Consider the following 72,089-nt stretch of genomic DNA (forward strand, 5'->3'; position numbering starts at 1 on the left):
ACCTCGTGTGCTCTCCGGACTCCGTTTTCGTACACGACACATATTTTGGTCGGTAAAAATTCATTATATAACCTCCCGGGGGTTTTGACTCCCGTATCACGCAAAAATCTCCTGTCTTTCTTTCGAGCTGTTTTCTGTCAGGGTTGTCAAGGCAGGCACTATGTCATCTCCCTCCTCCTCCAACCATGAGGTCAACGATGCTTGGCTAATGAAGATAGAGCTAAAGAGAGAAGAACCCATGGAGATCAACAAGGATGAAGGGATCAAGAAGGCCATGGAGGACCAAGTTCCGGCAACAAAAGACACCCTTCAACTGAATCACAATCTTCTTACCCCAACAGAAATCGAAGCTTTCAAGATGATTGAGTTAGCTCGTATACAAAATAAGTATCTCACACGTGAAAATATTTTGTTGAAGGAGCACATCATCGCACTCAAGGGCATTATCCGCAAGTTAGAAGACCTCCTACGCTCAATGTGCGACTATCCATCATCAACATCCCCACCTTCTTCACCAACAAAGGAGACATAATCACATGGTATGGGCACTCCAATTGGCAACTGCCAAGATTAGGGGAGTGCCCCGGTATCGTATCACCATCACTTTTATCTTTACCATTTTTCTTAGTTCGATCCTTTTGGTAATATCTTAATCTAGTAGAATAAAAGTTCTTAGTATGATCTAGTTGTGAGTTTTGCTTTATAATTCTTCTATGTAATCGAGTCCGTGAGCTATATAATAAAGATTAGTGTTGAGTCAAGGGCTTGATTCTTTTGCCATGATCCTAAGTGAATAAAATAAAAGAGAAAGAAATAAAAAGAAACAAAGAGATCATATGGATCTCATGGAGAGTAATGAGCTCACATAGAAAAATTATGATGAATGAAAGTTGTTGAGGGTTGACAAACATAGTTTTGGTCATCGTTGCAATTAATAGGAAGTAATAAAGAAAGAGAGGTCTTCACATATAGATATACTTTTATGATTGTGAACACTCATTAAAATATGACATGTTAAAGAGTTGACGTTGGACAAGGAAGACAACATAATGGGTTATGTTTTCTTACATCTGAGATAAATTATATTGTCATGGATCATCCAACATTGTTGAGCTTGCCTTTCCCCCTCATGCTAGACAAATTCATTGCACCAAGTAGAGATACTACTTGTGCTTCCAAATACCCTTAAACCAGTCTTGCCATGAGAGTCCACCACACCTACCTATGGATTGAGTAAGATCCTCCAAGTAAGTTGTCATCGGTGCAAAGCAATAAAAATCGCTCTCTAAATATGTATGACTTATTAGTGTGGGAGAAAATAAGCTTTATACGATCGTGTGATATGGAAGAAATAAAAGCGACAAACTGCATAATAAAGGTCCATATCACAAGTGGCAATATAAAGTGACGTTCTTTCGCATTAAGATTTTGTGCATCCAACTATAAAAGTGCATGACAACCTCAGCTTCCCTCTGCGAAGGGCTTATCTTTTACTTTTATCTCCTACATTGCATAAGAGTCATGGTGATCTTCACCTTTCCTTTTTACATTTTATCCTTTGGCAAGCACAGTATGTTGGAAAGATCCTGATATATATGGCTAATTGGATGTGAGTTTTCATGAACTATTATCATTGACATTAACCTTGAGGTAAAACGTTGGGAGGCAAAACTATAAGCCCCTATCTTTCTCTGTGTCCAATTAAAACTCCATACCCATAAGTATTGCGTGAGTGTCAGCAATTGTGAAAGATTATATGATAGTTGAGTATGTGGACTTGCTGAAATCTCTTATACATTGACTCTTTCCTATGTTATGATAAATTGCAATTGTTTCAATGACTGAGATTGTAGTTTGTTAGTTTTCAATGAAGTTTACGATTCATACTTGATATTGTGATTGAATTATTACTCTAGCATTAGAGATTATATGACAGGAATTATATAGTTGTTGTTCTAAGAATGATCATGATGCCCTCATGTCCGTATTTTATTTTTATCGACACCTCTATCTCTAAACATGTGGACATATTTTTCGATTTCGGCTTTTCGCTTGAGGACAAGCACGATCTAAGCTTGGGGGAGTTGATACGTCCATTTTGCATCATGCTTTATATCAATATTTATTGCATTATGGGCTGTTATTACACATTATGTCACAATACTTATGCCTATTCTCTCTTATTTTACAAGGTTTACATAAAGAGGGAGAATGTCGGCAGCTGGGATTCTGGGCTGGAAAAGGAGCAAATATTAGAGACCTATTCTACACAACTCCAAAAGTCCTGAAACTTTACGGAAGATGTTTTCCAAATATATAAAAAATACTGAGAGCAAGAACTTCACCAGGGGGCCACACCCTGCCCACGAGGGTGGGGGCGCGCCCTACCCCCCTGGGCGCGCCCCCCTATCTCGTGGGCCCCCTGGTGGCCCTCCGGTGGCCATCTTCTGCTATATGGAGTCTTTTGATGGGAAAAAAATAATAAGCCATCTTCTCGGACGAAACTCCGCCGCCACGAGGCGGAACCTTGGCGGAACCAATCTAGGGCTATAGCAGAGCTGTTCTGCCGGGGAAACTTCCCTCCCGGTGGGGGAAATCGTCGCCATCGTCATCACCAATGCTCCTCTCATCGGGAGAGGGTAATCTCCATCAACATCTTCATCAACACCATCTCATCTCTAAACCCTAGTTCATCTCTTGTATCCAATTCTTGTCTCCAAGTCCGGGATTGGTGCTAGTAGGTTGCTAGTAGTGTTAATTACTCCTTGTAGTTGATGCTAGTTGGTTTAATTGGTGGAATATCATATGTTCAGATCCTATATGCATATTAATACCCCTCTGATTATGAACATGTTTATGCTTTGTGAGTAGTTACTTTTGTTCCTGAGGACATGGGAGAAGTCTTGCTATTAGTAGTCATGTGAATTTGGTATTCGTTCGATATTTTGATGAGATGTATGTTGTCTCTCCACTAGTGGTGTTATGTGAACGTCGACTACATGACACTTCACCATTATTTGGGCCTAGAGGAAGGCATTGGGAAGTAATAAGTAGATGATGGGTTGCTAGAGTGACAGAAGCTTAAACCCTAGTTTATGCGTTGCTTCGTAACGGGCTGATTTGGATCCATATGTTTCATGCTATGGTTAGGTTTACCTTAATACTTTTGTTGTAGTTTTGGATGCTTGCAATAGAGGTTAATCATAAGTGGGATGCTTGTCCAAGTAAGGACATTACCCAAGCACCGGTCCACCCACATGCCAAATTATCAAAGTACCGAACGCGAATCATATGAACGTGATGAAAACTAGCTTGACGATATTCCCATGTGTCCTCGGGAGCGCTTTACATCATATAAGAGTTTGTCCAGGCTTGTCCTTCGCTACAAAAAGGATTGGGACACCTTGGTGCACCTTATTTACTTTTGTTACTTGTTGCTCGTTACAAATTATTTTATCACAAAACTATCTGTTACCACTTATTTCAGTACTTGCAGATAATACCTTGCTGGAAATCGCTTATCATTTCCTTCTGCTCCTCGTTGGGTTCGACACTCTTACTTATCGAAAGGACTACGATAGATCCCCTATACTTGTGGGTCATCAACTATTGATGGGAAATGATATAGAACTTTTGGAAAGCATAAAGGCCTACTTGAATAAGTGTTTTTCAATGAAGGACCTTGGAGAAGCTGCTTACATATTAGGCATCAAGATCTATAGAGATAGATCGAGACGCCTCATTGGTCTTTCACAAAGCAGATACCTTGACAAGATATTGAAGAAGTTCAATATGGATCCGTCCAAGAAGGGGTTCTTGCCTGTATTGCAAGGTGTGAAATTGAGCATGGCTCAAAGCCCGACCTCGGCAGAAGATAGAGAAAACATGAGTGTCATCCCGTATGCCTTGGCCATAGGGTCTATTACGTATGCCATGCTGTGTACCAGACCTGATGTGAACCTTGCCGTAAGTTTGGTAGGGAGGTATCAAAGTAATCCCGTCATGGAACACTGGACAACGGTCAAGAATATCCTAAAGTACCTGAAAAGGACTAAGGATATGTTTCTCATTTATGGAGGTGACGAAGAGCTCATCGTAAAGGGTTACGTCGATGCTAACTTCAACACAGATCTGGATGACTCCAAGTCACAAACCAGATACGTGTACATTTTGAATGGTGGGGCAGTCGGCTGGTGCAGTTGCAAGCAAAGCGTCGTGGCGGGATCTACATGTGAAGCGGAGTACATAGCAGCCTCGGAGGCAGCACAGGAAGCAGTCTGGATGAAGGAGTTCATCACCGACCTAGGAGTTATTCCCAATGTGTCGGGCCCGATGACTCTCTTCTGTGACAACACTGGAGTTATTGCCCTTGCCAAGGAGCCTAGGTTTCACAAGAAGACCAGGCATATCAAGAGTCGCTTCAACTCCATTCGTGAATACATTCAGGATGGAGACATAGCTATTTGTAAAGTGCATACGGATCTGAATGTCACAGATCCATTGACTAAACCTCTTCCGCGAGCAAAACATGATCAACACCAGAACTCTATGGGTGTTCGATTCATCACAATGTAACTAGATTATTGACTCTAGTGCAAGTGGGATACTGTTGGACATATGCCCTAGAGGCAATAATAAAGTGGTTATTATCATATTTCCATATTCATGATAATTGTCTATTGTTCATGCTATAATTGTATTAACCAAAAACCGTAATACATGTGTGAATACCTAGATCGTAACATGTCCCTAGTAAGCCTCTATTTGATTAGCTCGTCGATCAATAGATGGTCATGGTTTCCTGACCATGGAAATTGGATTTCATTGATAACGGGATCACATCATTAGGAGAATGATGTGATGGACATGACCCAATCCTAAGCGTAGCACAAGATCGTGTAGTTTGTTTGCTAAAGCTTTTCTAATGTCAAGTATCATTTCCTTAGCCCATGAGATTGTGCAACTCCCGGATACCATAGGAATGCTTTGGGTGTACCAAACGTCACAACGTAACTGGGTGGCTATAAAGGTGCACTACAGGTATCTCCGAATGTATCTGTTGGGTTGGCACGAATCGAGACTGGGATTTGTCACTCCGTATGACGGAGAGGTATCTCTGGGCCCACTCGGTAATGCATCATCATAACGAGCTCAATGTGACTAAGGAGTTAGCCACGAGATCATGTGTTACGGAACGAGTAAAGAGACTTGCCGGTAACGAGATTGAACGAGGTATAGAGATACCGACGATCGAATCTTGGACAAGTAACATGTCGTTAGACAAAGGGAATTGTATACGGGATTGATTGAATCCTCGACATCGTGGTTCATCCGATGAGATCATCGTGGAACATGTGGGAGCCAACATGGGTATCCAGATCCCGCTGTTGGTTATTGGCCGGAGAGATGTCTCGGTCGTGTATGCATGGTTCCCGAACCCGTAGGGTCTACACACTTAAGGTTCGGTGACGCTAGAGTTGTTATGGGAAATAGTATGTGGTTACTGAAGGTTGTTCGGAGTCCCGAATGAGATCCCAGACATCACGAGGAGTTTCAGAATGGTCCAAAGGTGAAGATTTACATATGAGAAGTCCAATTTCAGTCGCCAGAATGGTTTCGGGGGTTATCGGTATTGTACCGGGACCACCGGAAGGTGTCCGGGGGTCCACCGGGTGGGGCCACCTGCCCTGGTGGGCCTAGTGGGCCGAACAAGGGAGGGAACCAGCCCCTGGTGGGCTGGTGCGCCCCCCCCCCAAGGGGCCCAAGGCGCCTAGGGTTGGAAACCCTAGGGGTGGGGGTGCCTCCCACATGCTTGGGGGGCAAGTTACCCCCCCCCCTTGGTCGTCGCCCCCTTGTAGATGGGGTCTAGGGGGCGGCCCCCTCTCCCCTTCCCCTATAAATAGTGTGTGGGGGGGAGGGCTGCCACACCCTTTCCCCTGGCGCAGCCCTCCCTCTCTCCAACACCTCCTCCTCTGTAGCGCTTGGCGAAGCCCTGCAGGAGAACCACGAGCTCTGTTGGGGATATTACTACTGGATGTAAACCGGCCAGGTGTAGCCAGGTTAACTCCTTGAAGATTAGAATCCCATGAAGATGCAAGGATGATGGCGCTTCACGAAGGCCCAAGGCCCAAAGGCGGGTTAAATCTTGTAAATGTAAACCGACCTAGTCATGTAACTTGTATTGTAAGATAGGAAGGATAGAGATCGAACCGGACACGTTTATGATCTGGCTTCGGGACTCTGTAGCCCGGCGGGCGTCAACCTATGTATATAAAGGGACGACCCGGCAGCGGTTTAGGGACAACAACTCGAGAGCCAGACAAAGCGGATTCGTTCCCTGGCCTTCGAAACCCTAGCAATACCAATCACAACTAGACATAGGCTTTTACCTTCCTTGAAGGGGCCGAACTAGTATAAAACTCCCCGTGTCCCCTTGCCCGGTTTAACCCTTTTGAGCTAACCCGTAGCGATGGCTCCATGACTAAGTCCTTTCACAAGGACATCTACCGTGACAAACCCACGACAGTTGGCGCCCACCGTGGGGCTATCACACGATGGTTTTGAGTTCTTGAAGGGCAACTTTGATGGACTTAAGGGATACGATGTGGGCCGGATGACGAAGAGTCGTCGCGGCAAGCTCTACATCGACAATGCAGGATGGGGTCCCGAGGTCGATTCAATCGAGTATGGATACCGGGTCCCCTTCGGTGGGATTCATGTCTTCATCGGCAAGATCGATGAACCGGCCACTGAGCCGGACATCTGCACCGACATCATCGAAACGGCTCGGCGTGCAAGTTCTTCGCCAGTTCAGCCCGTGGCAAAGCATGTTTTCGTAGGTGTCATCCATGGAGCGAGATACGAGGACGGACCGGTGTCCGATGGAGAGACCGTGGTCTGTTCTGATGACGAGTCTTCTGGAGAGACCAGATCGCTTTACCAGTTACAGGACGGCCGGATTGATGGAGGATCCGAGGGCAACAGTATTCCGGATTCCCCTGATCTGCCAAACCGGGCCACCATCTTCATGGCCGGCACACAATCAGCGCCTCATTCATCGGCCACCACAGCAATACTCCCCGATTCAACAACGGCCACACCGACAGGGGCAGGAAGCTCTGCGCCGCCTCCAGCCCAAGTCCTGTCTGATTTGTTCGACGCTTTGGCAACGTTGATGGCCGCGGAGGTGGATGCAGTGGCCAGGGATCAGCATAATGCGGAGATTGCAAAGGTGAAAGATCAGATAGCTCAGGCTAAAGCGGACCTGGCGACAGAGAACGCCAGGATGGCTACAGAATGGGCTGAATTGGAAGCACAGGCCTACGGGATTAGGCTGGATCAGAATGCTTCAGAGGAAGTCATGAGAAGAAGGTACCGATCACGTCTCCCATTGGTTTATGAGTCACAGAATCTCTTCAACACACCAGGAGCAGGAGCTGGTAACCAACCCATACTAAACCGGGCGGAGGCACCGGGAACAGGAGCGTCGGTTCAACCGCGCACGATGGACCCACCTCGCCAGAACAACGTTGTGCCACAGTATGTACCAACACCTCCCAGGCATTATTCCAACCCGTTGGACAATATTGTGGCAACCGCTTCACGCCTGGCAGCCCTCCCAACCGATGGCGAGTCACCAGTTGCGGTTGAAGCACGTCGGGCTAGGGATCTCCTTCAAACAGCGCTAAATCAGCAGCAGGCATATTCGCACAGTCGTGAGAGGATTCATTCCACTACCCGTCCAAGCCGGAGCTATAGCAGACACGTGGAGGATGAACCGGCTGTGTCCAGCAGTGCACGTCACCGAAATTCACCACGAGGAAACAACCCGGCAGGGGGAGGCGCTAACGCGCAGGATGTTGTGGACCACGGCCGCGCACGTCGGGAGGCCGAGTTAGCAGCTCGACACGGAGCATGACAACATACTCCGGTTCACCCTACCGCTTCAGTAGAGCCAGGTGTGGTGTTCAGTTCCTTAGGGGTGCCGTGTCTCACCCCCGCTCTGCGTAATGTGAGACTGCCCAAGGACTTCAAGGGACCTCGTAAGGTACCAAATTACACCACCGATTTGCAACCAGAGGCGTGGGTGGAAAGCTATGAGATGGCAATGGAGATGTTAGATGTGGATGAGGCAGTGTGTGCTAAATATTTCACTATGATGTTGGAAGGAAGAGCTCGTACTTGGTTGAAGAGCTTACCAACTAACTCTGTCGGATCATGGGCTAAATTGAAGCACCGGTTTATCCAGAACTTCAAAGATACTTGTAAGCAGCCAATGTCAATCGTGGATCTGGCCGCTTGTGTCCAAGAGGAAGGGGAGTCCACGACCCATTGGGTCAAACGGGTCTCAGCGATTTTGCACTCATCAGATCGTATCAATGCAGACACCGCAGTGTTAACATTAGAGGGCAATTGCCGTTTTTTACCGCTCAAACAGAAATTAGGAAGGCTTAAACGTCACTGTAATGATATGTCAACGCTCATGGCCGCTTTGGTTAAGTATGCCGATTCAGATAATACCAAGGACCCAGATTCAGAGGAGGACAAACCGGGGAAAGGGAAAAAGAACGGCAACGCCAAGGGTCAGCAGCATAATCTGGCAGGCCATGGGAACAACGGTAAGCGCAAGGCCGACAGCAGCTTGGACTTTGTTGCTAATACCAATGCTCAGGAGAATGGCCAGCGTCGTAAGGGCAAACAGTCCCAGAAGGGTGGAGGTTCGGGCCCCAATTTGGAGCGCCTGTTAAATCAGCCCTGTCCAAAGCATGGATCAAAGGAGAAGCCAACATCGCATCTTTGGAAGGACTGTTATATCATGCGGGATTTCAAGAATTCCAATATGTTCCAGTATGATAACGGCCCGCCCGACGGTTCAGGAGGTGGTTTCCACGGGCCGGGTTACGGAGGTGGTGGTTCCGGTTTAGGGTTCCAAGGCAACCAAACCGGACACATCAATCAAGGGCACCAAGGCAACCAGGAAGGCTACAACCATCAGGGGAATCAGCAGCAGCAGCAGTCGGGTTACCAGAGCAATCCCAAGCAGCTAAATAGCGGGCAATATCATGTTTTCACTACTAGTTTGTGTAAGCGTGATCAGAAGCTTCATAAAAGGGCGGTAAACTCTGTCGAACCGGCAGTGCCTCAGTATTTGCGCTGGTCTAAGCAACCCATTTTATGGAGTAGAGAGGATCACCCACCCCGGGTTGATAATCCAGGTCACTTGGCCCTGGTGGTAGCCCCGCAAGTCGGGGGATACAAGTTTACTAAAGTGCTCATGGATGGCGGAAGCAGTATCAACATTTTGTATTATGACACATTCCGCCATATGGGGTTGACAGATAAGAATCTTAAACCGTCAAATATCATTTTTCATGGCATGGTGCCTGGTAAGTCTGCATATCCTGTTGGCAAGATAGGCTTAGAGGTGGCTTTTGGAGATGATTATGATTCAAGGTCAGAAACATTGACGTTTGAGGTGGTAAAAATCAAAAGTCCGTACCACGCCTTGTTTGGGCGGCCGACTTATGCTAAATTCATGGCAAGGCCATGTTATGTTTATTTACAGCTTAAAATGCCAGGTCATAAGGGGACTATCACAGTACATGGAAGCAGAAAGATCGCTTTGGAATGTGAGGAAGGTGATGCGGCTTATGCTAAGTCGGTTTGTGCCACGGAGGAGCTGAAATTCTATAAGGAGCAAGTTGATCTGGCAGACATGACTTCTTTGAAAAAGCCAACTACGGAACACGATCCGGCATTGAAGTTTAAATCGGCCACAGATACTAAGATGGTTGACTTTGTTCCTGGCGATTCATCCAAACAGTTCAGCATCAGCGCTAACCTGGATCCCAAATAGGAAAGCGCGCTCATCGAGTTCATCCGTGAGAATCGGGACATCTTTGCATGGAAACCTTTTGACATGCCAGGTGTACAGAGGGAACTCGCTGAGCACACACTCAACATTGATCCTAAGTTTAAACCGGTCCGGCAGTTTCTCCGCTGCTTCAATGAAGAAAGGCGTAAGGCTATTGGTGAAGAGGTAGCCCATCTGTTGGCCGCGGGGTTTATTGTAGAGGTCTTTCATCCAGAGTGGTTAGCTAATCCGATGCTGGTTCTTAAGAAAAACGGCACTTGACGTATGTGTGTGGATTACACATATTTAAACAAAGCTTGCCCTGCAGACCCCTTTGCTCTCCCTCGCATTGATCAGACAATTGATGCGACGGCAGGTTGTGACCATTTGTGTTTTCTGGATGCGTATTCTGATTATCATCAGATCAAGATGGCAGTTAAGGACCAGGAGAAGACAACTTTCATAACTCCCTTTGGAGCCTTCTGCTATGTTTCCATGCCTTTTGGACTCAAGAGTGCCTAGGCAACTTACCAGCGATGTGTTCATAATTGCCTTCATAAACAAATTGGGCGCAATGTTCATGCATATGTGGATGATATTGTGGTAAAGTCCAGAAAGGAGGAGACATTGATAGATGATTTGAGAGAAACCTTTGACAATCCCCGGGTTTACAAGATGATGCTCAATCCGGAGAAGTGCGTCTTTGGTGTCCCGGCAGGCAAGCTCTTGGGTTTTCTGGTGTCAAACAGAGGCATTGAGGCTAATCCGGAAAAGATTGCAGCAATTACATCATTGGCTAAACCGGCGTGTATCAATGATGTTCAACGTCTGGCCAGCCGGATTACAGCCTTAAGCCGGTTTATCAGTCGCCTTGGAGAGAAGGCCATCCCTTTATATCAGATGCTCAAGAAAACAGATAACTTTGTCTGGAGCGAGGCAGCTGATAAAGCGTTCGAGGATCTAAAAAGGCAGCTAGCTGAACCGCCCATGCTTGCAGCGCCGATCGATAAAGAGCCGCTATTACTATATGTGGCTGCTAATGCCCGGGCTGTTAGCGTAGCCATTGTGGTAGAGCGCAAGGAGCTTGGCAAGGAATATCCGGTTCAACGGCTGGTGTATTATATCAGCGAGGTGCTCATTGAGTCAAAGCAGAGGTATCCGCATTGGCAGAAGCTGGTGTATGGAGTGTTTATGGCAAGCCGGAAGCTTAAACATTATTTTCAGGGCCATCCCATCACAGTGCTCAGTTCAGCTCCTCTGGGCGATATCATTCAAAATAGAGAAGCAACTGGCCGGATTGCCAAGTGGGCTATTGAGCTTGGACCTCATGGGCTCAAATATATACCCTGCACAGCGATCAAATCCTAGGCACTGGACTTCATCAATGATTGGACGGAGTTACAGGCACCTGAAGAGAAACCAGGTAATACATATTGAACTATTCATTTTGATGGGTCCAAACAGTTGGAGGGCTCGGGGGCTGGAGTCATACTAACTTCCCCATGAGGTGACAAGTTTTGTTATGTCCTCCGTTTATTGTTCCCTTGTACTAACAATGCAGCTGAGTATGAGGCTTTGCTCCACGGTCTTCGGATGGCTAAGAAGATGAATTTAAGCCGGGTTAAGTGCTTCGACGATTCAGATCTAGTGGCTCAGCAGGTGTCTGGCACTTGGGATTCTAAGGACCCACTCATGGCTGCATATCGGCGAGAGGTGGATGCAGTGGCTGGTCACTTTAAGGGTTATCAAGTGGACCATATAGACCGGCGGAAGAATGAAGCGGCGGACGCTTTAAGTCGTCTTGGTTCCCAGCGTAAAGCGGTCCCGCCAAATGTCTTTCTTGATGTGTTGCATAATCCGTCAGTCAAGGTGCCAACCGAAGAAGATTTGGCTATTCCTGACCCGGAGGCTCAGTTGGTGACAGCTTTACATGCCATACCGGATTGGACAATCCCATATCTGGCTTACATGAACCGGGGCGAGTTACCAGACGATGAAACGTTGGCCCGACAAATAATCCGGCGTTCCAAGTCCATGACCATACTCAACGGGGAGTTACATCATTACAGCGTTTCAGGAGCAATTCAGCGTTGTGTTTCTCCTCAAGAGGGTTGTGAGATTTTGCGGGAAATCCATGAAGGGGACTGCGGTCACCACGCCGGTTCAAAGCCTCTGGTTGCTAAATCTTTTCGCCACGGTTTTTACTGGTTGACGGCACATGCTGATGCGGAATACTTAGTTAAGAGATGTGACGGGTGTCAAAAATTCGCCCGCCGTGCGCACATTTCGGCTCAAGAGTTGAGGATGATTCCAATTACGTGGCCATTTGCGACTTGGGGGCTTGATATGGTTGGACCCTTCAAGCGATCCAAGGACAAAAAGACCCATCTATTAGTAGCAGTTGATAAATTCACCAAATGGGTGGAGGCAGAGCCAGTCAGCAAGTGTGATGCAGCCACAGCGGTTCAATTCATCAAAAAAGTGATATTCCGGTTTGGCTTTCCACACAGCATTATAACTGATAATGGTACTAACCTGTCAAAAGGGGAGATGGAAGAATTTTGTCAACGTGAGCACATCCGACTTGATCTAGCGTCGGTGGCTCACCCCCAGTCTAATGGTCAAGCACAGAGGGCAAATCAGGAAATTCTACGGGGTATCAAACCCAGGCTTATGGTTCCCTTAAAGCGGACGTCGGGTTGTTGGGTTGAGGAGCTACCTTCTGTGTTATGGAGCATCAACACTACACCCAATAGATCTACGGGTTACACGCCTTTCTTCATGGTCTATGGAGCGGAGGCAGTTCTTCCTAGTGACATCCGTCACGACTCGCCCCGTGTGATGGCTTATGTTGAAGCTGATAATGAGAAGGCATGTTAAGATTCTCTGGACCTATTGGATGAAGAGCGTGATCTAGCAGCAGCACGATCGGTGATTTATCAAGAAGATCTCCGACTTTATCACAGCCGCCGGGTTAAAACCAAAACCTTTCAAGAAGGCGATTTGGTGCTCCGGCTCATCCAGGATTAGACTGATATGCACAAATTATCCCCACCTTGGGAAGGACCCTTTGTGGTCAGCAAAAATCTGCACAACAGGTCTTACTACCTCATTGATATTCGAGAGCATAAAGACTCACGTCAATCGAAGGAGGAGACCAAGCGGCCATGGAACATAGCTCTCCTTCGGCCTTACTATACTTGAAGCCATAGGCTCTTCATCTGTACATATTTATGATAGTATATATATTATATAATAAACCGGAGCCTCCGTTATAAGCGGGGTATCTGTTCTTTTTACATCTTGTGTATATTATATGAGTTTGCTGACAAAGTGGAGTTTCTATTAATCCGGTCTTAGCAGTGGCACGGATATAAAGAAAATCACTAGGGGGCTTGGTCATATTTGAACTACAGCTACACCTCTTGATCAGTTTTGAAACCACGAAGGGATATCACTAGGGGGCTTGGTTGCTATCACACCATAGCTACACCTCTTGATAGGCATTTAGGCCACAAAAGAAAAATATGTGGAGCCAAAGCGAGTGTTGCACAAAGCACAGACTCAAACATGGGCACACATTGAGCACATCTCACAAAGTTACTTGGGGGCTCTTTTTGCAAAGCAACAAAGAGTTTGAAAGGACCCTTGTAATTGGCTATCAAGCCACGGCTTGGAAGCCTGGTGTATTCACCTAAAACCCCGGGTTAACCTGCCTTCATCAAGTAAGCCACTCCTGTCCAGGTAATCCTGGTATGACCCATTGAACGTTTGACATGTCAATCTTTTATAGACCCTGAACTTGTCAAAGTTAAAACAATGATTGGTTAATTGGAGGCCCATCTTAAAAGGCTTTGTTAAATGGTTTAACTCAGAGGCCTGACAGCCCATGAAAAGCCTCGATTTGGAGCCTGGCAGCTCGTAAAAAGCCTTGTATATTTTCCTTTTTTTGAGTTTTATTTGTTGAAGTTCATCAGTCTTTTTTGATAAACCGGCGTCCTTGACCCGGCTTGCTTTTCAACTACAAGTTGTTGGCACATGATCAGTTATAAATTGGTGTTTATTGACCCGGTCTGGTTTGACTAAATCACTAGTGTTATAAAGAAAACCTGGTAGTTATCCTGGTCCAGTTTAATATATAGACCAGTATTACAGAGATGGGGTTATCAACGTTCCGGATTGGTATTAACACCTTTGCCGTATACACCATTGGTCAACCAATGAGGTATGTTATGTATATTTCTTTTTGTACAAACACTTTGATTATTTCATCTATGTACTGTACACTTCCTCGACATAATGACCCGTCTAGCGGTAAACCGCTAGACACTTTTAAGTTGTTGAAACCAAGAACACAATTCATCATGGGTTATGCATAAATATATCCCAAAAGGAGGCACAAGTTGTCATGAGGCATTATAAACATGCTCGATGGCATGGAAAATAACGGAGTTTTGACTATCCTATTACAAGAAGCTTTCAAAGCGGCTCCAACGACATAATTGTTTTTCACAAGATCGGCACACAGTGGCCAGTAAACCGGCGACAGGTTTAGGACGCTTCGTCTGGACGATTTGATGGTTGAGGGTCAGTTGGTGTGGGCACTTCTTCATCCCTCCCAGACGCTGGAAATCAACCATCGACCAATCGATTCCAGTTAAAGCTTGAAATATTGCTTCCTCATGGATAAGATTGGAGGGGTTAATATCAGGAGCATAAGTGTGCTTATGAATCGGAGGCACAAGTTCTTCAACTTCATGAATGTCGGTCGGCTGTCTTTTCCCATCAGCGTCATAAACCGGTTGAAAATGGGACAAGTCTGTATCATCGGCCAGTTTGCTGGCTACTGGCCGCATCTGTTTAGTCAGCCGCCGGAGGTCATCATTATCAAAGTTTGAACCATCTTCCTTCACACCTGGGTATCCTTTAATGATATCATCAGCTTCAAGGTCTGGAATCCAGGCTTTGGCTCGAATAAGTGTGGTTAAAGCTCCGGACCTGGCAGCTGCCCTCTTTAATTCAGCGATACGGGCTGGTAACATGGCCAACTTCTCAAGTGTTTCTTTAATCAAAGTTGGGGCCGGTTTGTTGTAAGCTGCTGTGCAAATAGCTCGCTGAGACCCAGAGTACAGCTGTTCAACCAATGTATATGCCGCTTTGAGCTTCATCCGCATATTTGTACCAAGATGAGCGATCCGAGTACCTGCCAAAGATTTTTTTTCAATGTGCTGGTCAGTGATAAGGTTCATTGACTTACGCAAAATACATAATCAGACACTTACCAAAGATAGCAGAAGTCATAGCATTGATTTGCTGCTTCAAACCAGCTAGTTCATCTACAGCTGGTTTCAGGGTTGCCTCGGCTTCTTCCGCTCTTTTGGTTAAACCGGATTTTTTGGTTTCCCAGTTAGCCCGATCCTTGTTAAAAGATTCCTTCAGCCTCTCCATTACGGCCAGGGCTTGGGTCAGCTCCTCTTTGGCTTTTGTAGCCTCTGCCTGTTGAGACTTCACATCACTAGTAGAAAAAGGGCCTTTAGTCCCGGTTCATAAGGGGCCTTTAGTCCCGGTTCTGGAACCGGGACTAAAGGGTCGGTACTAAAGCCTCCCCCTTTAGTCTCGGTTCTAACTAGAACCGGGGCTAAAGGCCCTCCACGTGGCCGCTGCCTGGAGGTCCACCTTTAGTCCCGGTTAGTAACACCAACCGGTACTAAAGGAAATTTTATGATTTTTTTTGAAAAAAAAATTTGAATTTTTTTTTGAATTTCAAATATCTGAATTATTTTAACCTCTAATCTCTAATCACCCCTCATCACTGCTCAATTTAACCTTTAATCTCTAATCACCCCTCATCGTTCCAAATCATCTAACTTCCCGAACGGTCACCCATCCTCTCACTACTCCAGCCTGAGCACGCTTAACTTCCGGGTTCTATTCTCCCTCGTTTCCAAGTCTGCACTTGTTGTAAAAGATTCCTTCAGCCTCTCCATTACGGCCAGGGCTTGGGTCAGCTCCTCTTTGGCTTTTGTAGCCTCTGCCTGTTGAGACTTCACATCACTAGTAGAAAAAGGGCCTTTAGTCCCGGTTCATAAGGGGCCTTTAGTCCCGGTTCTGGAACCGGGACTAAAGGGTCGGTACTAAAGCCTCCCCCTTTAGTCCCGGTTCTAACTGGAACCGGACTAAAGGCCCTCCACGTGGCCGCTGCCTGGAGGTCCACCTTTAGTCCCGGTTGGTAACACCAACCGGTACTAAAGTAAATTTTATGATTTTTTTTAAAAAAAAATTTGAAATTTTTTTGAAATTTTTTTGAATTTCAAATTTCTGAATTATTTTAACCTCTAATCTCTAATCACCCCTCATCACTGCTCATTTAACCTTTAAATCTCTAATCACCCCTCATCACATTCCAATCATTCTAACTTCCCGAACGGTCACATCATCTTCACTACTCTACCTGAAGCACTTAACTTCCGGGTTCTATTCTCCCTCGTTTTCAAGTCTGCACTTGTTGTTTTCCTGACAATAGTAGATGTCAATCCTATTAACCCTCAGGAATTTAGCTTGAGCATGAAGTCACACATTTCACTGTTTGAGTTTGAAACTATTGTTCTAAAAATCAATAATTATTTAGTAACACTAATATTTCTTGAATAAGTAGTTTGACCAGTTTGACCATAGTTGACCAAAATTCAAAAAAACTGAAATAATTATTTAGTAACACTAATATTCTTGAATAATATTTAGTAACACTAATACTTCTTGAATAAGTAGTTTGACCATAGTTTGACCAGATTAACAAATTCAAAAAAAACTGAAATTTGAGCATATTTTTTTCCTTTTAGAATTTGAGGATTCTAAAAATTTGCAAAAAGGCCATAGGGGTCTCCATCGGATGCGGATTTTTGTTCCGAACATTTTGATATATTATACGTTTTTTTCCGAACATCGTATGCAAAAGTTATAGCCGTTTTACATTTTCCCTACATTTTTTGCAAAACATGTCCAAATTTAAGTTTTTAAATTTTCCTAACTAGTAGATGTAGTAATATAACTACCTCTCAAAGGATTTTATTTTTTGAAGTTTTTATCATTTTCTTTTGATTTTTTCAAAACAAAAAAGGCGATCCACCGGGGGGTAGAGTTTGAAAATGGGACCTTTAGTCCCGGTTCGTGTCTCAAACCGGGACTAATCCCGGTTCGTGTCTCAAACCGGGACTAAAGGTCTAATCTTTAGTCCCGGTTTGGGACACAAACCAGGACTAAAGGGCATCGCACCCTTTAGTCTCGGTTCGTGTCTCAAACCGGGACTAAAGGGCTCAGGTGAACCGGGACTAAAGCCTCAGCCGCACGAACCGGGACCAATGCTCACATTAGTCCCGGTTCGTGACTGAACCGGGACTAATGTGAATATTGCCTCGTGACCAAAGCCTTGTTTTCTACTAGTGCATTCTCTTGCAAGTCAGAGTTTCGAGCATCTTTGCTTCTCAGTTCAGCCTGCAACATTGAAGGTATATTAAGCAACAGGTTGTATATGTTCTAAGTACAAAGCGTATAACAAGTTATGCACTTCATACTTGGGGGCTAATGCATGTTCATTCTAAAGTGCTGCATTTTATACAGGTCTCCAGAACAATACAAGCATTATCCTGGACACTTGGGGGCTAATGTGCGTCTGTTCTAAAGTGGATGCATGGATTAAAACCCGGATTAACTCGCCTAGTTAACCGGCCTTTGGGGGCTATGCTACATAAGGGTATCTAATTGTTAAAAGATGAGTCTTGGTTACAAAGACCCGGTTTATGATTAACATCATCAAACGGCCCTTGGGGGCTACTTGGGCTACTGTCTCAGCTATGAATCAATAAACAAAGGGAGATGAATTTACCTCATATCGCTCTTTCATCAAGTTCACCAAACCGGCTTCATAGTCCCGGTTTGAGTGCAGACAGTTCAAGAAGCCAGAGTGAAGCTCTTCGGCGTTGAAATGAGCATAGCTTGATAAATCGCTGCTCCACTTGCCTTTTTCCTTAGCATCTTGCTCTTCTTTGGCACTATGTTGAGCCAAGATGACGGGATGGCCAGGAGAGCTATGGCCCATTCCAGTAATGATAACATCGTCTCCTTGACCTTTAGTATGTTTGGTTGGGGACAATTGAGTATCAGCATTTCTCACCGGACTAGCCCGGTTTGGCTCTGCCGGTTCAACGTCAGGTGCGGCAGGTTCAGCGTCAGTTGGTTCATCAGTATTTTTGCCTTGAAGGGGCGGTTCACCAGAGGCGGCTTCAGGATGAAGGCCCTCCGGTTCACAAGTTTGTTCCGGTCACCTCTGGGTTCTTCTTCAAAAGTGGCCGGGTCTTCGGGTGGATTGGTGACCCGAGCTTTCTTGCTGGATCTGGCTTTGGCCCTGCAAACAAAAACATAGAAGGATTAATATCTTATTCAAAGTTCTATGATGCATTGGAGGAAAAGGTTTTACAACTTACCCGGCCACAGTTTTCAGAGGAGGGAGTTGAGTTGTTGTTGACTCGCCAGATGATGAGGGAGGTGTCACCTGGATTAAGAGGTTGTCTGAAATAACCTGCCTTGGGGTAAGAATGGTCAGGAGAAGGGGAGACCTCAGACTGGCGCTTCCGGACCGGGGTGTCAGGTAAACCGGCTGAAGTGACCTGTTGGCCACTGTGCCGGGTTGTCCGGCGAGCTTCATGCTGCTGAGTCTTCAAAATAAATGTTGGATCCAAGTGAGCAAGAGGATGAGAAAAGCTTACTTTCCGGACTGCTTGGCGGGTTTTTTGTGTTGGCATACAGTCTGAACCGGAGGAAAGGGTAATTACCTCTACATCATCAGCTTGACTGCCTTCTACGTCCTCCTAAGGAATATCATTGTTAATGAGATGCATGAAAAGAGATCCAAGTGAGTCAAGTTCTACCTCAACTTCCGGATCATCAGTGTCGTCATCAAGCTCCATGTTGATCCGGTCAGCCATTTTCCATTTTGACGTCCGTTTGACGGCTTTGGTTTTGGGGCGAGATGGTTTGACCGCTTTGTCCACAGTTGGTTTTACCGTTTTTTCTACGGTTTTCCGTTTCCAGAAGGGGTCATCACCCTATACATACATACACAGAAGAAGGATTACATGTTGCACAAAATGAAAATATTAGAGATAAAAAGGAAGTATAATGCTTACAGCAGGCGGTTTGTTCTTGGCATAGAAGGGACTCAAACCGGTTTGGCTACAGACCAGTTCCGATCCATTCAGAATCTTCTTTACACCTTCAGTGACTTCTTCATCAGATAGTTGAAGGTTGCAATGGCGTTGAGGGTCGTCAACCTCACCGGTATACTCACACATTAAACCGGGATGCCGGCTTAGAGGCAAGATGCTCCAAGATATCCAATAGCACACGAAATCCACACTTGTTAAACCATTGGCCATAAAGGCCCGGAGTTTGGCGAGTTGAGGGGCATATTTCGCCCTTTCGGCGGAGCTCAAGCGTTGCGGCATCGGATGGGTATTGGAAAGCCGGTGATCACGAAAGCCTGGAAGGGGATTTTCGTCTTCAGGCGAAGTGTCTCTGCAATAAAACCAAGTTTGGTTCCATTCCTTTGGGTGGCTATGATGTTTGGCATGAGGAAACTCAACTTCTTTACGCTTTTGAATCGAGACACCACCAAGTTCTGTGTTCGGGCCATTTACAAACTTTGTGCGCCGGTTTAAGTGAAAGAAATCCCGGAACAGTTCTGCAGTTGGTTCTTCCTGTAGGTATGCTTCACAGAAGACCTGGAAGTTGCATAGGTTGGATACTGAATTTGGCCCAATATCTTGGGGATGGAGTTGGAAATTGGCAAGCACATCCCGGTAAAACTTTGATCCTGGCGGTTTGAAGCCACGGCTTATGTGTTCAACAAAGACCACCAGCTCACCCTGCCTTGGGGTCGGAGGATTTTCTGTTCCTGGAACTCGCCATTTAATTTCAGTTTTCTTAGGCAAGGAGCCGATGCTAACCATATCATTCAGCTGAGTTTCAGTAACCCGGGAACGAGCCCAGTTGCAAGCAGTGAATTGTTTGGCCATTGTGAAACGAACAAGCTGAAAATGAAAGGCCGGTTTATAAATCACGCATGATGATATGCAAGATACAATGGAGTAAGAAACATACTGATATGCGAAATGGCATAAACCGAAGACCAACGCAATAAGGGAAAAAAGGTAATACAAGGACAGGGGTACTCAGACACTGTTAAAACAGAGTATAACTGTAAAGGTAAAGGGCTCCTCCGGTTTATCAGAGGGCTAATGGTACAGATTGATTATGCAAAGTTAAACCGCCTAGGTTGGCGTGAGGAGAAACAGATTTCACAGAGACATATGAAAATTTTGGATCTAAGGTAAGACAGAAAAGAAAAAATATTTTGACCTAAGAAGGGTAAGACCTGAAACAGTTTATGAAGGACTACATCAGCTTTTGCGCATAAGGATTTATGGTGGTAATAGAAGATCAGCCACGGCAAGGGATACGATAAGTGCGAAGCATTCATGTACATGCCAAGGAAGAACAACACCAAAAGCTCCGATGAACTGCAAGAACCGCGAAGAGCAGGGAAACCCTAATGGATCTAGAAAGGAAGGGGGGACTTATTGCGGCCGCGGAAGCCGCGGAAGCAGCGGAGGTGTGCTGCAGAGCTCTGGTGCGAACAGGTCGATGCAGCGGCCGACGGTGAAGCAGAGGTGAGGCTTGGCGATGACGGCGGCGCTCAGGTGCGAAGACGTCACGAGGAAGAAGAAGGGAGGAAAGGAGAGCGGAAAGAAAATAAAGGGGTCCTCTGCCCCTATTTATAAGGCGAAGCGATGAAACGGCAAGTGCGGGAATTGAGGAGCCCAAAAATGGATAAGTTAATAAGGGTGTCGTCTCGGTGACTGAATACACATTAAATGAAGGTAATCTTCGACATCAACGGATGGATGACGTCAGGGTGGTTTATCATAATCTTGAAGTATGACGTCACGGCGGTCTACAAGATCAAGGTGAAGATATGAGGGAGGAATTTTTCTAAGTATGGAAGATTGACATGAACAAGTTCAAACCAATCTGGGGCCTAATGTTGGGGATATTACTATTGGATGTAAACCGGCCAGGTGTAGCCGGGTTAACTCCTTGAAGATTAGAAGCCCATGAAGATGCAAGGATGATGGCGCTTCACGAAGGCCCAAGGCCCAAAGGCGGGTTAAAGCCTGTAAATGTAAACCGACCTAGTCATGTAACTTGTATTGTAAGATAGGAAGGATAGAGATCGAACCGGACACGTTTATGATCCGGCTTTGGGACTCTGTAGCCCGGCGGGCGTCAACCTATGTATATAAAGGGACGACCCGACAGCGGTTTAGGGACAACAACTCGAGAGCCAGACAAAGCGGATTCGCTCCCTGGCCTTCGAAACCCTAGCAATACCAATCACAACTAGACGTAGGCTTTTACCTTCCTTGAAGGGGCCGAACTAGTATAAAACTCCCTGTGTCCCCTTGTCCGGTTTAACCCCTTTGAGCTAACCCGTAGCGATGGCTCCACGACTAAGTCCTTTCACAAGGACATCTGCCGTGACAAACCCACGACAAGCTCCATCACCACCACGTCGTCGTGCTGTCGGAGTTCTCCCTCAACTTCTCCTCTCCCCTTGCTTGATCAAGAAGGAGGAGACGTCCCCGGTCTGTACGTGTGTTGAATGCGGAGGCGACGTTGTTCGGCGCTTAGATCGGAATCGACCGTGATCTGAATCACTGCGTGTACGACTCCACCAACCGCGTTCTTGCAACGCTTCCGCTTAGCAATCTTCAAGGGTATGAAGATGCACTCCCTCCCTCCCATTGCTAGCATCTCCTAGATTGATCTTGGTGACACCTAGGAAATTTCTTGAATTATTTCTACGTTCCCCAACAGTAATATCCAAATTAGGGTCAGTGGAGCCTCGTGGGCCCCACTAGGTACCAGGATGCGCCCTCCTAGTGGGAAGCAACCCCCCTCCAGTGGGTCTTTGATCCAATATTTTTTTGTTATTCCAAATAAAATCTCCAAAAAGTTTCGTCCAATTACTAGAATTTTTATTTCTGCACAAAAACAACACCATGGCAATTCTGTTGAAAACAACGTCAGTCCAGGTTAATTTCATTCAAATCATATAAATTAGAGTCCAAAACAAGAGCAAAGGTGTTTGGAAAAGTATATACGGCAGAGACGTATCAACTCCCCCAAGCTTAACTCACTGTTTGTCCTCAAGCAATTCAGTTCACAAACTAAAAGTGACAAAAAAACTTTTACAAACTCTTTTGTTCTTGTGTCCATATATATGCTTAAATAATACCCAGGTTTTCAGCAAGGATCATGACTAACCATGCAAACGACAACTCTTAGAAATTATGTTCACTCATATCAATGGCATAATCAACTAGCGAGCAATAATAAAATATCTCAAATTTCAACACTTTATCAAAACAATCATAATATCTCGCTAGCCCCTTATGAGACTGCAAAACATAAATGCAGAGCACCTCCAAAGTTCAAGCAGTGACTAAACATTGTAATTCATGGTAGAAGAGATCCAGTCATGATGCACACAACATTAACTATGCACAATGCATGAGAACGACAATAGTGCTCTCAGGTATACCTGGCCATGGGCCGAGCCAGGCCGGGCTTGGGTCGGGCCTAAAAAAGCCCAAGGTAGAAAACTAAGGCCCAGGCCCTCCCAGGCCCCCAAGCCCATCCCATCTAGTAAAAAGCCCTGAAAAGCCCTTAGGGCTTAGGGCCATGGGTCGGGCCTCTTCCTTAAAATGCCAATATGCCAAGCCCAAGCCCGTCCAGGCCCTCCTGGTGGGCTCAAAACTCAGGCCCAAGCCCGGCCCATGGGCAAGCCCATCGGGCCTAGGCCCTGGATTTTAGGGTCGGGCCGGAGATGGCCAGGACTACTCTCAGGATTGGTGCTTGTTTGAGAAGGTGATGACTCAACAATAAAGTAAAATAACATAAAAGTAAATAGATGGGCCCTTCATAGAGGGAAGCAAGGATTTGCATAGTTTGTGTACCGAAGCAGTGCGTCGGCAATCCTATCATGAGGAATAGTTCTCCGGCCCTTTATTGAACCCTTAAACATGAGTGCGTGCTCCTCTACCTTCTCCATCTCCTCTTGAATGCTCATCATCATTTCAACACCTTCGTCATCTGAATCCAGCGAGTCAATTAACTCATTGTATATGAATTGTCAAGGTGGGTGTTTTCATAGCCATCATGTAACACCCCGGATGTAACTTTCCCAATTTGTACTTCAACTCTTGCCGTTTCCGGCATTAAGTTATTTTATTTTCTCGGGTTCGGGTCTTTGTCTCCGTGTGTTGTTATCGTTGTCATGCATCTCATATCATGTCATCATGTGCATTGCATTTGCATACGTGTTCACCTCATGCATTCGAGCATTTTCCCCGTTGTCCGTTTTGCATTCCGGTGCTTCGTTCTCCTCCGGTGGTCATTTCTACCTTTCTTTCGTGTGTGGGGATTAAACATTCCCGGATTGGACCGAGACTTGCCAAGCGGCCTTGGTTTACTACCAGTAGACCGCCTGTCAAGTTTCGTATCATTTGGACTTCGTTTGATACTCCAACGGTTAACCAAGGGACCGAAAAGGCCTCGTGTGTGTTGCAGCCCAACACCCCTCCAATTTGGCCCAAAACCCACCTAAGCCTTCTCCATCATCTAGAGCGTTCGATCACGATCGCGTGGCCGAAAACCGCACCTCATTTGGACTCTCCTAGCTCCCTCTACCTCTATTTAAAGCCCCCTCCCGAAATTCACGGATCTCCTCCCTCTCAAACCCTAGAAATCGCCCCCGCACCGGCCGGACACGTCCGATCTGCCCACCACCGACCAATCGCCGAGCGCCACCTGTCCCGCGCCCCACATCGCCGTCCCGCGCGCCGCCAGGCCCGCCGGGGCCCGAGGCCGGCCCCCGCAGCCCGCTACCGCCCGCCGTCTCCTCAGCCGCGCCCCACCGCCTCCTCAGTCGCGCCGCCACCCGAGACCACCGCCGCCGCCGCCGCCATCGACGCCGGCCAGCGCCTCGCGCCGCGCCCCGCGGATCTCCGCCGCCGCCGCGCAAGCCGCCGCCTCCGCCGACCCCGCTCGCCGCCGTCCGAGCTCCGGCGCCGGCCGCCCTCGTCCTCGACTTCCCTCACCGGAGCAGCCGCCGCCCTCGCCGGATCCTGCCTCGATTTCTGCGCCGGGTCAAACCCTAGACCTCGGGGTGATTTTTTTGTCTAAGTCCCTAAAAATTCCAGATCCAAGTGCTTCTGTTCATAGCCCCGTAACTTTGCATCCGTAGCTCCGATTCATGCATATATCATCTCAGAGAGTACATCATTTCATTCCATTGCATCATTTTCATTTGAGTTCATCTTGATGCCCGAAATGCTGTTAGAAGAGGGCTACTTGAGATAATTGTCAGATCTGCTGCTCCATTTAGGTTTTTGTCATTTTTGCCATGATTATTGTGTGCATGCTATGCCCATGAGTTCTACATATGTTTTGTTAAGGGTTTTGTCATCTTTACAGAGGTGCAACCCACGTATTTTTGTGATGAGTGTGGTGACTAGTGCAAGCTTGCAAAGTGAGGCACTCGGTAATTCTGTTTTCAGGGACTTAGCATTTCCACTAAGTCCTTGATCTGTTTATCTCATATTGCCATATGTTCATGTTGTTTCCTAGTGATCCGTGCCTATTTTGAGGATGATCAGTAAGGGAGTTTTATTAATCTTGTAGTGCTCTATCCATCCATACCTTTGTTTGCAATTATGGAGCACCCTAGCTTGAGTCAATCGAGCTCTACTTTTGCTACTTTGTGATTCTGGGCAGATTGTCAACTTGTTTGCAATTTTGCCGATGATGTTGTAGTTGATCCGTGCATGCTATGTTATTGTTCTTGCCATGTCTAGCTTGCATTTTGTGCCTTCTTGATGGATATATGCTTTTCTTGCCATGACTTGCACCGTAGTGAGTGCATCAAGCTCGTGAACATGCCTACTTGAGATCTGTTTCAGCATGTGCCAGTTTTCACTAAGTCTGAAAACTGATTATGTTTTTGCGATGTTCACGTGCTTGTTAGTATATTTTCTGATCCCTTTTGGCTCAAGGTCACTAAGGGACTTTTATTAAGATTTTTGAGTAGCTCCATGCCATGTTTTACTTTGCCATGTTCAGGTCCTGTAGCATGTAGTTTTGTTGCTCCGAAGAGTGCTACCTGATCTGAGATTCCAGACAAGTGTTAATTTCACTAAGTCTGAGATCTGTTTGCCATATGCATTTTTGCCATGCTTGTTTGAACCTGTTAATGGATGAATTGGCCGTAGCTCAGTGCCAGACTTTTGTTAAGAATCTTGTATGCATCCCTGCCATGTATTTTGTTGTCATGTTTGGGTGTTGTAGCATGTTCATCTCGTTGCATTTAGATGGCTACTTGCTGTAAATCGCAGATCGGTGTCATTTGAATCGCTTGCCATTTCCAAACCGTAACTCCGTTTCCGGCGTTCTTTATATCGTTTTCAAGCGATTTCATCTCATCTTTCTAGTGGCACACTTGGATTTCCAAGTTGAGGCCAGGATCTTGCATTTCCTGTCATATCTTGCATTTTGCATCCCGCGTCGCATCCCGCATAGCATATCATCATCGCATCATATTGCTTGATCCTTGCACGTGGTTGATTGTATCCTTGCTGCTTGTTTGTCTTGTTTGGGTAGAGCTGGGAGACGAGTTCGCTAACGAGGAGCCCGTTGAGTTTGCTTTCTAGGATCCAGTCAACTCTAACAACTGTGCAGGCAAGATGATCATAACCTCGAAATCACTACTATCTTTGCTATGCTAGTTTGCTCGCTCTTTTGCTATGCCAATGCTACGATGCCTACCAATTGCTTTCAAGCCTCCCAAAATTGCCATGTCAAACCTCTAACCCACCATGTCCTAGCAAACCGTTGATTGGCTATGTTACCGCTTTGCTCAGCCCCTCTTATAGCGTTGCTAGTTGCAGGTGAAGATTGGAGGCCGTTCCTTGTTGGAACATTTATTCACTTGTTGGGATATCATTATACTGCTATGTTATCTTAATGCATCTATATACTTGGTAAAGGGTGGAAGGCTCGGCCTCTCGCCTAGTGTTTTGTTCCACTCTTGCCGCCCTAGTTTCCGTCATATCGGTGTTATGTTCCCGGATTATGCGTTCCTTACGCGGTTGGGTTATAATGGGAACCCCTTGATAGTTCGCCTTGATTAAAGCTTTTCCAGCAATGCCCAACCTTGGTTTTACCATTCGCCACCTAGCCTCTTTTTCCCTTGGGTTTCCGGAGCCCGAGGGTCATCTTATTTAACCCTCCCCCCTGGCCAGTGCTCCTCTGAGTGTTGGTCCGACCGAGTAGACTGCGGGGCCACCTCAGGGCAACTTGAGGTTTGGTTTTACTCGTAGGATGTCTCATCTGAGTGTGCCCTAAGAACGAGATATGTGCAGCTCCTATCAGGATTTGTCGGCACATTCGGGCGGTGTTGCTGGTCTTGTTTTAACCTGTCGAAGTGTCTTGAATAACCGAGATACCGAGTCTGATCGGAACGTCTTGGGAGGAGGTCTATTCCTTCGTTGACCATGAAAGCTTGTCATGGGCTAAGTTGGGACTCCCCTGCAGGGATTTGAACTTTCGAAAGCCGTGCCCGCGGTTATGAGCAGATGGGAACTTTCGAAAGCCGTGCCCTGTAGGGACTCACCTTAACTTAATTAAAATGAATCAACTGAGTGTGTTACCGTGATGGCCTCTTCTCGGCGGAGTCCGGGAAGTGGACACGGTGTTGGAGTAATGTTTGCGCAGGTTGTTCTCTAGTTTCTCGCTCGCGCTTTGCCTCCTCTTCTCGCTCTCTTTTGCGAATAAGTTAGCCACCATATTTTGCTAGTCGCTTGCTGCAGCTCCACATATTTACCTAGCCTTACCTATAAGCTTAAATAGTCTTGATCGCGAGGGTGCGAGATTGCTGAGTCCCTGTGGCTCACAGATTACTATTACACCAGATGCAGGGCCTGATGATTCCGCTCCAGGAGACGCGTTTGAGCTCAAGTGGGAGTTCGACGAAGACTCTCAACGTTACTATGTTTCCTTTCCTGATGATCAGTAGTGGTGCCCAGTTGGGGGTGAACGGGACCGTGTCGCATGTTGGGTTATCTTTTATTTTGGCGCCGTAGTCGGGCCATGAGTGTTTGGATGATGTAATGTTATTTATGTACTTGATTGACGTGGCGAGTGTAAGCCAACTATGTTATCTCCCCTTTATTATTTATATTACATGGGATGTTATGAAGATTGCCTAATTTGCGACATATGCCTTCTTTGCGATTATGCCTCTAAGTCGTGCCTCGACACATGGAAGATATAGTCGCATCGAGGGTGTGACACATCATTCCACAACGAATCCATGGGTAAACTAAAATTACCAAAAGAATAAAAAACCCTACTCGAACATTTCATCAAACACATAGAGCGTGATGTGTATATCTGGAGGAGTTGGACGTACTGGGGCGGCGTCCAGTGGCGGCGACCTTGACCGGTTGTGGCACGGTCGGCGATGGTGTAGTTCGGGCCTCCGATGGCTAACCTGTGGGTTGGGGACGACAACGGAGCAACGATGGTGGCGGAACTACGATGGTTGTTGTGCGGACCAGGGAGGAGGAAGAAGAAGAGGGATGGTCGGGCAAAGAGAGGGACGTCGTCAAGCGAATTGGGGCGAGCCCTTATGGTTCGTCCTATGTGACAGGAGCGTCCGGACGTCTCCATATCCGTCCCAGATATGGATCGGGTATGAGAAGTGCCGGTCAACCCAGACGTTTGGACCAGATTTATTAGGTCCGACTAGGTGGCTATTTTTCTATCCGGGCAGTGACCAAGTATGGGGGCCTTGGTGGTTGTAGTCTTGTAGATGCTCCCAATAACTTTTCAATGCGTCATAACCTACGGGTGATTTTCGAACATTGTTGTTTGAGGTCGAAGCTCCTGTTTTATGGTTCATGTTCAAGGGTAGCGTAGAATAGCTTTTATAACGTGGACCAGAGCCGGTCCATTTAGCTCCGCATGTTTGTTTGCTCCCAAAAATTCAGGTCACACAGTACAACCTAGCATAGAAAAACTGGTCGTGTTACACTTGCCAATGGACACCAGAAAGTTTCGCCCATTTACCCCTCTTGTTCTAATGGGCCAAAGATACAAAGCATTTGTTAGTTTATTGTCGGAAATCAAAAGAGGTTTGATGTAGTTTGGGCTTGGGTGATGTGGTTAGGAAAGCTTGTGAAATTGACCGGGCGAGGGGAGACTGTCCATTAATTCTTAAATGTTGCCACACCGGGATAAGTCTATTTTGAGTCTTCAGAATGCTCGTGAATTGATCGCTATTACTTTTTGGTACTTGTGGTGGGAAAGATGTAAGCTGGTTCATGAAGGAAGACTCGAGATACTTATCACTTTTCTATGGGGATTCACATTATTATGACAAATTATGTCAGAGAGGGATGGATTAGGCCTCGTTTGCTTTTTGTAAAACTTAACGTTGATGCATCTTTTAATCAAGACCTACTTAGAGGTACAACTAATGTTGTACTCAAAGATGATAAAGAGAATTTCATTGTCGGCGGGAATTGAAAATTTGATTGGTGTGCCGATGTCCCAATGGTTGAAGCTTTCACACTAAGATTCGACTTATTTCTAGTGCAAAAAGCAGGCTGCAACCACTGCGTGATTATTTTTGAAGGTCATCAACACCATGAAGAATGGAGGAGTACCTCCGGGAGCGGCGGCGACGATTTTTGATGATTGCTATTCTTTTTTGTTTGATTTTTCTTTCACTAGTTTTGAACATTATAATAGAGAAGCGAATAAGGTGGCTCATGAACTTGCCATGTCAGCTAGATTTTCTCCGACTAAGGATTGGTTTGAGGAGCCTCTGAGCGAAATTGTATCTTTTTAACTATTATTTCCATTTAATAAAGTTGTTCATTTGAAAAGGTCATAGAAAAAATGGTGCCTTGCTCGCTCAAACAAAACTAACTACCAAATTTTGACTAGCTAAATACTTGTGTGTTGCAATGGAATGAAACAATATTTAGAAAGTAGCAAACGATTGTCCTCGATCACGGTGATGTTAATTACGTTGTGACGTTGGTGACTAATTATTGTGGGTGCATATGAAGCGCTAGATTATGGGGTGTTTTGAGACTATCCACAGTGAGAATAACATAGGTGGTAACATCACACATCTCTAGGCAAAACAGATGATGTGGCGAGTAATTAATGAGGAAATAGGGAAATGTGGTAACATAGCTAGTCTACTCCTAATGAAGGACTTCGTACATTGTTTGTTCGTTCGTTCGTACCCCTCCCATTGATCGAGAGGACTCCCCGCCCCCCTCCCCACCCGATTGATTTTTTTTCCTTGTTTCGTTCCACACCACCGATGGAAGGAATCAATCCATCGATTTTTTTTCATATATCCGTGCACGCAACGCAACAGGAAACTGATGGAGAAAAACCAACCAATTACGCACGACCCCTCCCCTAAAAACAACTACCCCCTCCTTCCATCTATATAGGCCTAATGCGTTTTTTAAAACCGCCTTTGACTATTGACAAGGTTAATAGTACATGACATGCACAATGTGAAAATTATATCATTAAAAGCTCATTTTACATACGAATTTAATGGTGTGCTTTGTGTAAGTTGCATGTCATATATTATTGCTCTAATATTTGGTCAAAGTTAGCTCCGAAAAACGCATTAGGCCCGAAGGAGGGAATGCACACTTCCCCTGCCCGCAATCCCTAGCGGCCGCAGCCCGCTGGTCTCCCCTTCTCCCTCACCTCCCCTCCCCCCAGTCGGCTCTCTTCATGCCCGACGTTGATGGCGCCGCCCACCTAGGAGGGGATATCCTGTTTCGTCGGCGCCTCACTTCCTTCTCCGTGACCCTGGCATAGGTGCACACCAAGGCGAAGCCCCTCGAGTCGAAGAAGGAACAAGAACGTGATTTGGATGACGGCCACTAGCGGGTGGCCCTCTTCTACGAGACGCAGACCAGCGCCAGTGGAGACCGAGGGATTCGCCAAGGTACTTGGTTTCCATGCATGCTTACCTCCTCGTCTCGTGTGTGGCAGAACTTATATGTGGAACAAAAGGAAGTGATTGGCTCCACGTCCCTCTTCCATGTCCTTTCTTTCGAGGTCGTGCCGTCGTGCGCTTCTGCAGTCATTCCACGGTGCTGCCATGAGTAGAGAGCGCCGGCGGCCTCCAACAAGATTGGTCTCCCTTTCCTCCTCGGGTGTTCGCGAGGGGTTCTCCGTTCCCGAGCCTCCCTCTCTCCCACGAGAAGCGGCAACATCAGATGAGGCCGTCCCCGCAAAAGAAACATCATATGAGGCCAGGAACTAAGGAGACAACAGGGGCCCTCAGCGCCATGTGAGTCCCTAACCTCTCTGGCTTCTCATAAACCTTTGATTTCTTTTACTTCGGATCCTATTTTCGTGCACTTCCCTTTTTTGATCTTTGTGCTTGATCCGATCCTATATAGTGAAAAACTATTTATGGGCAAACATGCGTGTTCATGTCATATATCTTAATATGTCTGCCTAACTGCTGCCTTTAATTGTTGTTCCAGGTGAGAGCCGAGACTCACGTCCTCGTGTGTCCCTAGGTGATGGTCGGCAGCCGCTGCTCTGCAGTTATACTATTCCACCACCTAGGTAAGAGTAACTTGATGTATTTCCCATCTATTAACTTTAGATTTTTTTAATGGTTGTTTATGTTCTAGAATTGTCTAGGTTTCTTGTTCCACAATTTGGAACAGGAAACCTAGACAATTCTAGAACAATTGTCTAGGTTTTTGAAGAGGTAATTGTGTGTTATACTTATTCATGTACTATCAGAAGTAATGTTCTTTTTTCCAGAAGACCAACTTTATGTAAATTCTTCCTACAAATGGTATGTATCGTGGTAGACGTTAGGAGAAAATTCGACCAAATGACATACATCACATTTTAGAATACTAGAGTGTTTTTCAAAGGAATATAGTTGACAAGCAGTACAGTTTAGATGTGAGGTGGTTGGTGCATGTTAGTTCTTCGATCTATAAAGGAATTTGTGTACATAGCATGATGTCTTCACGAGCTTCCTGCGAAAAGCAAGCCTTACTAGCTCCATAATCTTGTTCTTGTGCTCGATGGGATAAAAGGAAAGCAATCGCTTGTTCCTATGCAGACTTCTTTGATGTACATGAAGAGTTTTGGATAGAGGGTTCCCATATTAACAATTCCTTATTCTTCTGCTACATGGCAACATGAAATGGGCAGTGTAAGCATTAATCAATATTGTGAACCGATATGAGTCAGATTGTGTTGTAATCGGCTGGAAATATTCTCGATAGAAGATCATTTTGACCTGTGCCAAATGGGTTATAAATTAATTAACCAGGAGCTGGCCTTGCAGATAAAACTACTATTTTTTGGCGTACTCTTCGTATGAAGTATTCATATATAATGGCATTTACCAAGTAAGAATCCTCTCTCAGATATATTTCTCTTCCTTATGTACTTATTTCTAACAAACATGCATGCTCTATTTTCGAAGGAGAAGAGTGTACTTGCAGGATCTAAAACCTATTAGTTTAAACCAGGTGACAATAAAAGCTTAGGTGAGCACTCGGAAGAATATTTTGATGCCTCCATCTTTTGTAATTGGTTTCTAATACGATGGTCCCCAACAGGCTGGGTTTTTCACCTTTGTGCCACATATATTTATATTTAGCTTACTTTACATGTGTATTTCATAATTGATAGCTAAATTGTTTTGACATCGTAGCATTACTCCATTTTTTGTACCCAGATGTGGTTCCTCTTTTATATATATTTGAAGAAGCATGATCTTGCTATAAATCATATTTAATCATTGTCGTGTTCACTTAGTTTCGTTTTCTTTGCATCTAGCTATGGAGATGCGCAAGAAGCTGCTCTCTAATGACCAAACTTACGCAGAGACTAGATGAGGAGGATGTCAACCATAATCTGGATCTAAATTTGCATATGGATTCACCATCTTCAGCTAATTTCTACCCATGTTTTAGGGAACCAGATCCTCTAATATCCTCAAGGGATGTCACGTAAGCTACAATAACCGTGACATCCCTTCTTCGCATCCATATGGTTAAGCCTAAAATGATTATAATTAATTTGCAAATTGCAAATCTATTGTATATATTTACAAAAATTACATACAAACAAAATTATGGTGCAATAAAATTATTTTTTGATTTATTTTTGTACATGCTACAGTAAATCCACACAGTAGTTGCTACAGTAACCTGACATCCCTTCTTTGCTTTACACACGCATTTCATTGTAGCTTCGTGACATCCCTTGAGGATGTTAGAGAATCCGCTTCCATGTTTTAGACACATGTGTACATTTATCTCCTTTGTGCTCCTTTCTATTCATGCCCGTCCAATAATGGTGGTCAAATAGTCTGTCCTCAAATCTTCATAGTTATATCATTTTACAGATTGCTTTCCTGTTTGTACCAAAGGGCTTTTGAGGCTCTAGGGCATCTTAGTTGTTCCGTCTAAATAAAAGTTGGGAATTTTGAGTTGTAAGGAAAATTATCAGAATATAAAAGTATATTCTTTAACCGCTTACAAAGCATGTCTGAAATTGTCTGCAACAATGACCAGTTGTGGAATAACAAGTGAATACGTCTAGGTTACGAACCTCTCAGTGTCTTATTATTTCTCTAGGTTTCTTTTGGATCGATGACAAAGCTTGGGTGATTTATTCCCTTTCTTAGCGTTGTTTGTGTTTTTACCATTGATTCTAATTTATATGATGTACACCTTGTTATTATTTTTTCTTTGATCAGGGACAACTTTTAAATCATATTCATATGAACTTCTAAATCATACTCATACAAAAATTCCTCTTAAAGCTATTCAAATTATCCTTCTACCCAAATATACGTGAAGCTACAAGATATTTTCTGGGATTAACACTTTGGACATTTCAACATGCCATTGTTTCAAAATCCTTTGTAGCTGAAATATGTACATGGTGATGAGGTGCATGATACTTGTTGAGTACTCCTTCCATCAAACTTTGTTACTTTAAATAGTGCTAATGTGGAGCATGAAAACATATTATCTAATGCATAGAAGATAGAGGCGGGCTGATTTGGTTGCCCACATTACTAAGTATATTTATATGGGTGAATGTGGTCCACAAATAATGGTGGTATATGTCCTAATTTATCATTAATGTCAAGGTAAGATGCCTAATGTGTAACATTGTCTTGTGACAAGAAAGGAACACAATAAATATATTCGTTATAGTTGTAGAAGGCAAAACACAATGGAGATATTTGTTAGGGTTGGAGAAGAAAAAAAATAGCACATCAGAGCTATGTTGAATAAAGCAAGACAATCATGAACCATACATGTGCATGCGAAGAGGTTAAGGGAGAGGAGAGAAACAATGCTGTTTGTCATGCTTTGGATCAACATTTTCATTGATGGATGCGAGCGGGAACGAAGCTACGCGGTCCACGGGAAAGAAGATGGGAATCTTCGGCTCCGGCAAAGGTTGGCGGCGGGTGGGAATCTCCTTAGACGGCGGTGGTCGGCTTTGCATGGCTCGTGTCAAGACAAATGGGAAAGAGAAGGGTGAAGGAGTGGAGGTTGTTTCCAATGAATACAAGGTGCGCTTCAAAACATACATCCAAATGGGGCCTTAGCCTATTCTTCTATATGTGTGATTTCAATTATTAGGTAGAAGCGTTTGTATGGCTACAACTATTAGCTCTCATGCAATGCTAGGGAATGAGACGACGTTGGTATTTTTGATGTGTAACATTGCAAAATTTGTTTTGGTAAACTGCTGAATTTTTCATATCTTTGAGGTAGTGGATGACGAATGTTGCAAGCCATCCGAACTTGGCGAACATGAAAACTATGGAGGATTTGGAGCGGTGTGATAACATAGCAAAGCAATGACACATTGACTGAAGAGCTGAAGCCGTGAGGCTCGTTATAGATTCATTTGTTGGTGCGTGGCAATACACGGGCATTTCAGCATCTTTGGGTCGAGAAGATAAAAAACAGTGCGACATACCCGTCACTAAAAAGTGCGGTTTGCAAACATGATGAAGAAGTGAACTACACATTCATACAAACAAGCAAGTTAACATAGGGCCCAACACATGTTTATATAAAACTCTAGCAAAATATTTCTAAAGCCCGTGACAATGCACGGGCATTCTACTAGTTACTGTAATATCACACATACCAAGATAAGATGAGTGTACAACCTAATAGATCCTCAAAATTCTACAAACTTCATGTTTTTTTGAAATACAAATATAAGTAAGTTTTCAAGGATGAAAAAAAGCACATATTTTTTAAACCATGAGATTTAAAGAATACGTTTGGTTTTAAATATTAAAAGAAAATGAGAAAAAATAAACCAAGAAAATTCCACCAAAAACCGAATGAACATATTAGAAAAATCAGTATTTTTTTAAATGATAGAAACCATTCAAAACCAGCAGGAAAAACATGAAAAAATAAACCCAAATAAAAATTGACAAAACCGAGTAACAGGTGCTCTTTCCCAGAAGAATAGGATTTTCTCTTTTTTTCATGAGCATCTCCAAGACCAAGGTTATTTAGTTCTAGGCTATTGTTAGACACTAGTTCATGAACATATTTTTAAACATTTAAAAAAAATATAAGAATAGTTTTTTTACCTGCATATATATATATAGTTTTTAAATTCTTGAACATTTTAATACCTACAATTATGTTTTAAAATTTATGATCATTGTTTTCTATTCATAAATTATTTTTCTAACAATACATTTTACATCTGTTCAAAAACCGGTTGCCGGTTTTTTGAACCAGTTTCTTTTAGCAAGCGAACGGGACAGTGTTCCTCGAGGGAGAGTAGCAACTGGAGACCTTTTTGGGCCCGTATGTGCTTGTTGGGCCAGGCGGGCTACTCCAAGCACACCTTTTGGGCAAGTACACCGTATGGCCTATAGTCTCGGCCCACCTTTTTACCACCACGGAGAGACCCATCTGTCGTTTATCGGCAATTCCCCGTCCCGAACCGTCGTCGTGTACCAGCTTCGCCGCCAGCGAGCTAGGGCTTCCCACTCCGAGGATCCCCCGGCCATGGCATCCCACGACGACGACCAGGACCTCGTGGTCTACGGGACGCCGATCGAGCGGGAGGAGGACATCTCCGCCCGCAAGCGCCGCGCCGTCGCCGACGCAGGCCAGCTCCGGGCCCTCCCCGCCTGGAAGCAGGAGGTACCCCTCCCCCCACCTCCACCCCATTCACTCTCTGTGTACCCTTTGTAATCAAGCATCGGGATATATTTTTCTCCCTTCTATGGGGTTAATTGATGGTGCATTAGTTAGTAATAGATTTCAGCTATGATCACTAGCAATTTCGTAATACCTCCGTCCCAAAAAGCTTGTCTTAGATTTTTCTAGATATGGGTGTATCTAAGACAAGCAATTCGGGACGGAGGGAGTAGTTTAGTAGCTACGCATGCTAGTTTATACATCCGGGTCTGTCGGGAAAGTGACTTCTTCAATTTAGGGTTTATTATGACAGAATCGTGTTCAGTGTTTCAGTTTACTGTTTTTGAATCCATTGAACTTCTTCAATCGGTTGGGGATGGTGCAAATGTTCTTCAATTTAGGTTTTATTTGACTGAATCGTGTGGAGTGAACTATGGGGATGTTCTGGTTTGTAGTAAGGTTGCCACGCTTAACCTTTGGCTTGCAGTTGCGGTGCGCCACACTTTCTTAGCCACATGGTCCAGATGTCATAGGCTCTTTTTTCTTTGGCCAAATCTTGCCACACTTATGGTGACCATTTTGTTCACCACGCTTTTTTGTGGCTGCACAGTTTGCCTGATGTTAGTTGTGGCAATATTTCCTTCTTTTGTTACCAACTTGTTAGACACTTGGATTGTCTCTTCTGTTAGCATTGTCATGAAATTGTGTAGCATATGATTTTAAGTAACCAATACCTCTGTTTTTTATTAAAAAAATGAGATGTGATCGGAGTGTAGGTCAGGGATGAGGAAGGGCGGAGAAGATTTCATGGTGCATTTACTGGAGGCTTCTCTGCTGGCTTTTACAATACTGCTGGCTCAAAAGAGGGTATGTTGTTGCCTTAAGATTATGTTTTTAATGTGACAGTATCGCTGAAGAAATGAATGGGATTATAAAAATGTCATTTACTGTAGGATGGATGCCACAGACATTCACATCTTCACGAAAAAGTAGAGCTGAGCATAAAAAACAAAGCATATATAATTTTCTTGATGAGGAAGATATCAAGGTATGTGATGCTTTTTTTCTTCTAGTGCTACTTTTTGTATGGAAATTGATAATCTGCAGCAGTCGTACACTGTTTTGTTGTATTTCAATTCATGGTATTCCATACTGGACTGCCTAACGTTTAATGTTTTGAGTGTGAATGCAAACATGCCATGTTCTAGTCATCTAGAAAACAAGACAGTTACATGAAAATGCTTTGATTTTCAGTTTTAATAGACAAGTAATTTTGGTTTGTAATGAAATTGCTCCATGATTGGAAGTAGAATGATCACATCAATATTGTAACTATCATTATCTGCAAGATTATGCCAGGATAACTATAAGCATGTTATCTCACATCTTTAGTTAATTTACTTGACAACATATATCTGTTTACAGACGCTTGCTGTAAAGGTAAAGCTAGTACAGATATTGCCCATCAAAGAAGCAAAAGACTGTAAACTGTCTTCCCTGTTTCTTAGAATGTTGAAAATGTGTAAACCTTGACGAGCATGTACCAGTGGTTACTAGTGTCAGTGTTGATGTATTTGATTGAGCTTGGCTCCCAACAGTGTCAATGTCTTTTTTGGCTTTGATTGTACATAACTGCATAAGTGATTTCTCAGGATAAATTTGTTTCATGAAATTGTGAACTTATCTGTTGACAAATTTGGGCACCAATTTGCAGGATATGGGAGGTAATGCCTTGGAAACATCTCAACAGTATGATACATTCGGTTTTACAGCTGCAGAGCATGCCAGAAAACAAGCATCCAAGGAACAAAATGAGAGGTTAGCATCTTTACATTGCATAACTGACATGAAGCTTAGGGGATGTTTGGTTGGCTACAACACTTGGCTAACGGCTAACCTAGGTATGGTAAAGTGTGGCAAGCCACACTTCTTGTGGCAACTAAGTTGTTTGTCACAAGTTAGGTTGTTTTGTTTGCCAATTGTGTGTGATGGATGAGCTGGCCATGGTATTATGCAACTTTGGTGTGCCCAAACTGCAGCAGTGAACCATATGGCTTTCATCAGACAAACATGCATGAGTTGTGGTAAGGGGTGGAAATTAACCCAACACCCTCGAAATCAGCTTTACTTAAGTGTCCTCTTTAGTGTTAGCTGCACTGAATTATTAATGTGGCTGTACACACTTTAGATTTCTAGCATTACTCTGGTCATTATCAATTTATGTTCGTATGACCATGCCCTTTTAACTTGAATGGCAGAAGTTAGTGTTCTCAGTTCACCACTCTAATTGATATATATGTAAACATATCTGCACATCTGCATGCAGACCATCAGCTATTCCTGGACCTGTTCCTGATGAATTGGTGGTCCCCGCCACAACCTCGATTGGTTTGTCTCTGTTGTTTTATCTTTTCAACTACTCCTTCCGTTCCTAAATATAAGACCTTTTAGAGATTCCAATATGGACTACATATGGAGCAAAATGAGTGAATTTACACTCTAAAATATGTCTACATACATCTGTATGTAGTCCGTATTCTCTGAAGGGGCTTATATTTAGAAACGGAGGGAGTATATGTATTTTCAGGTAATAGTAATATCTTGACATCTTTTGAGCAGGCGTGAAGTTACTGATGAAAATGGGCTGGCGCCAAGGTCGTACCATCAAGGATGCACATGCTGACTCCTTATATGGTATGCATTTTATCTGTGAATTTGAAGCCATTTCGTAGTTGATCAATGGGACAAACTTGTTCCGTGTCGCTTTCAATGTTTTTTGTTGAATTCATCCAAAGTCTGGCAGGTCAGAACGACAGATTATGACAGCCATGAGCGGCCTATTGTATTGGCTGTAGGAAATCTGAGTTCACAAATTATCTTAGTCCAACGGTTATCTGTTAAAAAAAGCATTGTGCTTCTCAAATAGCGACCTAATGGTTTGGTGTGGTAGTGTTGTGCTGTTATCTAACTAATTAACTGCTGATGCCTACAGAGTCACGTAGGGAAGCTAGAAAAGCGTTTCTTGCACTCTCTGGTGTCAGTAACGATGAGGACCAAGATCAAATTGCTTCTCAGAAATCTAGAGTGGATGAAAATGTCGCAGAATCATTTGAGAAAATAAGCGCTTCAGGAAATACCCCAGTAAGCAGGACATGCATCTCTCTTGATTATTTGTTGAAGTTTGCGTTTCCTTGTTTAATTGTTTGTGAGCACTTCTCTTTGGTTCTTATGATGTACTAAAGTGCTCAATGAACTTTTTTTCTTCTTAAACTTCAACGAACTTATTGTGATCTTTTTCTTGCAAATCCGAACTATATTTAGACCTCGTACCTCTGTTTTATGCTATAGACTGCGCACAGTGCAATTTTCCAAGTGAACTACATAATATTGTTCTATAGCTAAACTAAAATAGTTAGTACTTTCATACTAATATATTTTGTCTAGCTCCTAATCATTGTTCTAAAACCAAATATTAAATTTCTATCTTGAAGACAGTAAAAAGTCACTAGCAGCATTATAAAAGACAGATGATTAGTATGATAGTATCTAACGCATGATTGGTTGGTTGCCTAGTTTCAGGTTAGCCTGCATATTATGTCCAGTATGCATTGTGTGGGTGGTAAAGAATTTCAGCAAAAAGTTTTAATCTGGAGAAAAGATTTGCCTTTACCACTGCAAATTTACGGTGTCTTGGCTGCCATAATAAACTAAATATTACTCCCTAATTAAGTAATTATACTACTGGTTGGACCCGACTACTGGGAAGCTAAGTTTGAGATTTAAAGCTGAACTTGGCTGTGTGGATAGATCTTGCATCCCATGAGCCAGCCTGCTTTTTGTACGCAGGCCACTAAACACTTAATTATGGCACCTTGTTGGTCTGCCTTGAGGACTATACAGGCAACTATTCATGCAATAAGTTACTGTTGCTCAAAAAGTGTGCATGCAATTGCTAACTTGTTTTCCATAAAGAAGAAAACATCAGCTGATCTTTCTGGTTTTCCATAAATATTTAGGTGTATGTACTTCATCCAAAGGAAGATCTGCATGGTTTAGGTTTTGACCCATTCAAACATGCGCCTGAGTTTAAAGGTACCATACTCCAAGTCCCCAACAAATAATCATTTGAATGGATCTCCTGGGTCCTGGCTAGGCGTACGGACCTGACTAGGCACGCCGTTTTGAACCTTGGCTTGACCTCACATTTTCTTTCTTTGCAGATAGGAAAAGATCACACAAATCAATGAACAGGGACCGAAACCGAAGTGGTGTTTCCGTGAGGGGAAGTCTCCTGATTTCAAACTGTATGATTGTCATGACCCTTACGCCCAGTTCTCTATTTTGCTGATATTGCTCAAGTATATTGGGTGGAAAATCTTAGCTAGTGGTTTGATCATCAGCAGGACAATATGCTCCTGGCTTTGGAATTGGAGCACTTGAAGAGCTTGGTGTTGAAGATGAGGATATTTATGCATCAGGTAATTTAATTATCTTCTGGTCCATTTGAAACTATGTAATGTTAATATTGGAAGTCTTGAACTTTTGATGGAAGCATATGGCATTTTTGTGTATCATTCCTTACTGAAATGGAATGGTCGGTTATGGTAGATTCTGAATGTACAATTGTTATTTCCTTGTACCACTATAAGGTGAATTCTTATTTGTTCCTGTGAGGGTGTGTGCTATCAAATGGAAAATCTTGGCAGTTGTGCATATAGCTTGACAAGACTTAATAGACTTGTTTCACTGTTTGATGATGCTATTTCTATTTAAGATGGACTGGCCCTTTGATGTTGTTCCTCACATGTCTTACTATCCTTACATTTGTCGTGCTCAGGTTTCAATTATGAACAAACAGAAGTTGATATCGAGCCTTCAAAAACATCTGGTGACAGTAAGTTTAAACTTGAAGACAAGAAGAGAGGTTTCTTCCTGAGCTTTAAAATCGCCTCAAATTCCGAGTACAAACTCGAAAGGTGATGCTTCTCTTTGATTTATAATTGATTAATGTTAACGCCTTAGCTTGTTTTTCCTATCCTAGTACTTGGTTGAACTTTGTATGTATGAATCATTTGATTCTCTCTTTCCACATATTGTCACCATGTTATTCTTTTGCTGTTTATGTTGTGCTATGTAAACCTGTTTTATACTTTCATACTTGTTAAGTTGGATCTATTGTTGCCAAACCTCTTGCCAGTATGTGGTTGAAAGAACCAAAGATGTGCATAACATGACATCTATTTTAGAAACTTCTTGTGATTTGTGAGCGTTTGCACAAAGCAATTGGTACATGCAATGACAATCTAGCACGCCAGTTTAGTGAATGTTACTTTAAATGGTAGCGCTGTGCTGTAAAATCTAGTTAAATTTATTCACGAATTAACAAAAAATATAGTCAAATTAATTCTAGCCACTTCCACCCAATGAACTCCTGACACGCATACAATTGTGTGTTTTTAACTGAATTACTCTCTCTCTCTCCCCGTGATATGTTCCGATACGTGTTTTCAACTGAATTATCGCTGCGTAGCGGTATGTGGTGATATGTGTTTTCCCAACATCCATACCATCGTGTGTAGCGATATGTGTTTTCAACTGATCTCTCTCTCTCTCACGCACGCACACACACCCGCATACGCGCAAGTAAAGTTGTCATGTGCATTTTATGCGTTGATGGTTCATCTGTCAATATTCAGTAAATTAATTGTCAAGGTGTTCCTCAGCTGCCTTGGAGTGTAGATAGGCAACCAGGTCATCAAGTCAAGAATGGAAAAATAGTTACTGGGTCTCGCCATGTTAGTTTAAGCTTAGTGGAATCAGCAAATAAATATGAAGGATGACAGTGCGCACCTGTTAGCTATGTATATATTGTATTATTATAGTTCAAATTCAGCAAATTAGTTTACTCAATTCCATATTCATCTCGTATATATGTATTCATCTTGGAAATTTGGTGACACTGATTCTTCAGATTTCATCCTCCTGAGATCCCAGCTGATTTTGATGGTCGCCATAAGTTCTCAAGTCCAATTCAGACAGCTGATAAGTTCTCTGATCTAGCTCCTCCCGAGGTTCCTCCTCCAGAAGACACTACCTTGAGATTATTGATTGAGGGCTGTGCTGCTATGGTTGCTCGTTGCGGGAAACATGTAGAGGATTTCTACAAAGAGAAAAGTAAAGCAAGTCCACAGTTTCTTTTCCTCGACGGAGGAGATGGATGTAGCTACTACACAAGGAAGTTATGGGAGCATCAGCAGAAGTTTATTGACCGGCAAAGACCTGATGCTGTTAAGTCGAAGCCTTCTTCTGACAAGTTGACAGCTGAGAATCGTGGAACTATTCTTGGTGAAAAGCCTCTCGATAGAAGCTCCAAATCATCTAGCTCATTTGTTTCTGCAAAAGAAGCTGTTCAACTACAATCAAATCTTGGTGACACCTTTGTGAAGCCAATATCTCTTGTATGTTTTTGAATTGCATTGTCTTACCAATTATTGCTGCCTCCCTCATTGTGCCACATTCTTTATATGAATTACCTAATCTTGGTCTAATTATGCAATGGATTATTCTTGCTTCCCAATAGGATGGTGTGCCAGAGTCAAAGAAGCCTTTTAGAAATGAGCCAGCAAAGCAGGCAAGGTTTGAGCAGTTTCTAAAGGAGAAATATCAGGGTGGTCTTCGTATTGCAAGTCTTGCTCCTACAATTACAATGTCGGAGGCTGATCGTGCTCGTGAAAGACTAGATTTTGAGGCTGCTGCAGATGCAATTGAAAAAGGAAAAGAATATAAGGCTATAGATCCTTTGTCAATATTGGGTTTACCTGGATTGAATGAGCAACGCTTTGTTTCATCCACTCAATTAGAGGTAGGTTAACTTATTTGGGTCTATTAGTAATGTAATTTCTCTTTTTCACATTTTAATCCTTAAAAACAATACAGAGCTCTGCGGTACTCCAAGATGAGAGGCCCATGTATCCACAGAGGGAGGAGTTTGAATGGCGGCCTTCACCAATACTGTGCAAGCGTTTTGATATTGTTGACCCTTTCATGGGAAAGGTAAATTTAAGTGATTCTATATTGTTGGGTGTGTGACTGTGTTAATTAGCCAATTACGATAGGCAAATGAACTAAAAATTAAGTACACAGAATAAGAAAAATAAATTGGTGATCTTTAGAAAAGGGATGCGGTCACAGATACACACTTGCGGTTTATGTTAGAGTATCGTCGTAAATTTCCCCAGTTCTTGCACGCCATAATGTTGTCCTTACTTTTATACTGTTGTAGCTAAGTGCAGTTTCTGATGTCTAGTTCTAAGGAGCTGATTTGCAACTGATAAATGTATCAGTTCTAGTCTTCTAGTACTCTTACTCTACTTTGTTATTATTTGCTATTTGGCGTTAAATCAAATATATATTTTAAAATGCATACTGTTTGTGCAGCCAATGCCTCTTCGAAGACCAATAAGCAAGATGGACACCCTTATGTTTATGACCGAGTCCACTAAAAAGATAAATGAAGATGTAAGGGGCTCAAGTACGATTCCACCAAATGCTGCTGTGTCAGGAACAGAAGAGACAGAGGCACAGGAAACTGCAAATAACCCTGATATTGTGGCAAGCAGTATGCAGAGGCCTGTTGATCTTTACAAGGTACTCCCTCCATTCCTTTATATAACATGTATTTGTTTTCTAATAAAATTTCAGTAACGTGTATTTCTTCTAATTCCTTGCAATCCCATGTTTAGCCCTCTTAAAAAAAAGGAAAGTATCTCTCTCCTGATTTCATATATCTCTTCTATTAGAAAAAAATAGGAAAGTATCTCTTTTCCGATTGCCTGTATCTCTTCCTTTTCCTAGCTTAATTGATTTACTTGCCGCTAACCAACGAATTGGCCAAGGGTAATTTCGTCCTACATTCTCTATTATTTTGTGCCTTGGTCATCGTGCCAGAAAAAATACACCTTACATAAAGGAACGGAGGGAGTAATAATTACCCCAAATGTATGTTCCTAGGGGAAACATTGGCCAGAAATTCATGTGGAATTAAGCCATATCTGAAGGATTATCTTGGCATGTTTAATTTGTGCTCCCTCTACTTTCTGCTCAGACTGAAACTGACCTCTCTAATAGCATTCATATTGCTCCCTGTATTGAGCAGTGCACCAGGTTGTTTTTCCATTAGATACTGCCTCGTCTCTACATGCAAAATACACCAAAAGTCCTAGCTCATGGCCTCACTTGGAAAAACAATTTTTCTACATGGATTTCATAGAAAACATATGTACAAGTAGAACTTATAGAGCTTCATGATTATTGAGGATAAAAGGCCTATAATAATAATGTTGCTCTGTTTTCTTGTAAAAGATATTCTCCTTACCTGGCTATGTATGAATGAGAAAAAAAAAACGACTCTTCAAAATCCTTAAGTACCATGTGTATAAATATAACAATAACGAGAGGTTTGAAATGATTTGGAAGCATCAAAATGACTGTCTTCGATGGAGTTCGCCTAATGTCCAATGGGTGCTGCTGGCCATTAAAGACGAAACACAACTTTGGCCTTGGCTGGGGCCAAAGGCTTGGTTAGACTGATCCGGGGAGAGTCTTAGTCCTGGTTAGCGTGGGTCTTTTTTCTTGCTCGTGGTCGGTTTGTGCGTGCGAGCGCGCGTGTGTGTACCCTGTACATTTCTTCTTGATCCAGTGATACTCACATCTACTGCGCATTCGAGAAAAGAAAATAATAGTAGGAGGTAGCCATATTTGTTTCATTAAGGAGAAAAAACTCCAAACTTTACTGTGCACTTGTGGAGAATGGCATAAATTGACATACATAAATGTAGTGAAACAATATGTTAGAGTATATACATGCTGTTCGTTGGAAATTGGGTTATCATAATTCACGTTGTAACCCTTTAAATAAGTATATTTTCTTACAAGGGCCACATAATCGGTATTGCCCAGTTGGTTATTCGGCAGTGTGAGATAAAGGTGGGGAGTTTCAACCCATTTTCCTGCAATAAGGGCATTTCTAACCGATCCCCTAAAAAATAGAGGAGGATCCGGCCGAGTAAACCTTAGTGGAGTATTTATACTCCACTAAGTTTTGTCGGTTCTAGCCGATCCCCTAAACTTAGCGGAGTGAAACTTACTTTTGGTTTAAGCATATCGTCGAACACTTGTCGTGCAGCCTATATTTGGTCAATTGATTGAATTTTTGTAGCGCGGTCACGGCGTGCTCCTGCTTCAGCAGCGTCTGCACGGGCGAGTGCTTGGTTCCCTTCCCTCCCGGAGTCCTTCTGCTTGCTCCACACGCAGATGTTCCTGCTGTCCGGGCCGGTGTACAGAGCGTCGCCCTTGGCGGCGAGAGAGTAGATGTGGCCTTCTCCCTGGCGAGCGAGCTGATGAGGCTGGTGCCAGACACCATTGTTGGCGCAGCCACGGACGGCTCGCTGTGGTGGTTTCAAGGGGGGCATGGGGGCGGGAGGAGGCGGCAGCCACGGTGGCAACGAGGACTCGAGGAGAATGCGGTGCATCGGGCTGAAGAGCTCCCACGCCCGGGGCTCACGCCACCCGTCCCCGACAAGCTGCTCTGCCTGCCCGTCGCCGGGGTGCGAGCACGGGAGTCCGTCGCCGGCCCCTTCACTGTCGTTATCTCTCACGGCCGCGGGAGTCATGGCCGCGTGTGACTTGGGCGGCGTAGTCCTTGCCGGCTGGGGTAGCCGGTGGCGTGATGCACGGGGATGTGGCACACATGTGCTAGGTGGCGATGCCTGGGACGGTGGGGGCCGAGGGTGGCGAGAGGCGGAGGGGAGTGGTGCTGGCGGCAGCTCGCGTCCCGCGGCCAAAAGAAGGTGGGACGGTGGCTGGCGAGGTGGGATCTGTGGCTGCACGGTGGAAGCCGATTGGAAAGGGGTTGGCGGCGCTCTGGGGGAGAAGATGCCGGCGCGGAGAGAGGAGGCTGCCAGGCTATCTGGTCGGGGGAGATGACAGGCCCGGAACGAATTCGGGTTCGGAGGGGATCCAGGAGAGACAGGAGATTTTCCTCGGCCGCCTCCAGCCGGAGTAAATATACTCGTGGGATGGGCGCTGGAGTAATTTTTTTACTCCACTAACCGGTTTAGGGGATCGGCTAGGTGCAACATAGAGGAGGGAAACCGAAATTATCCTCCCTTATAGCCGGATAGGGGATCGGTTAGAGTTGGTCTAAATTGGTAACCTTAAATCCTTATACCATGCAAGTATGCCGTCTTGTTTGTTAACATAATTAGTGCATTCAAATTTGCCTTTAATAAATGGAATAGTAGATGCAATGCTTCATAATGGGATATTGTCATTTTTTATCTTGTAGAAGCACCAATTTAAGTCTGATGCCAGGTATGGGTTCTGATAGTTGTGTTTACACTCATTTCTTGCACAGATTCAAATTTGCTTAGCTGGTTGGTATCTTAAATGTGGGGTTGTCAGAGAACTTGGCCAGTTGTCTAGGCTTCCTCTTTAAGCCTGTAAAATATTTCATGTGTAGATTTGCTTAAGCCTATATGGTGGCTTAAGCTGCTCCACAGGTAGACATAATCCTACTGTGCATGCCAAGTTTCCATAAAACGTGAAAAAATCATGTATGTACAACATGCTATGCATACGCACGTGCAAAAATAAGATCATTTGTGTACTGTACAAAAAGTACAAGAGGCGAGATACTAGCAGAGCAACTATATGTGCACAAATTACTTTCTTACAGTTCACAAATGGTCATATTGTATAGCATGTTGTGCATCTGTGAATTTTCTGTATTTTATTTAAACACACAAATTACATTTTATGATGGGTGCTGTGGGCGCAACAGTTGCTGATTTTGATTCCACAGTTGTCTATGCTGTCAATTAGGAAATGGTTAATTGGACTTGAGGGTTCTGTACTTCTGTACTGACAAGTTATTTGTTGCGCTTTCCAGGCAATCTTTTCTGATGATTCAGACGATGATATGGACGAACCTCTTAACAATCAACAAGTGGATCCAGTGAAGACGAGTGAAGGTGCCAACATGGCTCTTAATCGTCTTGTTGCTGAGGATTTCCTGGAATCTTTGGGTAAAGAACTGGGATTGGAGGTTCCTCCAGAGAAACCGGCCCAGCCACCGAATGTCTTGTTTAGATCAGAAATCCTTCCAACGGCTGATGCAAGTGTATCTAGGAATGGCCAGACATCTACTTTTAGGGAGATAAAGGAGAACGAGGGTTCTTTGGGTTTGATGGAAGCTGCCAATGGTAATGGGGACGGTCCTTCATCCAATGTCGAAAAGCTTGATTTGAAATATGAGCATAATGCTGACATAGGCCGGTCACACTCTTCACATCGTCAGATTCGGAACGGTAGTCCAGAGTCTGATACTTCTATTGAACGGCATAGGAGTAGGAAAAGAAGATCCCATCATCGAAATCGGAGTCCAACACCAGATTCTGGTTCTTCTGATGAACGACGTAGTAGTAAGAAAAGAAAGTCACATTCAAGACATAGAGCAGGCAGGAGTAGAACTCCTGATGCCGATTTGTCCTCTGACAGCCAAAGGAATAAGAGAAAACGTCGGGAGAAAAGGAGTCATCGGACCCGCATGTCTGACAGTGATTCTAGTGATCATGAATACAAGGAAAAATATACATCTAGTAGTAGAAGATCATCTGATAAAGACAGAAGTAGAAAGCATTCTAAACACCGCAGGCACAGAAGAAAAGACTCTGCATAATGTTCTTGAATACAGCTACAGGAATATATGGCTGCAAATGAAAGAATTCACACTAGCTTCTCCAGATCATCCAAGTTGGTGAAAATGTTGGGCCCGATACTGAAGTGGATGTTTATAGTAAGCGTTCTAAACCAACCTTATGTTTTTTGTTCTTGTGTACATGGTATTTTGAGTGCTGTTATTTTACGTGCATATGGTATTTTATATTTATAATGGTGGAAGATCCTTGTCTTCAATGCACGTGATGCTTTGAGTTGTTAATTTTCCTAAGCATGCCTATCACTTTCTTGTCCTTCACTTCAAATTGTTATCCTACATTTTCTGCACTTACTTCAAGAATGGACAATTAGCCTTAAAGATTGAGAGATCACAAATCCTGGCAGAAGCTAGAAACGAAACCATTCTAGTGTTTTTGTAGAACTATAAGTGGAAGCAAAAAAGAAAAAGGAAAATTCAAAGCTTAAGTTGTGTGCTAGCGCTGCTAATTTGATCCTTGTTGGTTTTGGTCTTTCAAATGGTGTTTTGTTCTGGGCCAAGGTGGTATCCTGAACATACCTGGGCAGCACTACGAGTGCTGCTTTACAAGACTTTCCTAAGTCAACTGTGTTGCTTCGCTCCATGCAAATTCATGTGTCCTACACTTGCATATCGGACTGTTTCGGTTAGCAAAGTTATATTAATCTTAAAGAAATTGCATATAACCAGTGAAAGTTATCTTGGTGTTACTTGAAGCCCATTTCCAAAGGGTTACGAGACTAGTTGTGTTTTCCATCCAAGAATTGCTGAGTTTGGCAGGAAACTAGCTGGGAATGGGCTTGGTTTGAGCCAAACTATGGCGACCTGAATGTTTATAGTTTTCTAGTTTATTAACATCTCTTGGTGAACATGATGCTTTCTTCATAAGAAACACAATGCGTTCGGATTTGGCTGATAGATGTTGCCGTTTTTTGGGATAGTCGTTCTTTGAGTTACAGCCCTGATGTGGCTTCTGTCTTTTGTGTCTTGATTTCTTCCTTGCACCACCCTTATCATTACCCAACTTTGTGGCATTTCTGTTGAGCAAGGAAAACTAATGTACCCGTTTTTTGTTGTTGCAGTCACAAATTGATACCGTGTTATCCAGTCATCCAAAACTACTTGATGAGCCTGGGAGCTTCTTGCGTGGTAGTTACTGAGATTCGGGTTGTGCGTGCGGCCTACCTTTGTATGTGGAGTTTCTGTTGCCATGGTGCCTCTACCCCCTGTTGTGTTGTCTATGCCATGCCATAAATTCGTTCCGTTCCGGAAGACTTGTCTCTGAAGACCCTTGTACAACTCAAAGTACCAGACGTGAACAGGTGTAAATAGAAGAGAATTGGGTTGTCATTGACATAGTATTTAGATTTTCATTTTCGGTGTTGTTGTTTTCTGTTACAAGTACTGTTTCTGTCATGCCAACATAATGTATATCAGTCTAGGACAAGAAAGGTTCGTTCTCTATGTCGCTTGTGTGCTTGCGCACGCACCTGTGGAGTTGATGCAAATGCCCAGCAAAACAGCAACGACCACCCGGTAAAGAGCTCGGACGCCAGAACTAAGCCTGGCGAAGCACCCGTGCACTAGCACATCAGCGTATGGTTGCGTCATCATGTAGGCATGACGAGGACCGGTGTCGAAGAGGCGCGCTCGCTTCATGCAGACTCTACTACATGAGCAGCAGGCAGGCATGATGACTCCCGCGGGAGAGGCCTAGAAGATTCGATTCTTGGGTCGGGAGGCAAGCCACGCACGGGATGCCATTCCATCCAGCATTTCCTACGCACGCGTGGCCCTCGGCTGGTCCAACTTTGTTTGCTGCCCAACTGCGACGGGCCGCCGTCGCTGTCGCCGCGAGATACGGCGTCAGCAGCGCCGAGAAAAGAGAGAAGGCGACCGGGGGGATCTGTCTCTCTTTCCAGCAGCATCTGACGCGGGAGATCCTTTTTATTTGGTGCTGATAGTTTATGTACTCTCGTGCTGCTAGGCTGATCGGACCCTATCTACTTGCACCAGACCAGCACCTTGCATTAGGGGTGTGTTATGTCAGCAACTCAGCATGATAGGACGTGTGGCGCTGTCTGCTGTGCTTCGTGGTGGTGACGGGCGCAAGGCGACGCCGGCTGCTGCTGCCCTGGATAAGAGCGAGCGGGCGAGCTGTTGTTGGTTGGGCGATCACCCGCCCGCGCGAGCAACACGAAGGAGGCGGTTAACCTACCGGCCACCAACCCTGCTGCTCTCCCCCGACCACAAAGCGAAAGAGAAAGAAGGCAGGGCATCCGAGCCCGTCCAGTCGACGACGGGCGTCACGGCACGTCGGATTCGACCGACCGACTGACTGATTGACACGATCGACGCGGACCCGTGCACGGACGGACGGACGGGCGCAGGCGGACGGAGCACGTAGCAGCAGCAGCTTTGCAAACGGACACGAGCGACGCGCTGCGCTGCGCGCATCGGGAGGAGGACAAGTGTGCCGCGCACAGACTAGGCAGCTAGCTATCCAGCGCGAACTCGTCTTGTTCTACATGCGTCTTCTTGGACAGTGGAATTCGGTTAAGTATAATCGCGCCGATGGTAACAGCTACTCAGTCAATCCGGATGGCGTGGAAAGTGTCGCGAGTAGCGTGTTTTACAGCGGGAGATGATACCGAGGGAGGTGGTGGCAGCGAGCTTTGTCACCGTGCCTTTGTTTCTTTCTGCGTGGCCGAGGAGCGATCGTGCCTTTCCCTAAGTACATCTGGCGTCCTTTTGTACTGCTGCTTGTAGTTTAACCCTGCTCCCAGAAAGGATATCTTTTCGGACACTCCAAAGGCCAGGAATTCAAAAGAAGATCTAGCTAGGGCGTATAATAGCCAGATATGCGAGCTAATGAACAATCAATGCTGCTTACTTTTTTTCGGATTTACAAGTAGTTTATTTCAAAGTAACAGGCTTACAGTCCGCTAATACAATATTACGGATGAAGGGGGGTGGCCGTTGCAACCAACAAGTGGTGCTACGAGCCGTTCGGGCATAATTAGCAAGACAAATGTGAGACCATGTTCTGTGATCTTAGAATCTTCATTGTTAAACTTCCTCTGCAGCATGTAGTTCTTGATATCCCTGACCAATTGACCATTGGGTGATTTATCAAGTGAGGCATCAGCCATAGAAGAAAGGGCCACCATCGAGTCCGGTTGTACTAAGACCGGAGGTTAGACCATTCGATAGCCATAGACATTCCAATCTTAATAGCTTGAATTTTCGCCTCGAGAGCATTGTTACAATCATATAGTTGACATGATGAAACAATGAAGTTATCCCGTAGGATCATGCCTACTCCCGCCGACCCTTCTTTCGCTGAATAAGAACCATCCACTGATCGGTACTGGCTGCAATGCACCCTTCAGAGGCGATTTCCCTCTGATAATTTGCTGCTTACTTACATACTTAAACTTCTCCCATGAATGGCAACAACTCCTCTACGTGCGCAGCCCCCAATAATCCAAGCGCGCTTGTTCATTTGACTTTGGAGCTCAATCACTTGGGCGATTCGCATACGTGAACAAACGCATTGATTTTGAATTCGTTGGCGTTTTGGTGATGGCAACGTGCTTCTCCAATAAGGATCACGACCGATGATACGTACTACGACGTAAGCCGAGGCCCCGGTGTGTATATAGAGTTATAAATTAAATACCACCTGGTTGGTTAGCGATTTGGACCAATGCTTACACAATGCCGACAATTATTGGAACCCGACATCAAGTGGTGGTTTTTCAAAAATGAAAAAAGGAAGAAGTTTAAGGCAAATGCCAACTTGTCAAGTCTTCGTGACACAAGAGTTAACTAAAGCTAAAAAATAGTCTTTCACATCATGTGAGTTAGTAGCTTGGCTACCACCAAATGTGGTTCAGACTTCGGACTCAGCTAGTCAGGCACTCAAATGGTCATTCACATGCACCTCAGAACCTGTATTGAGATGCGGAATTTGCACACCCTGTGAGCATCAAACCCATTTCCTGGCTGAAGAAAATGGACACGGGGGTATACACGCCGATTCTAAATAGCTGCATAGGCAAAACGAGAAAGCGATCGAGGAACAGAACTCTGCAGGGCACGTACCTGAACAAACCTTGTCAGCAACAATTGCTAGCTAATGCATCCAAGTTGAGATTAGACACTCACACTTTGCCCTCGTCGACCAATTGTAACCAACACAACTACTCGTACTACAGTAGCAACGAATATAAGAGACAAAACGGAACTGACGGGGACTCGAGGTGATCGTTACGTGGTTCTAAAAAGAAAAGAGGTGATCGTTACGTGCGAGCTTACTGCAACCCGGGTGAGATGTTAGTGGTGGTGGCAGTTGATTGGTTAGGTGAATGTATCGACTATCCTGGACAGAAAGGCGAAAGGGAAGATGGCCAACTCGTCGCTGTCCTTGACATTTCGCGCCAGCCCGTAGTGACATATCTGTGCGCGAGAGAGGCTCTGATCTACTACAAGCTAGCAGCACCTGGACTTGGTTATTGGTCCGGTAAAGGTAAACGATGCCTGTGATCCTCTTTCTTGAACCATGCTGAAGACGTGGCCGCTCTGTTGGTAGAAGAAGGTGATGCATGCATGCATGCAGTGCCAAATTTCTGCAAAAATTTTGTACTCACACACACAGGAGCAGCGAGGGATGACATGGAGCTTTGTGACCGCGACATGCCACGATACTGCCTTTGTCGTCTATGCTGCGATGTGGCATGCGCACGCACACCAGCGTAGGCTGCCAGACCCTAGAGCCAACCCCCCGCCTAGCAGCCTTGTCGCCATGCACGTGTGGTTCGCGGTTCTATGTGGATTCAGCAATAAACAAAGATCTGGCCCGCGGATATTCCTTCTCCTTTGGCCACCGTACAACACATTCGATTCCCTCTCATGCTCGCTTTGCTTGCCCCATCTCTCTCTCTCTCTCGGATTTGTATACGTTGCCTACGTAGCCTCGCCGTGCCTACCGGGGATTGCCCTTCTCCCTGGACAAGTATATTCTTTCTTTCTTTCGCGCTTCTTTACTTGGACCATCCTTTGAAACCTCCAACTTTGATCCACGCGCGCACGCACGCGCTCCTGGATTAACCGCGAGTACGGGAGACGTCGAGACGCTCCCGTCCATGCCCAAGTCGGTCGTCCAGTGAAAGTGCGAGACAACTTCCCGGGTCTTTGGCGTCTCGACCGGGCAATGTACTCCATCAATCCACCCTCCGGTTCAGGTTACGCGACTTCCCAAGTCGTCCAATGCTGGTCCGTGTAAACCGCAAAGTCAGTCAATGACACTGCCTGCCTATATTTTGTTGTGGCGTGGTGGCGTGCGAGTGGTCCTTTTCTCAACTCGACCTGCAGCAAGGCCATCACCGACCCACCTGTAGCAGTACTGCCCTTTTCTGTCTTTGAACCGCGCGGTCCCCGTCAACATAAATAACAGCACCTGTACCGCCTCTGCAACTTTTTTGTAAGGCAACTGGCGGCAGTGGGGAAATTGCCAGGTAGAAGCAGGGCAGTCTCTCAATGCGAGCAGCTCGCTACCTCATCTCCTAGATCGCTCGCAAACGAAGGAAAGCACGAGAGTGCGGATTTTTGGAGCACGGGTGCACTGAAGCACCTTATTTTAAATTGTTTAAAAAAATCACATTTTAATTTTCAAGAGAATACGAAAATAATTTTAAGGGCATCTCTAACACCGACCCGCAAACCTCATGCATCCGCCCGGACTACGGAAGCCATCCAGCATGGTCCAGACGTATTTTTTTTCCGCAAACCGGAGATAAAAGTGGGAGGCTTTGCGGGAGTCCAGACACGCGAAATGCCGCTCTCTGCCCCCTGGCCCACCCAAAAGGAAGGCGGAGCCCGCGCTTTTGGACCATCCTGCATTATTTCCGCGCCAAACCCCCCCCCCCCACACACACTCATCTTCCATCCCCCGGCGCTCTCCGCCCAATTCCCACTCTTTTCTCCCACCCTCTCCTTCCTTCAGCAGCCGACACATGGAATCGTCGGAGAACCTTTCGGAGATGGAGCTGGTGGAGGTGCTGGAGGATTCGAGCATCACGCTCGCTCGGAAGATCAGCTCCGCGATGCGGCAAACTCTCCGCGTCAAAGTGAAGGCATCAAAGGAGGAGAAGCTCAAGAAGCAGTTAGTTGTCGGTGGGCTGGTGGTGGTATTGGGCATGGAGGTCGTGGCGGTCTGTGCGGCCGTGGCGGCCGTCGCCAGATGGGCGCACCCACAGTATAAACAGCGTCGTGTCCGGAGCCTTACAAGCCTCCGTACAACTACGCCACCAAGCAGCTCGGAACCCCCGCCGGTACGGTGCCTTACATCATCTCATTAACGCGGCGCCGCTCTTATCCGAGTATTCTTCGCCCCAGCTCGTTCGATCGCAGACGGCGGGCGGGAGCAGATGGGGTGCCTGCACGCTGTTCGCTGCAATGCCTAGAGCGGGGGAGCCGACTTACGACTCGGACAGGAAGACGCTCGACATCATCCACGACGGAGGCGAGGGCGGAGGAAGGGCCTATGAGGACGAACAGGTAGAAGACTCGGATCCCACCCAGTCCAGGAACTACAGGAGGAGGGGCCTCTTTTTGGTTGTAATCGGACATGCTGATCTGGCGCGCTGTGGGATCGGAGTACATTTGAATTTGAATTTACTGGCGGATATATACACTATAGCATTCGATGGCGACCTCTTGCATTCGTGTCCGTGGACTACCCCCTCCCCCTGTACGCGGACGGATGCAGGAGGAAATTTACGAGTCGCCATTGGAGATGCCCTAAGAGCTATATCTAGATTAAGATATCGCTCAAGTCTTTGTTTTCTTGTTAAATAGGGTGTCGCAGCAGATTTTTGTTGATATATCATGCTTAACATATAGTCTAAGGGCATCCCCAACACCGACCCGCATATGTCTGATATGTCCATTATGCATCATGTTTACCTACTGTTATCTATAATATTTTCATGCATAATAATGCTTTTTGGAGTAATTCTAATGCCTTTTCTCTCATAATATGCAAGGTTCATACAAAGAGGGAGAATTCCGGCAGCTAGAAATCTGGACCTGAAAAAGCTACGTCAGGCTACCTATTCTGCACAACTCCAAATGAGCTGAAACTTCACAAGGAATTTTTATGGAATAAATAAGAAATACTGAAGAAAATAACTACCGGAGGGGGCCACCTGGTGAGCACAAGACACCAGGGTGAGCCTGGCCCCCCAAGCGTGCCCTGGTGGGTTGTGCTCAGCTCAGCCCACCTCCGATGTCCATCTTCTGGTATATAAGTCATTTTGACCTAGAAAAAAATAAGGGGATGACTTTCGGGATGAAGCGCCGCCGTCTCGAGGCAGAACTTGGGTAGGAGCACTTTTGCCCTCCATTGGAGCGATTCCGCCGGGGGAACTTCCCTCCCGGAGGGGGAAATCATCGTCATCATCATCACCAACAACTCTCCCATCTCGGGGAGGGCAATCTCCATCAACATATTCAACAACACCATCTCCTTTCAAACCCTAGTTCATCTCTTGTGTTCAATCTTTGTACCAGAACTATAGATTGGTACTTGTGGGTGACTAGTAGTGTTGATTACATCTTGTAGTTGTACTATATGGTTTATTTGGTGGAACATTATATGTTCAGATCCAATATGCTATTTAATACCCCTCTGATCATGGGCATGGTTATCATTTGTGAGCAGTTACTTTTGTTCTTGAGGTCACGGGAGAAATCTTGTTGCAAGTAATCATGTGAATTTTATATGTGTTCGATATTTTGATGGTATGTATGTTATGATTCCTTTAGTGGTGTCATGTGAACGTCGACTACATGACACTTCACCATATTTGGGCCTAAGGGAATGCATTGTGGAGTAGTTAATAGATGATGGGTTGCGAGAGTGACAGAAGTTTAAACCCTAGTTTATGCGCTATTCCTAAGGGACCGATTGGATCCAAAAGTTTAATGCTATGGTTAGAATTTATTCTTAATACTTTTCTCGTAGTTGCGGATGCTTGCAAGGGGGTTAATCATAAGTAGGAGGTTTGTTCATGTAAGAACAACACAAGCACCGATCCACCCACATATCAAATTATCAAAGTAGCAAACACAAATCAAACCAACATGATGAAAGTGACTAGATGAAATTCCCGTGTACCCTCAAGAACACTTTGCTTATCATAAGAGACCGTTTTGGACTGTCCTTTACCTCAAAAGGATTGGGCTACCTTGCTGCACTTTTTTTTACTATTATAGTTACTTGCTCGTTACAAATTATCTTGCTATCAAACTACTCGTTACTTACAATTTCAGTGCTTGTAGACATTACCTTACTGAAAACCACTTGTCATTTCCTTCTGCTCCTCGTTGGGTTCGACACTCTTACTAATCGAACATACTACGATTGATCCCCTATACTTGTGGGTCATCAATGTCCGGACCCCCGAACCGCGAAAGCCATCCAACATGGGCCTGTATCGGCCGCCAAGTGGTCCGGACGTGTTTTCTCCCGCAAATTGAAGACAAAGAGGTGGGAGTATTGCGGAAGTCTGGACAGCAGACACGTAGTACTCCAACAAGCTCGACCCACCCAATCCCTCCTCCTGGCCCCATTTCCTTCCACTCCTCCCTTCTCCCCCTTGCTTTGCATCCGCGCCCTCCACTTCCGCCATCGCCGTTGTACATCTCCAGCCGCCATAGAGGCATTATCGAACATCCACAACCAGTACTGACATGCCCGTTCACCTCTAGGATGGCGTTGTCCACACATGAGCCGTTTGTACCCAGGTACACCCCACCCCCCTTCAACGACCTCCATGGAGGATACCACACTCGATAGGTGTTCGGTCAAATGCCATTGAGCTTATTTTCGAATGTTGTGTCATTTTTCAGGGTACAAAGCATGGTGAGCTACTCAATCATGGAGGATGAGTTGTTGTGCGATGCGTGGTTGGTCGTATCTGCAGATTTCATAGGCAGGAGCACAGGGGGGACTTTCTAACTGCAAGTGCATGAATCGTTTCACGCACGAAAGCATATTGCGCCCTAAGACATGTACATCATTCAACAACGCTATGTGAGGTCATTATTTTATCGCTGGTACGCTATCCAGGCCAGCGTCAGCAAGTTTTGTAACGTGGTTCGTCAACTGGAGGCAAGGTGGCCATTGCACATGGCAGAGGGCGACATCTTAAGTTTTGCTTCATCTTGCTCAGCTTTTTGATTTATTCGTTCACTCAATGTTGGTGTACACATTTTAAGGGGAACGTTGCAGAAAACAAAAATTTTCCTACGGTTTCACCAAGATCCATCTATGAGTTCATCTAGCAACGAGTGATCAGATTGCATCTACATACCTTGGTAGATCACACGCGGAAGTGTTCAAAGTGAAGGAAATATGCCCTAGAGGCAATAATAAAGTTATTATTTATTTCCTTATAATCATGATAAATGTTTATTATTCATGCTAGAATTGTATTAACCGGAAACATAATACATGTGTGAATACATAGACAAACAAAGTGTCACTAGTATGCCTCTACTTGACTAGCTCATTAATCAAAGATGGTTATGTTTCCTAACCATGAACAATGAGTTGTTATTTGATTAACGAGGTCACATCATTAGTTGAATGATCTGATTGACATGACCCATTCCATTAGCTTAGCACCCAATCGTTTAGTATGTTGCTATTGCTTTTCTTCATGACTTATACATGTTCCTATGACTATGAGATTATGCAACTCCCGTTTGCCGGAGGAACACTTTGGGTGCTACCAAACGTCACAACGTAACTGGGTGATTATAAAGGAGCATTACAGGTGTCTCCAAAGGTAGATGTTGGGTTGGCGTATTTCGAGATTAGGATTTGTCACTCCGATTGTCGGAGAGGTATCTCTGGGCCCTCTCGGTAATACACATCACATAAGCCTTGCAAGCATTACAACTAATATGTTAGTTGTGAGATGATGTATTACGGAACGAGTAAAGAGACTTGCCGGTAACGAGATTGAACTAGGTATTGGATACCGACGATCGAATCTCGGGCAAGTAACATACCGATGACAAAGGGAACAACGTATGTTGTTATGCGGTCTGACCGATAAAGATCTTCGTAGAATATGTAGGAGCCAATATGGGCATCCAGGTCCCGCTATTGGTTATTGACCGGGGACGTGTCTCGGTCATGTCTACATTGTTCTCGAACCCGTAGGGTCCGCACGCTTAAGGTTACGATGACAGTTATATTATGAGTTTATGCATTTTGATGTACCGAAGGTTGTTCGGAGTCCCGGATGTGATCACGGACATGACGAGGAGTCTCGAAATGGTCGAGACGTAAAGATTGATATATTGGAAGTCTATATTTGGATATCGGAAGTGTTCCGGGTGAAATCGGGATTTTACCGGGTTACCGGGAGGTTACCGGAACCCCCCGGGAATCATATGGGCCTTAGTGGGCCTTAGTGGAAAGATTAAAGGGCTGCCCTAGATGGGCTGCGCGCCTCCCCCTCCCCTAGTCCTATTAGGACTAGGAGAGGTGGCCGGCCACCCCTCACTCTTTCCCCCTTGGGAATCCTAGTTGGAATAGGATTGGGGAGGGGAGTCCTACTCCCGGAAGGAGTAGGACTCCTCCTGCGCCCCTCCTCCTGGCCGGCGCCCCCCTCCCCCTTGGCTCCTTTATATACTGAGGCAGAGGCACCCCAGAAACACACAAGTTGATCCACGTGATCTATTCCTTAGCCGTGTGCGGTGCCCCCTGCCACCATATTCCTCGATAATACTGTAGCGGAGTTTAGGCGAAGCCCTGCTGCTGTAGATCATCAATATCGTCAACACGCCGTCGTGCTGACGGAACTCTTCCCCGACACTTTGCTGTATCGGAGTCCGGGGATCGTCATCGAGCTGAACGTGTGCTCGAACTCGGAGGTGCCGTAGTTTCGGTGCTTGATCGGTTGGATCGTGAAGACATACGACTACTTCCTCTGTGTCGTGTCAACGCTTCCGCAGTCGGTCTGCGTTGGGTACGTAGACAACACTCTCCCATCTCGTTGCTATGCATCACATGATCCTGCGTGTGCGTAGGAAATTTTTTGAAATTACTACGTTCCCCAACAGTGGTATCAGAGCCTAGGTTATTTATGTTGATGTTATATGCACGAGTAGAACACAAGTGAGTTGTGGACGATACAAGTCATACTGCCTACCAGCATGTCATACTTTGGTTCGGCGGTATTGTTGGACGAGACGACCCGGACCAACCTTACGCGTACGCTTACGCGAGACCGGTTCCCTCGACGTGCTTTGCACATAGATGGCTTGCGGGCGACTGTCTCTCCAACTTTAGTTGAACCAAGTATGGCTACGCCCGGTCCTTGCGAAGGTTAAAACGGAGTCTATTTGACAAACTATCGTTGTGGTTTTGATGCGTAGGTGAGATTGGTTCTTGCTTAAAGCCTGTAGCAGCCACGTAAAACTTGCAACAACAAAGTAGAGGACGTCTAACTTGTTTTTGCAGGGCATGTTGTGATGTGATATGGTCAAGGCATGATGCTAAATTTTATTGTATGAGATGATCATCTTTTGTAACCAAGTTATCGGCAACTGGCAGGAGCCATATGGTTGTCGCTTTATTGTATGCAATGCAATCGTGATGTAATGCTTTACTTTATTACTAAACGGTAGTGATAGTCGTAGAAGCATAAGATTGGCGAGACGACAATGATGCTACGATGGAGATCAAGGTGTCGCGCCGGTGACGATGGTGATCATGATGGTGCTTCGGAGATGGAGATCACAGGCACAAGATGATGATGGCCATATCATATCACTTAAATTGATTGCATGTGATGTTCATCTTTTTATGCATCTTATCTTGCTTTGATTGACGGTAGCATTATAAGATGATCTCTCACTAAATTATCAAGAAGTGTTCTCCCTGAGTATGCACCGCTGCCAAAGTTCGTCGTGCCCAGACACCACGTGATGATCGGGTGTGATAAGCTCTACGTCCATCTACAATGGGTCCAAGCCAGTTTTTGCACAAGCAGAATACTCAGGTTAAACTTGACGAGCCTAGCATATGCAGATATGGCCTCGGAACACGGAGACCGAAAGGTCGAGCATGAATCATATAGTAGATATGATCAACATAAATGATGTTCACCGATGAAACTACTCCATCTCACGTGATGATCGGACATGGTTTAGTTGATTTGGATCACGTGATCACTTAGAGGATTAGAGGGATGTCTATCTAAGTGGGAGTTCTTAAGTAATATGATTAATTGAACTTAAATTTATCATGAACTTAGTACCTGATAGTATCTTGCTTGTTTATGTTGATTGTAGATAGATGGCTCGTGCTGTTGTTCCGTTGAATTTTAATGCGTTCCTTGAGAAAGCAAAGTTGAAAGATGATGGTAGCAATTACACGGACTGGGTCCGTAACTTGAGGATTATCCTCATTGCTGCTCAGAAGAATTACGTCCTGGAAGCACCGCTGGGTGCCAGGCCTGCTGCTGGAGCAACACCAGATGTTATGAACGTCTGGCAGAGCAAAGCTGATGACTACTCGATAGTTCAGTGTGCCATGCTTTACGGCTTAGAATCGGGACTTCAACGACGTTTTGAACGTCATGGAGCATATGAGATGTTCCAGGAGTTGAAGTTGATATTTCAAGCAAATGCCCGGATTGAGAGATATGAAGTCTCCAATAAATTCTATAGCTGCAAGATGGAGGAGAACAGTTCTGTCAGTGAGCATATACTCAAAATGTCTGGGTATAATAATCACTTGATTCAATTGGGAGTTAATCTTCCAGATTATTGCGTCATTGACAGAATTCTCCAATCACTGCCACCAAGCTACAAGAGCTTCGTGATGAACTATAATATGCAAGGGATGAACAAGACTATTCCCGAGCTCTTCGCGATGCTGAAAGCTGCGGAGGTAGAAATCAAGAAAGAGCATCAAGTGTTGATGGTCAACAAGACCACTAGTTTCAAGAAAAAGGGCAAAGGAAAGAAGAAGGGGAACTTCAAAAAGAACGGCAAGCCAGTTGCTGCTCAAGAGAAGAAACCCAAGTCTGGACCTAAGCCTGAAACTGAGTGCTTCTACTGCAAGCAGACTGGTCACTGGAAGCGGAACTGCCCCAAGTATTTGGCGGATAAGAAGGATGGCAAGGTGAACAAAGGTATATGTGATATACATGTTATTGATGTGTACCTTACTAGAGCTCGCAGTAGCACCTGGGTATTTGATACTGGTTCTGTTGCTAATATTTGCAACTCGAAACAGGGGCTACGGATTAAGCGGGCACTGGCAAAGGACGAGGTGACGATGCGCGTGGGAAACGGTTCCAAAGTCGATGTGATCGCGATCGGCACGCTACCTCTACATCTACCTTCGGGATTAATATTAGACCTAAATAATTGTTATTTGGTGCCAGCGTTGAGCATGAACATTATATCTGGATCTTGTTTAATGCGAGATGGTTATTCATTTAAATCAAAGAATAATGGTTGTTCTATTTATATGAGTAATATCTTTTATGGTCATGCACCCTTGAAGAGTGGTCTATTTTTATTGAATCTCGATAGTAGTAATACACATATTCATAATGTTGAAGCCAAAAGATGCAGAGTTGATAATGAAAGTGCAACTTATTTGTGGCACTGTCGTTTAGGTCATATCGGTGTAAAGCGCATGAAGAAACTCCATACTGATGGACTTTTGGAACCACTTGATTACGAATCACTTGATACTTGCGAACCGTGCCTCATGGGCAAGATGACTAAAACACCGTTCTCTGGTACTATGGAGAAAGCAACGGATTTGTTGGAAATCATACATACCGATGTATGTGGTCCGATGAATATTGAGGCTCGTGGTGGATATCGTTATTTTCTCACCTTCACAGATGATTTAAGCAGATATGGATATATCTACTTAATAAAACATAAGTCTGAAACATTTGAAAAGTTCAAAGAATTTCAGAGTGAAGTTGAAAGTCATTGTAACAAGAAAATAAAGTTTCTACGATCTGATCGTGGAGGAGAATATTTGAGTTATGAGTTTGGTGTACATTTGAAAAACTGTGGAATAGTTTCGCAACTCACGCCACCCGGAACACCACAGCGTAATGGTGTGTCCGAACATCGTAATTGTACTTTACTAGATATGGTGCGATCTATGATGTCTCTTACTGATTTACCGCTATCGTTTTGGGGTTATGCTCTAGAGACGGCTGCATTCACGTTAAATAGGGCACCATCAAAATCCGTTGAGACGACGCCTTATGAACTGTGGTTTGGCAAGAAACCAAAGTTGTCGTTTCTTAAAGTTTGGGGCTACGATGCTTATGTGAAAAAGCTTCAACCTGATAAGCTCGAACCCAAATCGGAGAAATGTGTCTTCATAGGATACCCAAAGGAAACTGTTGGGTACACCTTCTATCACAGATCCGAAGGCAAGACATTCGTTGCTAAGAATGGATCCTTTCTAGAGAAGGAGTTTCTCTTGAAAGAAGTGAGTGGGAGGAAAGTAGAACTTGACGAGGTAACTGTACCTGCTCCCTTACTGGAAAGTAGTTCATCACAGAAAACTGTTTCAGTGACACCTACACCAGTTAGTGAGGAAGCCAATGATAATGATCATGAAACTTCAGATCAAGATACTACTGAACCTCGTAGATCAAACAGAGTAAGATCCGCACCAGAGTGGTACGGTAATCCTGTTCTGGAAGTCATGCTACTAGATCATGATGAACCTACGAACTATGAAGAAGCGATGGTGAGCCCAGATTCCGCAAAGTGGCTTGAAGCCATGAAATCTGAGATAGGATCCATGTATGAGAACAAAGTATGGACTTTGGTTGACTTGCCCGATGATCGGCAAGCAATTGAGAATAAATGGATCTTTAAGAAGAAGACTGACGCTGATGGTAATGTTACTGTCTACAAAGCTCGACTTGTCGCAAAAGGTTTTCGGCAAGTTCAAGGAATTGACTACGATGAGACCTTCTCACCCGTAGCGATGCTTAAGTCCGTCCGAATCATGTTAGCGATTGCCGCATTTTATGATTATGAAATTTGGCAGATGGATGTCAAAACTGCATTCCTGAATGGATTTCTGGAAGAAGAGTTGTATATGATGCAACCAGAAGGTTTTGTCGATCCAAAGGGAGCTAACAAAGTGTGCAAGCTCCAGCGATCCATTTATGGACTGGTGCAAGCCTCTCGGAGTTGGAATAAACGTTTTGCTTTGATAGTGTGATCAAAGCATTTGGTTTATACAGACTTTTGGAGAAGCCTGTATTTACAAGAAAGTGAGTGGGAGCTCTGTAGCATTTTTGATATTATATGTGGATGACATATTACTGATTGGAAATGATATAGAATTTCTGGATAGCATAAAGGGATACTTGAATAAGAGTTTTTCAATGAAAGACCTCGGTGAAGCTGCTTACATATTAGGCATAAAGATCTATAGAGATAGATCAAGACGCTTAATTGGACTTTCACAAAGCACATACCTTGACAAGATTTTGAAGAAGTTCAAAATGGATCAAGCAAAGAAAGGATTCTTGCCTGTGTTACAAGGTGTGAAGTTGAGTAAGACTCAATGCCCGACCACTGCAGAAGATAGAGAGAATATGAAAGATGTTCCTTATGCATCAGCCATAGGATCTATCATGTATGCAATGCTGTGTACCAGACCCGATGTGTGCCTTGCTATAAGTCTAGCAGGGAGGTACCAAAGTAATCCAGGAGTGGATCACTGGACAGCGGTCAAGAACATCCTGAAATACCTGAAAAGGACTAAGGATATGTTTCTCGTATATGGAGGTGACAAAGAGCTCACCGTAAAAGGTTACGTTGATGCAAGCTTTGACACTGATCCGGACGATTCTAAATCGCAAACCGGATACGTGTTTACATTAAACGGTGGAGCTGTCAGTTGGTGCAGTTCTAAACAAAGCGTCGTAGCGGGATCTACATGTGAAGCGGAGTACATAGCTGCTTCGGAAGCAAGAACGAAGGAGTCTGGATGAAGGAGTTCATATCCGATCTAGGTGTCATACCTAGTGCATCGGGTCCAATGAAAATCTTTTGTGACAATACTGGTGCAATTGCCTTGGCAAAGGAATCCAGATTTCACAAAGAACCAAGCACATCAAGAGACGCTTCAATTCCATCCGGGATCTAGTCCAGGTGGGAGACATAGAGATTTGCAAGATACATACGGATCTGAATGTGGCAGACCCGTTGACTAAGCCTCTTCCACGAGCAAAACATGATCAGCACAAGCTCCATGGGTGTTAGAATCATTAAGTGTAATCTAGATTATTGACTCTAGTGCAAGTGGGAGACTGAAGGAAATATGCCCTAGAGGCAATAATAAAGTTATTATTTATTTCCTTATAATCATGATAAATGTTTATTATTCATGCTAGAATTGTATTAACCGGAAACATAATACATGTGTGAATACATAGACAAACAAAGTGTCACTAGTATGCCTCTACTTGACTAGCTCGTTAATCAAAGATGGTTATGTTTCCTAACCATGAACAAAGATTGTTATTTGATTAACGAGTCACATCATTAGTTGAATGATCTGATTGACATGACCCATTCCATTAGCTTAGCACCCGATCGTTTAGTATGTTGCTATTGCTTTCTTCATGACTTATACATGTTCCTATGACTATGAGATTATGCAACTCCCGTTTGCCGGAGGAACACTTTGGGTGCTACCAAATGTCACAACGTAACTGGGTGATTATAAAGGAGCATTATAGGTGTCTCCAAAGGTATATGTTGGGTTGGCGTATTTCAAGATTAGGATTTGTCACTCCGATTGTCGGAGAGGTATCTCTGGGCCCTCTCGGTAATACACATCACATAAGCCTTGCAAGCATTACAACTAATATGTTAGTTGTGAGATGATGTATTACGGAACGAGTAAAGAGACTTGCCGGTAACGAGATTGAACTAGGTATTGGATACCGACGATCGAATCTCGGGCAAGTAACATACCGATGACAAAGGGAACAACGTATGTTGTTATGCGGTCTGACCGATAAAGATCTTCGTAGAATATGTAGGAGCCAATATGGGCATCCAGGTCCCGCTATTGGTTATTGACCGGGGACGTGTCTCGGTCATGCCTACATTGTTCTCGAACCCGTAGGGTCCGCACGCTTAAGGTTACGATGACAGTTATATTATGAGTTTATGCATTTTGATGTACCGAAGGTTGTTCGGAGTCCAGGATGTGATCACGGACATGACGAGGAGTCTCGAAATGGTCGAGATGTAAAGATTGATATATTGGAAGCCTATGTTTGGATATCGGAAGTGTTCCGGGTGAAATCGGGATTTTACCGGAATACCGGGAGGGTTACCGGAACCCCCCGGGAGCTATATGGGCCATAGTGGGCCTTAGTGGAAAAGAGAAGGGGCTGCCCTAGATGGGCTGCGCGCCTCCCCCTTCCCCTAGTCCTATTAGGACTAGGAGAGGTGGCCGACATCAAACACAGTTCAGATTTTAGTTGCGTGTGCGATGCAAGGCATACGGTTCAGTTCAATTAACTGTTTGGGATGAGGAGGAACAAAAGAAACGGGCAGCGAAATGAAGGTGTGTGCAATATAAAGCATACGGTTCACTCGGGTGAACTGTTTGTGATTATGCAACACAAAAGAAACGGTCAGCCAGATCAAGGTGTGTGCAATATACGACATGCGGTTCACTCGGATGAACTGTTTGTGTTGAGACAAGAGAACATAAACGGTTCAATATAACAAGATGTGTGTGATACGCCACAAACAGGTCTGTAATCAGAAATGTGTGCGAAGACCAATAATAACACTAGGATGTCCCAAGATACAAAATAGTAGCCAAGTGCCATTTCCTGTTTTGTTATTAACCCAACAAAAACATGCAGAATAGTAGCCAAGTGCCATTTCCTGTTTTCTTCATGTTTTTTGTATCGCAGAGTATCCATATGAAACGAAATCCAAATGCAATAAAAATTTATGGAGAATTATTCTAGAATATATGTGATTTTTGGGAGTTGGAATCACTGCAAACAGAGGCCCACACAGCCCACAAGACACCAGGGCGCGCCAGAGGCCCCTAGCGCGCGGTGGTGGGTTGTTCCCTCCCCGAACGTCGGTTGGAACTCTACTTGGGGTGCAAGAAAGCTTATATCCGGAAAAAATCGTCTTAAAATCTCAGTGCAATCGGAGTTACGGATCTCCTGGAATATAAGAAACGGTTTTCGGCCAGATCTAGGGAGCGCGAAACAGAAGAGAACAGAGAGGGAGATCCAATCTCGGAGGGGCTCCCGCCCCTCTGCTGCCATGGAGACCAAGGGCTAGAGGGGAAACCCTTCTCCCACCTAGGGAGGAGGCCAAGGAAGAAGAAGAAGGAGGGGGGCTCTCTCCCCCTCACTTCCGGTGGCGCCAGAGTGTCGCCGGGGCAACGATCGGGACGGTGATCTACATCAACAATCTTGCTACCGTCAACACCAACTCTCTCCCCCTCTATGCAGCGATGTAACACCTCTTCCCCCCACTGTAATCTCTACTTAAACATGGTGCTCAACTCCATATATTATTTCCCAATGATCTATGGTTATCCTATGATGTTTGAGTAGATCCGTTTTGTCGTGTGGGTTAATCGTGATCTTGGTTGGTATGGTTGTATATTTTATTTATGGTGCTGTCCTACGGTGCCCTCCGTTCTCGCACAAACGTGAGGGGCCATCGCTATAGGGTGTTGCAATATGTTCATGGTTTGCTTATTGTCGGTGTTGCGGGGGTGACAGCAGCCTAAACGCGAATAGGTGGGTTATGGCGTATATGAGTAAAGAGGACTTGATACTTAATGCTATGATTGAGTTTCACGACCTTAATGATCTTTAATAGTTGCAGATGCTTGCTAAAGTTACAATCATAAGTGCATATGATCCAAGTAGATAAAGTATGTTAGCTCATGCCTCTCCCTCATATAAAATTGCAAGAATGATTACTAGTAGTTGTTATCGATTGCCTAGGGACAAATTTAGTTCAAAATGTGAACGTTAGGATTTTCGATGGGACCGACATGTCAACTCGGTGAGACCGATTTCATTATTAGGGTTAGGGCATAACATAATATCGGTGAGACCGATTACACAAACTCGGTAAGACCAACTTCGGTAATAAGCTAACCAAAGAGTTGGTCGGGCAGACTCGATGGGACCGATTCGCTCATCTCGGTGAGACCGAAACATTACGAAGGGGAAACAAAGAGTTTTCATTGCAAACTCGGTGGGACCAATCACTCATTTCGGTTGGACCGAAATGTTACAAAGGGAAACATAGAGTTTACAATCCCATCTTGGTGAGACCGAGATCCCTATCGGTCAGGCGGAAAAGACTAGGGTTTTGTGGCAGTGGGTATGTCAACTGAACTCGGTGGCGCCGGATAGAAAGTTTCGGTGGGGCCGAGTTTGACTTTTAGTTTGGGACATATGTGGATATGAGAAAGTGGTTGAGGGTTTTGGAGCATATCACTAAGCATTTTGAGCAAGTAACCCATTAAGCAACACCTCATCCCCTTTTAATAGTATTGGCTTTTCCTATGGACTCAATGTGATCTTGGATCACTAAAAGGTAAAATGTAGAGTATTGAGCTTTAGAGCTTGAGCCAATCTTTTGTCCTTAGCATTTTGAGGGGTCCACTTTTCTAATCCATGACATGCCAATCACTGAGCTTTCCTGAAATATTTATCTTGAAATAGTATTAGCTCAATGAGCTATATGTTGTTAGGAATTACCAAAACCACCCAGTGATAGTTGCACTTTCAATCTCCCCCTTTTTGGCAATTGATGACAACATATAGATCAAATCTTAGACAAATGATTATAAGATTGAAATACATCATCGCTTTGAGAAGTATGTGATAAGCAAGAGCTCCCCCTAAATTTGTGCATTATTTAAAATTTGCTTTTGAATGCAAATGCACAATCGATTAGGATCATGGGTCACTCTTCCATGTCACATACATCTTGGTGGAGAGCTCAAAATGATAAACATTAAAAACATGCACTCATCGCCAAGCAAAGTGAATGATCATATATGGAATATAAGAGATAATATCATCCAAGCAAGCATTAAGGTAGCATATGATCAATCACATGATCAAACAAGTATCTCACACAGACAAAGACATAGTGTATCAAACAAGCGCATAAAAAGGTTCAACCAAAAGCAAGAGAGATAAAAAGCAACACACACTCTCTCTCGAAGCCTATGATCTATACATATTTCTCCCCCTTTGGCAACAAGTTACCAAAAAGTTTGAAAATGCATAGTGCTATGCGTCTCTCAGGCTCGGTCTTCGGGAGGTGGTGTAGAGAGAACTCCAAGGACAAAGGCATCTGTTGATGTAGTTGGAGCTGGTGGAGTGGCTGCTGGAGGTGGCACTGAAGCTGTAGCTGCTGGTGCAGACAATGTAGCTCTAGAAACAGGTACATGCACTACAGTAGACCTCTGACTCCTTGGTACTCGCTGAAAAGCATCAGTAGTTGCCTTCCCTTTCCTTCTTCTGCATCCTCCTGGAGCTGCTCAACTGCAGTCTGTATCTTAGTTACCTTGAGGTCAAGATCATAAAACTTTGTCTCAACAATCCTCTCTAGGATCTCCTGATTCTGAGTCAGGGTGGCCAAGACCTTCTCAATTCTTAGTGTAGCTTGAATCATATAGCCCAATTGATCTTGTTTTGACTTGAGGAACACCTGAGATGCTTCTTCTGCACTTGGCATCCTTGCAGCTTTCTCTGCCTTAGCTTTGGCTCTCTTCTCTTGTGCATGAGCTGATGGCGGTTCATTCTCATTCATGACAACTTCATTATCTTCAAATTCAGGATATAGGGGTATATGCTCCTTGTCCAACAAGTATGTTCCTGTGCCCATCTTAGAATTGATGAGCTCCTGAATATGTGGAGCATACCCACAGCTTCTCTTTTGGTCAGCAGCTGTCCTCTTGACTGTCTCTACAATCAGGCTCATGACTTTAAACTTCTGAGGGACATCAAAGATTTGTAGCATGTTGATGGAATGACTTCTGATCATCTTGTGATCTCCTGACTTGGGTAGCAATGTGTGCCTTAGGATCCAATTGATGGTAGGCAGACCAGACAACAAGTAATGTACAGATCCAAGCTTTGTGAGTCTCCAAAGCTTTATCAGGGATCTCTTTGTACATGTTTGCCATGGAGTTGTGGTCTTTCTTCTTCTTGGCATACACATCCAAGTCATCCTCATGTTCCTCTGGGGCATTGATCAGCTTGGCCCATTCTTCAACAGTGGATTGGTACCTACCTTCAGACATCCATATGATCTTCCCATCTGGGTAAAAGTGAGCAGTGGAGTAAAACTGCATGATCAGCTCATCATTCCATTTTGTGAACTTCTGTCCAACAAACTCATCTACTCCACATGCTTTGAAGCTGTCATATACTCCTAGGAAGTGATGTGACGCCCCAAGACCGGCGCTCCAGATGCCTTCCATGTTTTTCGAGTTTCATCGTGTGATTTGTTCGGTTCGTTGCTTTCATCTTTGCATCATGTGCATTGCATCATGTCACCATGCCATCTTTTTCTCAACTAGCTAAAACTCAACTAAATAAATTGCATGGATCTTCGGTCCATTTAAACCGAGGGAATTCACATGGTGATTCTCTTTATAACATATCCTTCCGATATTAGGGAGCTATAATAAATATTCCATTATTTTGGAATTAACCATAACACACTTGCAAATAATTCCCATGCCTTTTCTGCTTCGAGTTGACCTCCAAACCTTGTCAATATTTTCTTTCTTTGTTTATCGGAGCCCCACCAAAAATCTCAACATTTTTGGACCTTCCCAACCCTCACTTCCTATTCAAACCATTTGAATTAAATCCAAATGTGTTTGTATTTAATTCCTGCAATCTTGCCACTTCTATTGTTCTGTGATCATGCTTATTTTTATGAGTCCAGAAAAATTGTCCTCATGCTCAAATTCCTTTCCCTAACCCCCCTTCTTTTTCCTTTCTCTCTAATTCTTTTCGGTTAAAGAAATTAATGAGGGAGAGAGAGAGAGCCACTGCCAACCCTCTACCAGGCCAGCCAAGCAACAACCTAACTGTACCACGTCGGCCCATTTTCTCCTAGGCCCACCTAGGCCTAGCCGCACTTACCCTAGCCGCCAGGGACCCCGTTTCCATCTCTCCGTCTCACCCCTCGATCCCATCCTTCCTCCGCCGCCACACACACGCCCGCACGCATCGAGCCGAGGGAGAGGAGCTCCTTCGCCCGATCCATGGCCTCTCCCTTCTCTCCCCTTCGTCCTCCTCACGCGCCGCCAACCACAGGAGGGCCACCCCGCGTGTGACCCCGCCTTGCGCCCGATCTCTACTGCCTCGACGGCGACCCCTGCGGTCCAGTGAGCCTCTGCTCCGCCCTGCCACCTGCTTCGCCGCGTCGCTCGCTCGCCCGCCATGGCCGCCCGAGCGTGCACCTGCAACCCCCCGCGTCCGTCCGCCTCAGAGCCGACCTCCACCACCGGGAGCTGGCCGCTTCTTCCCTGCCGCAAGCCTCGTCACCGGAGTGCCTCACCATGCCGCCCTCACGGCGAGCTTCCCGCGTCCGCCGCCTCCCTGCATACAAGCACCCAGCGCCGCCACCCGTCAAACTCCTCTGCTCCAGCCGTGGACAGCCCCTGCCCGAGACCCACCTTCGGTCTCGCCATGTTTTCCATGACCTCTTCCCACGCACGGCCGAGCTGCCCTGCCTCATTCGACCACCACCATCGCCTCACTGCTGCTGCTGCCCTCTGCTGCTCTCCCTTGAGTGCGCTCGCTCCATCGCCTCCTTGTTGCTGCCCAACCGAGGCCTTGTGATGCTTCATTTCGGAACATAAGACCATCAAGACCGGCACGACCCGGACTCCGAACGCCAAGTACTACTACAAACCCAAAGAACTCGGATGCATCAAGTCCCCAAGGAGACCCGTTTTTCATCAAGTTCGACTACATTATGACGAGTCAAGTACCTCTACCGCCGTCTTCGGAATCCCAAGGACGTCAAGTACCTCGACGCCCGATGCCTAGAATGAATACCATCGCCGAAGACCCACGAACCAAAAACTTCAAGTTTGACTACCGTCGCAAGGACGAGACCGGCAAGTCCGAAGACCCAAGTACCACGACGCCAAGTACCCCTTCGGATCGCCAAGGTGGATCTAGACCATTGACGAGGTTCCGATAAGACCGTCGACGTGTACGACTACAATGTGAACGTGTACCTGACGACCCCAGAGACCTATGTTGCGCCAAGTACCCGCTCGTTGACCCGAACGTCTACAGGAAAACATGTACCACTACCGTCGAGGACCGATACTACCACTGCTTCTACTACCATCGCGGAACGACTACTTCCTCTACTTCCCTCGACGAACCCGAACCGCCCCAGAAATGCATGCTTCGAAGCTTCGGTTTCGTTCCGGAGTTGTGAGGATCCGTTCGACTACGTCCTTTTGTCTTCTTCATGGACTCGTTCTTCTTCCTTGCGGGATCTCAAGCAAGATGACCATACCCTCTAAATCACTTCTATCTTTGCTTGCTAGTTGTTCTCTCTATCGCTATGTCATGCTACCTACCACTTGTTATATCATGCCTCCCATATTGCCTTGTCAAGCCTCTAACCCACCTTCCTAGCAAACCATTGATTGGCTATGTTACCGCTTTTGCTCAGCCCCTTTTATAGGATTGTTAGTTGCAGGTGAAGCTAAAGGTTGTTCCATGTTGGAACATGGATATGTTGGGATATCACAATATATTTTATTTAATTAATGCATCTATATAGTTGGTAAAGGGTGGAAGGCTTGGCCTTATGCTTGCTGTTTTGTTCCACTCTTGTCGCCCTAGTTTTCGTCATACCGGTGTTATGTTCCTTGATTTTGCGTTCCTTCCGCGGTTGGGTGTTATGGGAACCCCTTGATAGTCCGCTTTGAATAAAACTCCTCCAGCAAGTCCCAACCTTGGTTTTAACATTTGCCACCTAAGCCTTTTTCCCTTGGGTTCTGCAGACTCAAGGGTCATCTTTATTTTAAACCCCCGGGCCAGTGCTCCTCCGAGTGTTTGTCCAAACTGGGCGATGTCCGGCGCCCCCTGGGCAACCAACGTCTATGCCAACCCGACGTCTGGCCCATCCGGTGTGCCCTGAGAACGAGATGCGTGCGACTCCTATCGGGATTTGTCGGCACATCGGGCGGCTTTGCTGGTCTTGTTTTACCATTGCCAAAATGTCTTGTAACCGGGATTGCGAGACTGATCGGGTCTTCCTGGGAGAAGGAATATCCTTCATTGACCGTGAGAGCTTGTGATGGGCTAAGTTGGGACACCCCTGCACGGTATGAACTTTCGAGAGCCGTGCCCGCGGTTATGTGGCACATGGGAATTTGTTAATATCCGGTTGTAGAGAACTTGACACTTAACTTAATTAAAATGTATGAACCATGTGTGTAGCCGTGATGGTCTCCTTTAGGCAGAGTCCGGGAAGAGAACACGGTCTCGTGTTATTCTTGAATGTAAGTAGCTCCATGATCACTTCTTGATCACTTATAGCTTCTCGAACGTGCGTTGCTTCTCTTCTTGCTCTTATTTGCGTATGTTAGCCTTCATATATGCTTAGTGCTTGTTGCAGCTCCACCTCACTACCCTTTCCTACCCTTAAGCTTAAATAGTCTCGATCTCACGGGTGTGAGATTGCTGAGTCCTCGTGACTCACAGATACTTCCAACAGTTGCAGTTGTGGATGATGCGAGTGCAGGCGATGCTACCGAACTCAAGTGGGAGTTCGACGAGGATTCGGGCCGTTCGATGTTTCTTTTCCGGATGATCAGTAGTGGAGCCCAGTTGGGACGATCGGGGATCTAGCATTTGGGGTTGTCTTCCTTTATTTTGCTTCTGTTGTCGGACCTTTGATTGTACTTTGGATGATGTATGAACTATTTATGTATTGT

General features: G+C 44.9%; 1 protein-coding gene across 1 annotated transcript; it reads left to right on the forward strand.

Moving 5' to 3' along the window:
- The first annotated feature begins 35,020 nt into the window (after positions 1–35,020).
- LOC125525591 (G patch domain-containing protein TGH homolog) lies at positions 35,021–48,466 on the forward strand. Its single transcript, XM_048690599.1, has 17 exons — positions 35,021–35,253; positions 36,027–36,117; positions 36,204–36,298; positions 36,965–37,068; positions 37,577–37,638; positions 37,870–37,944; positions 38,243–38,391; positions 39,267–39,342; positions 39,471–39,554; positions 39,651–39,728; positions 40,088–40,226; positions 41,222–41,708; positions 41,831–42,112; positions 42,187–42,303; positions 42,688–42,897; positions 46,199–47,104; positions 48,085–48,466. Exons 1-16 carry the CDS (start codon positions 35,116–35,118, stop codon positions 46,985–46,987), a joined length of 2,976 nt encoding a protein of 991 aa, XP_048546556.1. The 5' UTR covers positions 35,021–35,115; the 3' UTR covers positions 46,988–47,104; positions 48,085–48,466.
- The last annotated feature ends 23,623 nt before the right edge of the window (positions 48,467–72,089 follow it).

This window comes from Triticum urartu, chromosome 7 (genome assembly GCF_003073215.2).
Source record: "Triticum urartu cultivar G1812 chromosome 7, Tu2.1, whole genome shotgun sequence".
In the NCBI taxonomy this organism is placed as follows: domain Eukaryota; kingdom Viridiplantae; phylum Streptophyta; class Magnoliopsida; order Poales; family Poaceae; genus Triticum; species Triticum urartu.

Bases quoted from the DNA above. Each gene is read 5' to 3' on its own strand.
- LOC125525591 (XM_048690599.1), top strand. From the start codon at position 35,116: ATGGCATCCCACGACGACGACCAGGACCTCGTGGTCTACGGGACGCCG. The intron at 39,555-39,650 runs GTATGATTGTCA...TTTGATCATCAG, and splicing joins AAGTCTCCTGATTTCAAACT to CAGGACAATATGCTCCTGGC. The intron at 40,227-41,221 runs GTGATGCTTCTC...CTGATTCTTCAG, and splicing joins TCCGAGTACAAACTCGAAAG to ATTTCATCCTCCTGAGATCC.